This window comes from Macaca thibetana, chromosome 14 (genome assembly GCF_024542745.1).
Source record: "Macaca thibetana thibetana isolate TM-01 chromosome 14, ASM2454274v1, whole genome shotgun sequence".
Classification (NCBI taxonomy): Eukaryota; Metazoa; Chordata; class Mammalia; order Primates; family Cercopithecidae; genus Macaca; species Macaca thibetana.
The window spans coordinates 58,730,684-58,791,631 of record NC_065591.1 but is presented as its reverse complement, the minus strand read 5'-3'; the positions used below and the strand labels follow the sequence as shown (position 1 = coordinate 58,791,631).

The 60,948-nt window shown below is 38.5% G+C and overlaps 3 protein-coding genes and 1 pseudogene across 3 annotated transcripts; 3 read left to right on the top strand and 1 right to left on the bottom strand.

The window, feature by feature from the left end:
* Window positions 1-17,896: 17,896 nt before the first annotated feature.
* Window positions 17,897-18,926, top strand: LOC126935267 (elongation factor 1-alpha 1-like). Its single transcript, XM_050756516.1, has one exon. The coding sequence runs from the start codon at window positions 17,897-17,899 to the stop codon at window positions 18,296-18,298; it is 402 nt and encodes a 133-aa protein (XP_050612473.1). The 3' UTR covers window positions 18,299-18,926.
* On the top strand, window positions 18,359-19,598 carry LOC126935189 (putative elongation factor 1-alpha-like 3). The gene has a single exon (XM_050756388.1). The coding sequence runs from the start codon at window positions 18,359-18,361 to the stop codon at window positions 19,283-19,285; it is 927 nt and encodes a 308-aa protein (XP_050612345.1). The 3' UTR covers window positions 19,286-19,598.
* A 2,979-nt stretch (window positions 19,599-22,577) lies between these two features.
* Window positions 22,578-23,823, bottom strand: LOC126936464 (phosphorylated adapter RNA export protein-like; annotated as a pseudogene).
* A 981-nt stretch (window positions 23,824-24,804) lies between these two features.
* Window positions 24,805-26,118, top strand: LOC126935123 (olfactory receptor 10A2). Its single transcript, XM_050756332.1, is given in 1 exon segment — window positions 24,805-26,118. A coding segment is annotated over 1 exon segment (966 nt). The 5' UTR covers window positions 24,805-24,892; the 3' UTR covers window positions 25,859-26,118.
* The last annotated feature ends 34,830 nt before the right edge of the window (window positions 26,119-60,948 follow it).

Sequence of the window (60,948 nt, the reverse complement as noted above, 5' to 3'; positions counted from 1 at the left end):
GGCAAGAACTTCATGTCTAAAACACCAAAAGCAATGGCAACAAAAGCCAAAATTGACAAATGGGATCTAATTAAACTAAAGAGCTTCTGCACAGCAAAAGAAACTACCATCAGAGTGAACAGGCAATCTACAGAATGGGAGAAAAATTTTGCAATCTACTCATCTGACAAAGGGCTAATATCCAGAACCTACAAAGAACTCAAACAAATTTACAAGAAAAAAACAAACAACCCCATCAAAAAGTGGGCAAAGCATACGAACAGACACTTCTCAAAAGAAGACATTCATACAGCCAACAGACACATGAAAAAATGCTCATCATCACTCACCATCAGAGAAATGCAAATCAAAACCACAATGAGATACCATCTCACACCAGTTAGAATGGCGATCATTAAAAAATCAGGAAACAACAGGTGCTGGAGAGGATGTGGAGAAATAGGAACACTTTTACACTGTTGGTGGGACTGTAAACTAGTTCAACCATTGTGGAAAACAGTGTGGCGATTCCTCAAGGATCTAGAACTAGAAATACGATTTGTCCCAGCCATCCCATTACTGGGTATATACCCAAAGGATTATAAGTCATGCTGCTATAAAGACACAGGCACATGTATGTTTATTGCGGCAGTATTCACAATAGCAAAGACTTGGAATCAACCCAAATGTCCATCAGTGACAGACTAGATTAAGAAAATGTGGCACATATACACCATGGAATACTATGCAGCCATAAAAAAGGATGAGTTCGTGTTCTTTGTAGGGACATGGATGCAGCTGGAAACCATCATTCTCAGCAAACTATCGCAAGAACAGAAAACCAAATACCGCATGTTCTCACTCATAGGTGGGAATTGAACAATGAGATCACTTGGACACAGGAAGGGGAGCATCACATACCGGGTCCTATTGTGGGAAGTGGGTAGTGGGGAGGGATAGCATTAGGAGATATACCTAATGTAAATGATGAGTTAATGGGTGCAGCACACCAACATGGCACATGTATACATATGTAACAAATCTGCACATTGTGCACATATACCCTAGAACTTAAAGTATAATTTAAAAAAAAGTTGATATATATATTACTCTGAATTTCTGTCTTTACATTTTTTAATTTGTAAGTGGGCTATAATATAGTTATTTGATGTATGTATAATAATATTTTATAAATAATACTATACAATAAAATGATTATAATATAAACCAACCACATCTACTTGTGGATCTATATGAACCTTTCTTTTTTTTTTTTTTTTTGAGACAGAATCTTGCTCTGTCACCCAGGCTGGAGTACAGTAGCATGATCTCGGCTCACTGCAACCTCCGCCTCCTGGGCTCCAGCAATTCTTTTGCCTCAGTCTCCCAAGTAGCTGGGACTACAGGCGTGCACCACCACGTCTGGCTAATTTTTGTATTTTTTAGTAGAGATGGGGTTTCACCAGATTGGCCAGGCTGGTTTCAAACTCCTGACCTCGTGATCCGCCCACCTTGGCCTCCCAAAGTGCTGGGATTACAGGCGTGAGCCACCATGCCTGGCCCTATATGATCCTTTCTGTACTTTTGTATTCCCTGCAATTCAGTATGGGAGTTTGGTTATGCAGAATTCTCAAGGATGTTTACTATAATTGTGACAGAAGAAATCTATGTAAGCACTATCTCCTCCCAGGAAGCAGGGTAAATTAAGTAACTAGCATTTATTGACAAGCAAATATGAGTTAATATTTTAAAATAAAGTCTTGATTAATTCTTACAGACATTACCACAATTTATAAAATAGCATGCCTGCTTCAAAAGAGTAACTTGTTCAACAGTTGCAATTATTTAAGTGTCAGAGCAAGGATTTTAATGCAGGTCTAAATTTGAAATAGCCTTTACTTTTAAAATATTGCATATGCCTTCTCTAAAAATTTAGAGACAGACACTAGATATAAAAGAAAATAGAATGAAGTTTAACATGGTTATTTAAAAAAAAAAAAGCCTTTAGCAGAGCGATAAGAAGAAATAAAACACAACAAAAAAAGAACGTTGGGACCAATTTAAATGGAGATTATCTGATCTATTGTATGTTGAGCTATTTCTTTGGAAACATTAAAAGTACTTATAAAGTGACTGTTATTTTCTAAAAGAAAAACTTGGCACATTGTAAACGTTCAATAAGTGGTAGAAATTCTTATTAAGTCCTTACGTCTTTATGAAATTTTTCTGTCAAAAATTCCTTCTTTCTCCTTACATCTTCTTCTAGAAACTCTCTGATTTTCTTTACACAAAGCTGAGTTAATTTGACTTTGTAACATATATTGTTAATGGACTGAAAACAACATAATTGTACTTTATATATATATCACATGAATGTAAGCACAACTTCTCCATTTATGTTCATATTCCTGGGCTAGCACTCATGAACACTCAATAAATATTTTAATGAATAATTCCTAAATCACTACCTCTAGCAGTAGCCTCTCACCCAGCTGTGAATTTTGTGTTTCCAACTGCCTCTAAGACATTTCTGCTTAGGCAGCAAGGTATCTGTGTAGCACAATGCTCCCAAACTATAATGTATGAAATAAACCTTTATGAAGGATGCCTCCCTCTCCCTACTAACAGTGACAGTAAACATGGCTAATACAATCGAGATTGGTAAGCGATTTCCCATAAAAATGTTCTTTGGTTTGCAAATGTGTTTTTCTCAAGAGTCCCCCAAATTTTAACCCCAAAAGCTCCCAGAAATGTTACCCAAAATGTATGCCGAAAGATGTTTACCCCTCTGCTAATAAGCATATGTTGTTTGTGCTGGTTTGTTTGCATACACTGAGATGAGTAACTCACCCAGAAGGGATTAACATCCTGTATGTCCCAAAATTGTAAACAACTTACATTACCCACTACATGAGAGTACTTTGAGTATAGTCAAACAAAGCATCAATGACGCAATTGAGAGTCAACACAAAAGTCCACACCTTGTTAAACAGGAATCTAGGATCATGGTTTGTCAGAAGTGTCCTGAGATGGTTAACTGAGGGTCACATACAGACCAGAAGACAACTCTAACTCTGTGTGGCATGCCTGCATGATGACATTCTGAATCCCAGGTTTATCTAGAATAGAGTATGAACAAATTCATTGTTCCAATGACCAAATTTGGACAGTTTTTCTCTTATTGTTTACCTTTCTTTTTGACTGAATTTTTCACTGATTTAATTTTACATTCCATCAGAGAACATTTGATATACTGGGTCCTGAAGACACAACTGTGATTGAGCTGCTGCTCTCTAGTTGGTGCTGGCTCCGTAGATAAGACAGAGAAGTAAACAGACAATCGTAAAATGAAACATCATTCGATGTACTTCACTATGTGATAATGCCACAGCTTGATCATTGCTATCATAGAAGTATTCAACCAGTCTCCAAATAATTCCTTGGAAATGTTTTTTTTACTCATCCTCTATGCCTAATTCCTATTTGCATTGTCACTGCTACTGCCCTTATTACTTATTCCTTTTCCTTATTCTCATCTTTCATTGGCATATTTTTTCATTTAATCAATGAATATTTATTAATATATACTAAAACCCAAGAGTATAACAATGAGCTAGGTACTGCCCTCTAGGACCTCCTGCTCCTTCAGACAGACAAGTAAATCAACAGCTATGGAACAAAAAGTGCCATGCGAAGGGTTTTACTATGTTTTAATCTTACTCTGATATATACTATCATAGAAGTGTTCAACAAGTCTCCTGATCTTTTTTTTTTTTTGAGATGGAGTCTCACTCTGTCACCCAGGCTGGAGTGCAGGGGCGTGATCTTGGCTCAGTACAATCTCTGCCTCCCAGGTTCAAGCAATTGTCCTGCCTCAGCCTCCCAAGTAGCTAGGATTGCAGGCACACACCACCATGCCTGGCTAATTTTTGTATTTTTAGTAGAGGCAGGGTTTCAACATGTTGGCCAGGGTGATCTCGAACTCCTGACCTCAGGTGACTGGCCCGCCTTGGCCTCCCAAAGTGCTGGGATTACAGGCGTGAGCCACTGCACCTGGCCAAGTCTCCTAATCCTGTTAATTCTTTGTTGGAAAAATTCTTACTGAAACTTTGGTTCAATTCCCATTTTCATTGCTACTGCCATGAGCCTAGCCAAGCCCTTATTTCTAAATTGTTATCATAAAAGCCACCTCACTGTTCTCAAATTCCATGCTCACTTCCGAATCCTCCTTTACATACACTAATAAGTACTGGATTTACAGTGGTGACCAAAACTGAGTCCTTGTCCTTAGAGACACTGTCACCCTATGAAAATTAAATAAAGAATTTACAAATAAATATATAATTATATATTGCTATTATTGCTATGAAGATAAAGAACAAAATTCTCTGAGAAAGAATAAATGGGAATCCGGATACAAAAGAGTTAGGAAAGTGATTTTTTGGGAAATGACAACAGAAAATGACAAAGTGGTATGAGAAAACTGAATAGGAGTTAACAAGGTGAAAATTAGGAGGAAAGACATTAAAAAACAAATGTATTAGCTTACATAAAGGTCCTGAGACAGGAGAGTTTGGTGTATTGGAGGAAAAGAAAGAAGTCAATTTGACAAACATTGAGTGTGATTAAAGAAACAGTGCTGATGGCAGTAATAGTGTCAGTGATAGTCATCATATAGTCAGCTGGAATGCCCCTTCTCTTCCTTGATGGCAACCTTCAAGTTCAAGGTCAAATAGTATCGTGCTACAGCTTTATCATATATGACATTCACCAGGGTTTGGCATGTTTCCTACACTTTATCTCTTTCCTTTTCACAATGGGTATTGAGACACGGATTAATTTTAATATCTTTATTTGAGTCATGAGGCAAGAAATTATTGGGGAAATAATCAGAATGAAAGTGTTGTTTTGTTTCAGGTATCTCGCTTTTTCCAAAAACTTTAATAAACCTACATGATAAAATTAATTAAGTATGAAATAAAATATAATTAAAATAGTTCCCTCTCAATGTTGACCTTTCTTGTTCCCCACATCCCTGTCCCAAAGTCAATAATATTAACATTTTTTGTCTATCCTTCCAGAAATGTTCTATTTACAGTCAACTCTCTACATCTTGGGCATTGGTTCTAGGAACCTCTCTACATGTACTGATATCTGTGCTGTGGAGACAAAAGTAACTCCATCTTGGATACTAATCTGCCATGTTAACTTCGGATTAGCCCAAGTTTCATGAATACTTCCTGATTCCTATTTTATTTTCCATCCTTATTGTAAGAACTTGTACTTACTACAAATTCTGCCTTTGTGTTATTATCATACAAGTTATAGGCTATGATGAATATAGCATTCTTTTCTGTTCCAGAAGATTGGCTTTAATTGTATTGCACAGAGGACATCCACCCTTTCCCTACAGTGTATAAGCCCTTGGTCTGAGGGTTAACAGGTGCACAGATCTACCTGTTTTGCTGCTGCCCAAGACCATACTTCCAACCATAAGTTCCCCAATAACCCACCCTTTAGTGACTCTGGATTTGTCTCCCTTCTTCTTTGGTTTCTCAGCTCTTTCTGCACATTTGGGGGTTGTTTTCCATATTGTGCATAATAGAACTCAAATGATAGAACAAATAATGCACAATATAGCACTTATGGTGTATTAGATTTGGCTACTGCCTTCTTTAGCATCCCTTTACCCCTGACTCACAGGCATTAAATTGATGACTATGCTAATCCCTGAAGACCTGTCATTGCGAGAGTAACACCTGGATGCACTGTGTACCGTTCTCCAAGGGATAGGATAGGTCATCAACCCGCAAAAGATACAAGGCCCATGGCTGGCTGTAAAGTTCCCAGGGGTCACTTGGTTGGGTAAGACACATCTTATCCCAGGCATAGTCATTGACAAAATACAACAGTTTTCCACATCTAAGACAGTTAAACAGTTACAAATTTCCTAGGTCTTTTGGGATATTTACTTCACTTTTAACCCAATGTTTGTGTCCCCTATGCCAACTAGTAAAGAAGGAATCTAGTTTGTGCTAAGATAAAGAAGAAGAGAACACACTTGAGAAAGCTAAAATACTAGTGCCTCAGGCACAAGGCTTAGCGTCCCCCGTTCCTGGGATACCAATGTCTTTGGATGTGACCATAATTCCTGAGGGACCAGTTGGGCCCTCTGGCAAGTCCAGCATGGGACAACGGTTCCCTTAGGATTCTGGTCACAACAATGAAAGGATGCCAAAACCTACTATTCCCTGATGAAACAACCAGTCCTGGGGGTAGACAAAGCTTTATGACAAGTTGAACCCATAACTGTTGCTTTGCTGGTAACAGTAAGAAGAGTTCTCCCTACTAAAGGCTGAATAGAAGTGTTGTTTGCTAGGTATGTATCAGCTACTGCTCAAGCCTCCACTTTACAAAAGTGGCATGCATACCTGTAACCTGTAGTGGCTTCTCTACAAGTCCCTTGGGGAATGAATTATACGCTATCTTAGGGCCAGTATACTAGGAGGCCAGTGCTGCCCTTCTTGTGAAACCCCCACAGCAGACACCTCTAATGGTAGCCAAAGGCATGGCCCCCTTTCCTGAAAACATTTGGTACTCAGATGGGTACAGCTGAGGTAACACTTGTGTATGGACAGAAGTTGCTGTACAACCACAGACAGATGCTATCTGGTTTGAGATGGGAGTTCAGCAAAGCAGACAATGGGCAGAACTCTGAGCTATATGGTTGATTTGTACCATGAGCCATGGCCTACAGTTATCTGTACAGACAGTTGGGCAATGTCTAATGGTCTTACAACTTGGTTTGCCCAATGGTCCAAGATGATTTGAATGTGCTCAAAAAACCCTTCCGGGGAGGTGCAAGGTGGAAAGGCTACAAGAACCCCTTGTAAGCCTAATTGTGTGTCATGTTTCACCATACCAGTCGGATTCACCTCCCATCACCATGAAGGCAGATATCCCAGCCAAAATTAGAACACTGGCTGCCTTGCAATCATCTGAGCTAGCTGATTGAATGCATAAACACAGTGGGCATTGCAGAGCAGTAGTGGGCTGGGAAATAGCAAAAAGAGAAGGATTGCTTCCTCACTATGCAGATTTAGTGGCAGCAGTAGCAGCAGTGCTTCCACCTGTGCCCTGCCATATCCCACTCCCACCATATCCCACGTAATCCTAGACAAATACATAAGACAGCTGCCCCTGTGAGAGACTGGCAATTAGACTACATTGGACCCCTGTCAGTAAGCTTTGGACAAAAGTATGCACTAGCATGTGTAGATATTGCCATGGGATTGTTGCAGGCCTTCCCTTATAAAAGGGCAAACAAAATAGTCATCATCAAGGCCTTGGAACAACTCACTGTCATGTGCGGATATCTTTGTTCCATTGATAGTGACTGAGGCACACATTTCACAGGACATGATGTCCAAGACTGGGCACATGAAAAAGCTATAGACTAGATAATTCACTTGCCACATAATCCCCAAACAGCAGAGTTGATTGAAAGGAAAAATGACATTTTGAAGACACAACTGTGAGCACTCTCACAATCCAATACCTGGCAAGGGTGGGCAAAGGTTTTGCCTCAAGCCATTAGCTGTCTTAATTCAGTTGAAATGAATATGAGTTTGGTGTTATACCAGTGACTCAGGATCACCATAGAGGAGGGTCCATTTATCAGAGTTATAAAAAAGGCCCAACCAGATACATTTCTACTGGAGCTGATAGAGAACAATGGCAAATGTTATTTAGCACTCCCCAAGATCTCAAGCCAGGGGAGGGGATGCATCTCCCAGGTTATATAGAGTATTTAACCTCCAAATAGGGGCTGGACCAGGAACATCCCCCAGGTTGAATAGTATATTTCTTGCCAGAAGGTGAGGAATTCCCCAGTTGACTAAAGTGGTCTCCGTTGATTCTACTGGAGTCTGAGCTAAGACACTCCACACACCAAGACACTGGAACACAGACCTATTTAAAGGGCAGTCTGGTCAGCCATTTCACATGGTTCTTTGCCACTCCTGTAACTTTACAGATAATACAAGCACCTTCACCCCTAGGGTAACATGCTTGGTATGTACCTCCAGCCCATAATTGTTGGCTTGCCCTTGTCTTAAACAACAGAGACAGAAGAGCTGCCCTGCCAAGCACCTACTAAACACTTGTATTTCCACCTGTACTCTTCTGTTTCTGTTGCTTCTTGGCTTTATGCCTCTTGTTTTAGACCCTGAGGAACATGGTGGTAAAAGGCATTATTAATTGTGTGTCTTGGCATAAATATCATCACCTGTTGTCATTTGTATTGTTGCCGCAGCCTCTGCTTACAAACAGAAAACAAATTGAAGTAATATGTCACCCACACCATCAAAATGACTGCATCCCTCACCCCTGTCAGAGGCTCAGGGACCACCATGGTAGAGGTGGGTGCATGAAATTGTAAGAGCTGAATTAGAGAGGTGGAGTATGGAGACAAACGTGACTCTATCTCAGATGCTAATCCACCATGTTGACTTCTGATTAGCTGCATTCCTGTGAATGCCTCCTTATTCCTACTTTATTTACTGCTCTTAGTGTAAGAACATCTACTTACTATAAATCCTACTTTTAGATCAAAGCAACCTTGATGTTACTGCACAAATTATAGGCTATGATGCACACAACATTTTTGCCTGTTCTGTAGTGTTGCCTTTAATTGTCTGTATGGAGCATATATACCCTTTTCTTATGGAATATACATCCTGGGGCCGGGGGCAACACGTACAAACATCTACCTATCTGGTTGCTTCCCAAGACCACACTTCCATTTTTAAGTTCCCCAGTAAATTACCTTTTACCAACAAATTGGATTTGTCTGCTTTGTTCTTTGGTTTCTCAGCTCCTTCTGCATTTGGGGGTTGTTCTGCATATAAGGTCCTTTCATGGAACACACACATACTCAGGTCCCACTGTGTGCCCTGCGGGACCTGTGAATACAAAAAGTCAACCCTCCACATGGCATCCCATGGAAAAAGATCCACATATACTGAGCCCATGAAGTGCAAACCCATGTTGTTCAAGGGTCAACTGTGTATATTTTATATGTCTAAGTGTAATATTTATTTTTATAAGATATATTTAATTTGTGTGATGTGAGTATAATGTCACTGAATATAATGTCACTCACCTTGCTTTTCCCTCACATAAAAAATTATCTGGGAGTTTATTCCATGTGACTTTATCCCATATTAATATGATATATGTATAATTCACTATATTCCAATGGAAAATATACAATTTTTAATAAATTCCTATTGATGGAATTAAGGTAATTTTCCCATTCTTTTGCTGTTAAAAATTATAGTCCAATAAAAAAATCATAATTTTTCCTCTCTCTAAAATTGTGATTCTAAAGCCTGAATCACTATTTTTATCTTGTGCTGCTCACTAACCATTTCAAAATCTTAAAGCCTCAATTCATTTGATCAACATTTGGACAAGAAATTACATCTTACACATTTTTCTTAACCATGACCAGCCTAAGATTAGCCAAAAAAACCCCAAATTTTATACTAAAGGAATTCTACTTGATCGAGTCCTTTCTGTCAGCAGTTTCCTGTTTCTCTCATCTCAAATTTTGTTTATAATGACTAGTCTTATGTACTTAATCATTCATTTGTTCAATGCCTGAATTCCACCATTCAAATAATGCTTTATGAGCACAGAGACTTCACATGTTTTGTTCATTCCTCTATCTCAGGGTCTAGAGCAATGCCTGGCATATAGCAATTACTCAATACATATTTGTTAAATAAATGAAAAATTATTGCCATACGATAGGTTATAGTAATATAATGTTAATGTGAGATATTTATATATATATGTTATAACATAATAATTTTAATATGATTGCTAATATATATCATCTCATCACACCAATCCTATAAAATGAGCCTTATGATCTTTGTCCAAGCCATATGGAAACTGAAACTCATGAAGTTTGATAAATCACTAAATACCTCAAGTCAGTGAGTTAGAGAGCTGGTTTTAAACTTAGATCACTAAGAATCCAAAACTTCTGTGCTTTACTTTGCCCAACCCTATATCCCTAGAGTATGGTTTTTCTTTTTGAATTAATCCTTTCAACATCCAATATTTCTTTGGGCCCCAAAGGACAATAGATTCAAGAAAGGTCAGGTGCTACTGAGTAAGCGAAAGAAGATGAGCTTCAGTGAGCCCAGAAACATCAGGGAGGTGGCGGCGGGGATAGAGGTGCAGCCCTTCAACTGGCCCTGAGGACAAAAAAGGCACGACTGGGAATAATTTTCTGAAAGCCAGGACAGGGAGCATGGCCAATCCTCCTACTGTGCTCACTCACCTCTGACATGCCACTGACACACAAGGCAGCAGTGAGCTGGCTACAGCTTCAGCCATTAATAGCTCAACCAGAACAAGGAATAGGACTTCCCTGATTTCTCTTTTGGCTTTGCTGAAACAGAGAGAAAGCTCTTTGATTACATTTATGAAAGACGTGCATGAAGGGCATGCATGAAGTATGGATGTCAGGAAGAGCTGGACAAGGCACATGTTCTTGTTGGACACAGGTAAGGTTTTTTGCCAAGGACCTAATTTACCAGGGGCCACTCTCCAGGTTCAGTTGCTCAACTGGACAAGGTTTGAGCAGGGTTTGTGGGATACTTAATTTTATTCCTCTACTCACACTAGGAAGATCTCCTCAGTTCCTCTCCTCTCTAAGTCTGTTTTGTTTGCCTGTGTTATAAGGTAAGTGAGATCTAAGGCTGCAGAAAAAATAAATGATTCAGGATTTTTTTCCTAACTCTGTCCTGTAAAGCTTTCTAGGTTAGAAAAATTTTAGTAGCAGGAGCTTCCATAGGACATACACCCCTTCCAGGTCTTGATTTTCCTCTGATTAATTCAGGGAAGACTTGCCTCACTAGAACATTCATGAGGCAGAGGACATCAGGAGACACTACTTCTTTTTTTTTTTTTTTTTTTTTCGAGACGGAGTCTCTCTGTGTTGCCCAGGCTGGAGTGCAGTGGCGTGATCTCGGCTCACTGCAAGCTCCGCCTCCCGGGTTCACGCCATTCTCCCGCTTCAGCCTCCGGAATCCTGGCTAACACGGTGAAACCCTGTCTCTACTAAAAATACAAAAAAAATTAGCCTGGCGTAGTGGCGGGCGCCTGTAGGAGACACTACTTCTTTAGGGCAGTTCTACGGTTATAGAAGGCCTAGGAGAGTGGGTTTATATTCCCAGGACAGTTGCTCAGATGATTAGCAAATAGCTGCTCCTGGGGAAGTTCTAGAGGAACTGTCAAGGAGCCTGTGGGCTGGCCATGGGCCATCAACTTCTTTAGTGTCTCCCACACCAGAGACAGGTCACCAGCTCTTCTTCCCCAGTAGGTTCCAGAAGTTCTATAGGAAGCACAGCAAGCCCTTTCATCTCTGCCATTCCTCCTCCACAATCCTCTCCATCAGCATCACACACAACACAGCCGTCATAAAATGGAGCTTCTAGTGAAAGTGGTTTTTGGTTTGTTTGTTTGTCTGTTTGTTTGTGAGATGGAGTCTTTCTCTGTCGCCCAGGCTGGAGTGCAGTAGTGTGATCTCAGCTCACTGCAACCTCCCCCTCCTGGGCTCAAGCAACTCTCCTGTCTCAGTCTCCCAAGTAACTGGGTTTACAGGTGCCCACCACCGTGCCTGGCTAATTTTTGTATCTTTAGTAGAGATAGGGTTCGCCATGTTGACCAGGCTGGTCTTGAACTCCTGACCTCAAGTGATCCACACGCCTCAGCCTCCCAAAGTGCTGGGATTACAGGCTTGAGACACCGCGGCTGTCCTGAAAGTCATTTTAGTAGGATGTAGTTGGATATGAAATCCAATGGAAACTTAGGAATAATGAACTTTCTGAAATTCATGTATTTATTTTTACACTCATTCATCCAAAAATATACATAAATTGCTTAACATGGACAGGCATTGGGCTTCTCCCTATAAATAAGCAGTTTCTGGTCTGAAGGAGTTTACAAATTAAATTTAAAAATTCAGATATCAATAGATAACTGAAATACAACTGAATAACTAAAGAATTTTAAGAGCACACTGGAATAACCCTATCTGGAAGCATCACAGGGGAGACACATTTTAGTTTTTAAGGTGAAGGAAGAAGTCAGCTAGGAGGAGGAGGGGGCGTGTACAACCACAGGTGATGTCATGAGCAAAGGTATAGGCAGGGATTAGCAAACTACAACTCATGGGCCAAATTTGTCCAGCCCTGTTTTATATGGCCCATAAGCTAAAGATGATTTTTACACTTTTTAAATTGTCAAAAATGTCAAAAGAGTGATAGTTTAGAGCATCCTAGAATTTATAGCATCCTAGAATCCTAGAATTATAGCATCCTAGAATTAACTAGCATCAAAAGTTAATAAAACTTTTGATGTCTATAAAGTTTTATTAAACTTTGCCATGCACATTTGCTTAGGTATTGTATATGTTTACATACTTAATTATATATTTGTATACCTATATTATATATGTTAAGTATCGTATATGTTATTTATTTGTGTGTGTGTGTGTGTGTGTCTAGGTATTGAATAGTTATGACAGAGATCACATGGTCCACAAGCATGAAATATTTTATGTCTGGCCTTTTACAGAAAAACTTTTCCAACTCCTGGTATAGAATAATGAAAAGAAGTAATTTGTTCAATAACAAACAAATACATTTATCCTCAGCATTGGTGAAGATTAAGGTACCTGAATGACAAAGGGACAAAAAAAATGAGACCTAAGGAATATGTTGTATTCATATTGCATATCTTGCTAAAAATCCAGGTGTTGCTTTTATTATGTTTTTTCTGATTATGGTTTTCAATGCAGACTCTGCCTTTTACTGCCCATGTAAACAAGTTATCAAATTCTTTAAAAAATTACATAATGTATCTAAACTTCAGTTCATTGTGTGGCAATAAGGGGAAGATAATAATACGGTCTAGATCACACAATTATCGTAAAAAGAATGTGAAAAAGGAAAAAGTAACATATATAACATAATTCTATTATGTATTAGGCAAATGCTACCAACATGAAGTCATAATTTTTATTTTTATTATTACTGCTTTTATTACTGCTATATAATATGTGTAGCTCATTGTAGAATGCTTGAAACCCCAGGAAGCAAAATTAAGGAGATAGTCCCATCTCTCTTCCTACCACTTGAAAGTGACTATTGCTAAAAATTTGCATATTGCTATGCACATATTGATGAGTTTGGAATTTTACATGTAAATCATATGTATTTTTGTGCTTTTTTCCATTTACTATTATATGGTGAGTATTTTTCAATAGTGGTAATGTTCTTTAAAAATGACTTATATGTTTACATGACATTTCCTTAAATGCTTGGGTCATAATTGACCCAATCATTTGTAGATTATTGACACAATTTTGACACTATAATGATGTAACATTGAACACGTTTATATGTGAAATCATTGTGCCTTTTGCTTGTGTGTATGTGTGTGTGTAAAGAACAGTTAAAACATGGATCTACTCACTTCAAAAAATTTTGAGTACACAGTACTGTATTGTTAACTATAGGTACCATGTTGTACAGCAGATCTCTAGAACTTATTCATCTTGCCGAACCGAAACTTTATACCCTTGGAAAGCAACTCCTGACTTTTACCCTCTCCCCAGAACCTAATATGCACCACTCTACATTCATTTTCTGTAAGTTGGATTATTTTAGATACCTCATATAAGTGGAATCATGCACTGTCCTTCAATGACTGGCTTGTTTCACCTAGTATAATCCTCTCCATATTTATCCCTGTTGTTGCATATAGCAGAATTTCTTCTTTTAAGGCTAAATAATATTCCATTGTAGTTATATAGCACATTTTCTTTATTCACTAATCTGTCAGTGAATGTTTAGGTTGTTTTCATATCTTGGCTATTGTGAACAATGTTGCAGTGAGCATGGGAGTGCACATATCACTTCAAAATCCTGATATCAGTTCCCTTGGATATATTCCCAGAAGCAGGATTGTTGGGTCTATTTTTAATTTCTAGAGGATCCTCCATAGTTTTTTTTCCGGGGTGGCTGCAACATGTTACATTCCCACCAACAGTGCACAAGGGTTCAAATGTCTCTACATCTTTGCTAAAACTTGCTTTGTTTTGTTTCTTTGTTTTTGCCTGTGGGTTTATTTATTTGATAATAGCCATCCTGACAGGTGTGAGGTGATAACTCACTCTGGTTCGGATTGGCATTTCCCTGATGACTACTGATGTTGAACATCTTTTCATTGCCTGTTGGCCATTTGTATGTCTTCTTAAAGAAATATTGATTCAAGTCTTCTGTCCATTTTAAAATCAGCTTACTTATTTTCTTGGCTACTGAGTTGTAGGCATTTATTATATATTTTGGATATTAACCTCTTTTCAGATACATGTTTTGCAAATATTTACTTACATTCTGTAGGTTGTCTCTTTACTCTATTGACTTTGCTACATGGAAGCTTTTTAGCTTGATGTCCCACTTGCTTAATTTTGCTTTTATTGTTTGTGCTTTTGGTGCCCTATCCAAAAAATTGTTACAAGACCCAATGTCATAAAGCTATTTCTCTATGTTTTTTTCCAGGAGTTTTGTAGTTTCAGTTCTTTTTTTTTTTTTTTTTTTTTTTTTTTTTTTTTGAGATTAAGTTTCATTCTTGCTGCCCAGGCTGGAGTTCAATGGGGCAATCTCGGCTCACCACAACCTCTGCCTCCCAGGTTCAAGCGATTCTCCTGGCTCAGCCTCCCAAATAGCTGGGATTACAGGCGTATGCTACCACACCTGGCTAATTTTTGTGTATTTAGGAGAGACAGGGTTTTGCCATATTGGCCAGGCTGGTCTTGAACTCCTGGCCTCAGGTGATCTGCCTGTCTTGACCACCCAAAGCACTGGGGAGTTTCAGTTCTTACATTTACATTTTTAATTCATTTTGAGTTGATTATTGTGTGTGGTATAATAAAAGGTAAAAGAAAATTTCATGGTTTTGCATATGAATATTCAGTTTTTCCAAAATCATTTGTTAAAAAGATTACCCTTTTCTCGATTATGTGTTCTTGGAACACTTGTTGAACATCAGTTGACCGTGTATGTGTGAATTTATTTCTGGTTTCTCATTTCCACTGATCTATGTTGGCTTTTATGCCCCCTCTACCTAAATTTCTACTCTTTGAAAATCTGTGGGAATCTTTTGCCATATATCTTAAGACATTTTCTTATTTTAATGTTATTTCTTTTTTAATTTTGTATTTTTACGTTTAAAATCATTTAATTTTTACTTGGGCTAATCAATCATCTTTTTTCTTCAGGAATTTTGTTAGAAATTTAGAAAGACCACAAACATATGTAAAAAAATATAAACATATTTTCTTCACACTCAACTAGAGCTTAATTTCAACATTTAAATCATCATCTATATTGAATGTAATTATTTATGATAAATGGTGAGAGTTTAACTGGGCTTGTTTTTGCATTGCTCCAGAGCTCTTTATTGTATTTTTCTTGTATATATACTATTTTCGGACTTCATTATGTTTCCATGTCTTGTCTAATACAAATATAGCATACTTAAAGCATGTGTAGAGATATTATAAAATATTTTCATGTTATAAATAATGTGATAAACTATAAAATAATGTTCCAAAGTATTTTTACATATGGTCACAAACATAGAATTTTTTTATTTTGCAATTACTTTAAAGTTTTAATAATTTGACAAAAATTTATATTTTCATAAAACTATTTCCCTAGTCATAAACACAATATGACACGAAATTTGTTCAAGATTAGATTATGACATTTCATAAGGGTTTTGATTATTTTAAATAGGATACTAATTATTTCCTGATACGTTTATTTCAAAATTTTTTTTATTGATAACATGAAATTTATTTTGCAACTGCTTTTTCCTTGCATACAAGAAAAATATTAATTCTTAAAATACATTGTATGATTAGTCAACTCATTGAACAAGTTAGTTTTCTGTCATTGAACAACTTTTCTTCTGAAAGTAATGATAATTGTCTATTCCTTTTTTTTTCTTTTCTTGGAGACGGAGCCTTGCTCTGTCGCCCAGGCTGTGCAGTGGCACGATCTTGGCTCACTGCAACCTCCTCCTCCCGGATTCAAGCAATTCTCCTGCCTCAGCCTCCCGAGTAGCTGGGACTGCAGGCTCATGCCGCCACGCCTGGCTAATTTTTTTGTATTTTCAGTAGAGACGGATTTCACCGTGTTGCCCAGGCTGGTTTTGAACTCCTGAGCTCAGGCAATCCACCTGCCTCGGCCTCCCAAAGTGCTAGGATTACAGGGGTGAGCCACCATGCCCAGTCCTTCTGTTTTCTTTTCCAGTGTTGATGCCTTGTTTATTATTCTCATCATATTATTTTGGCCAGAATTTTTAAGCCAATAGTGGCATTAGAATTTCAACAATATCTATGATCTTCAGAATATCTATAAACCCCCAAAAATTATATGCAAAATTTCACACATATGTACATTTGGGAGGAGAAAGAGTTCATAACTGCTGTCAGATTGTAAAAGTGTTCCATAGTCCCCAAATTCTCAGAACCATTGCTCTATTATTATACTACTAATCTCAGAATTGGCTATTGTTTATATAATATTCAGGATTCATTAAGAAAGTTTTCTCTTCAAAAGTTATAAAACTTTGCTGTGTTGGATTTTTTTTAGATATAAATGTTGAACTTTCAAACAGTTTTAGGATTTAATGAGGTTAACTTTTTTATTGAAATGTTGATGAGATAAATTATATTTGATTATTTCTTAATTACAAATCATATTTGTATTCCTATAATAAATCCTACTTGGCCATACTATATATGTATGTAACTATATATGTTTTGGGTTTAAAATGATTGCATTTTATTTCTTAATTTTGCATTTATATTCACAAGTCAGATTGGTCTTTTGGCTTATTTGTGTGTATATTATATTTGCTGCTTTGAAAACAGGTATAGGTAATTGTCATAATATTAATTGGAAAACACTGCATCTTTTTCTTTGTCCTGAAACAGTTCATCTAAAGATAAATCACAAGATTTACCTGTTCTCTGAAGGAATAAATTACCTCATTCATTTTATCCTGGTTAATGAGCATTTGCATTACAATCTTTTGATAAAATTACTTCAAACCACTCATTTTTACCTGTTTTATTCAAGGCTAAACTTCACATACTACTAGAAAGCTATTTCATTTTAAAAATCAGACATTTATTAATGTAGTAGTATTTGCTTACAATTTTTAAAGTGTCATTCCATATCTGAGATTATTTTACATATTTTATTCCTAAATTACATACTTTTGTTTTCTCTATTATTTCTTCATTAGATTTTCCAACAATTTTTTACTTAATATTTTGAATGAACAAATCTCAGATTTATCAGTTTTAACTTTTTGAAATTAATTTCTGCTTTTAATTCTGTTTTCTCTTTCTGTGTCTATTTCGTTTTCTAAGTTGATTTGAAGAGCAATTTAATTCATTTTTATTGTTTCTTATGTGATAAGATAAAATTATTCTCATTCGAATTCATACAAACCTGAATCTACTATATTTTGTCATATGTGTGTTCAGCAGAAATCTATCGTCTTCTGAATTCTTTTATCTTTTTTTTTTTTTTTTTTTTTTTGGTGTATAGCCTAAAAGGTGTTTTGATTGTGACTTGTGTGGCTTTGTGGGTTTGAGTTTTCTTTTTTATTTCTTTTCTATCTGCAAACTTAAAGCTTTCTCTACCCTCAAAGTTAAAAGGAAACTAGAACAATGATTAAGATATGAGTGAGTATCTTTTTTTGCAACGGGTTTGCCGCCAGAACACAGGTGTCGTGAAAACTACCCCTAAAAGCCAAAATGGGAAAGGAAAAGACTCATATCAACATTGTCGTCATTGGACACGTAGATTCGGGCAAGTCCACCACTACTGGCCATCTGATTTACAAATGCGGTGGCATCGACAAAAGAACCATTGAAAATTTTGAGAAGGAGGCTGCTGAGATGGGAAAGGGCTTCTTCAAGTATGCCTGGGTCTTGGATAAACTGAAAGCTGAGCGGGAACGTGGTATCACCATTGATATCTCCTTGTGGAAATTTGAGACCAGCAAGTATTATGTGACTATCGTTGATGCCCCAGGACACAGAGACTTCATCAAAAACATGATTACAGGGACATCTCAGGCTGACTGTGCTGTCCTGATTGTTGCTGCTGGTGTTGGTGAATTTGAAGCTGGTATCTCCAAGAATGGGCAGACCTGAGAGCATGCTCTTCTGGCTTACACGCTGGGTGTGAAACAACTAATTGTTGGTGTTAACAAAATGGATTCCACTGAACCACCCTACAGCCAGAAGAGATATGAGGAAATTGTTAAGGAAGTCAGCACTTACATTAAGAAAATTGGCTACAACCCCGACACAGTAGCATTTGTGCCAATTTCTGGTTGGAATGGTGACAACATGCTGGAGCCAAGTGCTAACATACCTTGGTTCAAGGGATGGAAGGTCACCCGTAAGGATGGCAATGCCAGTGGAACCACGCTGCTTGAGGCTCTGGACTGTATCCTACCACCAACTCGTCCAACTGACAAGCCCTTGCACCTGCCTCTCCAGGATGTCTACAAAATTGGTGGTATTGGTACTGCTCCTGTTGGCCAAGTGGAGACTGGTGTTCTCAAACCCGGTATGGTGGTCACCTTTGCTCCAGTCAACGTTACAACCAAAGTAAAATCTGTCAAAATGCGCCATGAAGCTTTGAGTGAAGCTTTTCCTGGGGACAATGTGGGCTTCAATGTCAAGAATGTGTCTGTCAAAGATGTTCGTCGTGGCAACGTTGCTGGTGACAGCAAAAATGACCCACTAATGGAAGCAGCTGGCTTCACTGCTCAGGTGATTATCCTGAACCATCCAGGCCAAATAAGTGCTGGCTATGCCCCTGTATTGGATTGCCACATGGCTCACATTGCATGCAAGTTTGCTGAGCTGAAGGAAAAATTGATCGCTGTTCCGGTAAAAAAACTGGAAAATGGCCCTAAATTCTTGAAGTCTGGTGATGCTGCCATTGTTTATATGGTTCTTGGCAAGCCCATGTGTGTTGAGAACTTCTCAGACTATCCAACTTTGGGTCGCTTTGCTGTTCGTGATATGAGGCAGACAGTTGCGGTGGGTGTCATCAAAGCAGTGGACAAGAAGGCTGCTAGAGCTGGCAAGGTCACCAAGTCTGTCCAGAAAGCTCAGAAGGCTAAATGAATATTATCCCTAATACCTGCCACCCCATTCCTAATCAGTGGTGGAAGAACGGTCTCAGAACTGTTTGTTTCAATTGGCCATTTAAGTTTAGTAGTAAAAGACTGGTTAATGATAACAACGCATCGTAAAACCTTCAGAAGGAAAGGAGAATGTTTTGTGGACCACTCTGGTTTTCTTTTTTGCGTGTGGCAGTTTTAAGTTATTAGTAACTCAGTAATTTTAAAATCAGTACTTTTTAATGGAAACAACTTGACCAAAAATTTGTCACAGAATTTTGAGCCCCATTAAAAAAGTTTAATGAGAAAAAAAAAAAGATATGAGTGAGTATATTTCCATACATTTTTTGTATAGTAAGAACTACTTTAAGTTTAAAATTATTAGCTCAATAATTTTTACTTTTTGCTAGCATTTTGTCTATCATTTCTCTACTTTGATCTGCCATTCTATGTTCCTAGAAATTTATCTATTTTTATTTCCGGAATTTTTAATTTATTCTATAATTTTTATCATTTCATAGTATTCCTCAATTTCTCAAACATTCTCTTAATTCAGTTTCCTTCAGTATCCAAGACTGGTTTTCACAGTCTTTTAATTTCCTTATGACATTTTTTTATTTCCAGGTGTATTTTTCTTACAGCATATTGAACAGGTTTATGACTACCTATTCAATAGTATTTTATTTTATGTTGTTGGTAGTACAGTTTACAGATGTTTACGTTTCTCCTATTACTTACTTTTTTTTTTTCGGAAGAGGGCCATCTCCTTTGATAGCTTAGATATGTCCCATTAGTTTAAATTGTTATGTTCCTATCTCCCATGACTTCACTCTGTTTATTCTGAAGTACAAAAGTCTAGAATGTCTTATAATAAAACAGTAGTTTCTAATTGATATGCTGTGTTTACCAATATCATTGATCCTTTCGTTTTATTCAAAATTGTATAGGTTTGTGTGTGTGTGTGTGTTTATGTGAATGTGTGTGTGAGAGAGAGAGAGGGAGAAAAAGAGAGCTTGAGCAATTACAGTTGCTAAAATCTCCAATATTTTCCTCACAATTATAAATTTTGTTTCTTTTTTCACTTGTTAGTGCCACAGAGCAGTCCAATTTCAGTGTGATAAGTATTATTTTAAGAAATAATTTTTTTCTGCATAGATTCTGCAATGTTTTTAATATATTCTTGAAAACCATATTGTTCACGGGGGCACACTGGTTGTTAGTCATTCTTTGATTTTGCCTGTTGCTTCATGAGTTCTTGCTATTATCTAATTGATTTGTTTGCTTAATAACATCTTCATTATCTTTCTTACTATTTATTATTCCAGCTCCATTTGTTTGGCTCAGTTTTTCAGGGACATTAATTATTTGTTACATTGTTTTCTGCTTTTTTAAGTTTTATCTCATTTTCATCTATTTCTCCATTTTCTGCATCTTATGGGAGAGCACTTCAAGCCTTTCCACGTAAATTTTCTATTTTAGGCAGAGTCAGAGTCAAATCCAAGCTTTATTGTTCTCAGTAAAAATTTTGTTTTTGCTATTGCAGTTCACTTTCATTACAATATTTTCCTAATTACACATAGCACCCTGTTTGTGCCTACATTTTTTTAAGGACTGCCCAAAATCTAATTTTATTTTTGCATTCTTTATAAATAAAAAGCAACCAATAACCATTTTCCTCTTAGATCCAACTTCAATGACCATATTTTCAGGAACTACTGAAAGATTTCAAGTATGTTGTTTGTAAGGAATAGTTTATAATTACTGAATTTTACATTTTTGCTTAATATACAAAATTTTTGCTTAATGTATTAAGCATATTTTTGCTTAATATGTTTTGTAAACTATAGTTAACTCTTGGAATGTCTAAAATAAGCTACCTTTATTTTCATTAATAAAAATGATGTAATTTAAAATTTTATGCACATGTAACATTTTAAATATACAATTTCCTTAACATAAGGTAAAACAGTCTTAGGCAGGCTGCCACTGGGATTTTTTTTTTTTTTTTTTTTAATTAGAGGCAAGGTCTTGCTATGTTGCCCAGGTTGATCTCCAACTCCTGGGCTCAAGTGATCCTCCCATCTCAGCCTCTCAAAATGTTGAGATTACAGGTGTGAGCCACCACAACTGACCTGGGAATTTTTTTAATGTATGTGGTAATACACAGGTATAGATCACATTTAGTTTATGACCAAGTTAATTAATAAGTCAAAGAACACGTAAAATTTAAGAACAAATAGACCGGTTGTGGTGGCTCATGACTATAATCCCAGCACTTTGGGAGGCTGAGGCGGGTGGATCCCCCGAGGCCAGGAGTTCTAGACCAGCCTGGCCAACATGGCAAAACCCTGTCTCTATCAAAAACACAAAAATTAGCCAGGCATGGTGGGACACCTGTGATCCCAGCTACCTCGGAGGCTGAGGCATGAGATCGCTTAAACTTGGTGGGCAGAAGTTGCAGCGAGCCAAGACTGTGCCGCTGCACTCCAGCCTGGGCAACAGACCGAGTCTCTATCTCAAAAAAAAAAAAAAAAAAAAAAAAAAAAAGGTACAAATAGATCTTTGAAAAACTTCTGACATTTATTTACCTCTGGACAAACAAATAAGTGGGAAGAGTCATCAGTATAAACCTCTTTTAATTTTAGTCTTTATCATTAAAATTGCCTAAGTTCTTGGAACACAGAAAAAACAAATTTGAATGCATTTGTAACAGTTTAATAATTTATATGTCTCATTCTGATCTTTTAATGGAATGTTTTAAAGCCAAAGCATAATTTACTGCAAAGATAAATTAGAAAAGGCAAATAAACTTTTGAATAATATGTTATAATGACCTGGACAAAACTGATTATTAGCTAGTAATACAATTATTAGCACATGCAACAGATTGAAAAATTAAATCCTATGCTACATACTCTTAAGTATTTTGTCAAACATGAGATATATTTAAATGTTTCTATCAATTGCATTCCTTTTGCCACATATATTAGTTTTTATTTAAAACACGAAAACAATTATCTTTCCTCCAGATTCTCATGTTAATCAGTGCAAAACATTGCAATTTTAGTAAAAATTGTTTATTACAATGTTATTTTAGAAAGGCTTATTCCTCAAACTATTGAACATGTACTTAAAAGACGGCCAAATTATGAGAACGATCAACTTCAATGGCTTCCTCTACGCCCAACTTGGCTTCTCCATGTCCTTCCTGTGACTCATCAAGAGAGACCAGGGCCTCATTTATGCCACTTGCAGAAGTTTCTCATGATATATCATTATCTTGAAAATTTAGACTTTTAATAGCTTATTTCATTTTTTTCATTGTGTTCTCCTCTTCCTAGCAGCTTTTTAATTTTCATATTCCTTTTGGTTTTCAATGTAGAAAACAACCTTAGTTTGTTCTTTGCTCATACTAGGAGTGTTTTTCAAGAGATTCGGAAAAACTCCACCCATTGTTCTTTGACGACCATTCATTATAAAGAGGACATTTCGTTCTACTTCAGCAGTTTCCATCAGATGTTCAATTGCCTTTTGTTCCCAATAATCCTCACTACTTGAGCCATCAGATCTTTCTTTGGTTCCTGTAACCCGAATGAAATTTCATTAGCCACTTTCTCTTGAGAATCTTCCTTTGTAGTCTCATATCGACCTTTATAGTTCATTTCTGGTTCTAGTCTGTTCCCTAGCCTGTCTTTTACAGGTCATTTCCTTTTGAGATGACCTAGCCCCTTTTCCTCTTCCTTTGATCCCATTTTTGTTTGTTTGTTTGTTTTTTGTTTTCTTGCCACCATGCATATATTCAGCTAGTTTCTCGTCTAGTCCTTTTATATGCTCTTGAGATTCCCTCTTAAGTTTCTTAGCAAGCAAACAATCGTAGGTCTCGAACTGTCCGCTTCTGTCAATAGCGCCCTCCATTCCCAAGATACCAACTTTAGTGGCCACTGAATCTTAATTCTGTTCCTGCAGTACAGCACCCCACATATTATTAATCTTCTTTGCTCCAGAAACAGGTGGTTTCTGACTGCTCTTGGCCAAACTGAAAAGACTCTGGTTTGGGAGGAGGGTTAAAACATTTCTGTTACTTACGCTTCCAAAGACAGCTATCATCGTCTGAATTAGAAAAACTCTCTTCACTTGAATCCACACTTTCAACAACTAGGTAACATGATACTGGTGCACATGCAGTTGCCCTGCTCTGGAAGGCCCTCATAAGCACTGTCCCCGCCTAGCACTTTCCACACTTGCTGCGGCCTGTCGCTGGGTGCCGCCCTTATGTCAGAATCTGAGTCATGTCGGAAAGCTGCCCATCTTCCATGTAGCCGGCCTCCAACACCCTCTTCCCGCGGTGCCTGTTCCTATATTTTAGCCAACTTTATTTTCATCTCTGTTGCCTAGAAAGTCTTTAAACACTATGTTATGTGTTCCTGTGCCCCTTTAAGGTACTATATATTTCTGCATTTTGACTTTCATTGTGATGTGTTATAATTGATTATTTAAATATTTTCTCTATTACATTCTAAGCTTCAGTGAATAATCAATCATTGTATCATCAGTGCTGTCATAGAAATTGAATAAATACAGAGTTTCCTTTCATATTATTCAAGATCATATCTCTTGTTTCATAACTTTTTATCCATGAATGTTTTCCTTTGAAACTTCACTCTAATGTTTCCTATATTTTTTATAGATTTTTTTTTTTTTGGTGGAAATCGGTTTTTTCCAATTTTCCTGTTCTTGAAAGAGAAGTAGTGGGAATCTCCTTGGACACACTCACTTTCCACAGAGTTGTAGTATAATACTCCTCTCAGATCTTAATTTTGAGAGTCAGTGGATTATATAGGTACTAAGAATCAGTTGTCAATTATAGATATGCTGGACCAAAGAGGAAACTGCTAACATTGTTTTCCATAGTCTGATGTGGCAAGAAAGAATAAGTATTATGTGATTTGAAGTAGTCTACAATTCTTACATTGAGTGAGAGGGGAAGTGCATTAAAACAACCACACCCTGTAAACATTATTCTCACTCATCCCTTCACCTCTATTTTTTCTACTTAGAATAACTTCAAAATAAAATATGATACAATATACATTTTTCACTGCATATCCTGTCAATTGTTTTGGAACTGGAGTCCCTAAATGCATACAGAAAGATTAGTAATAGTTTTGACAGCAGATGAAGATGAAAACAATATGTCTTTGATGAAGGCCAATATATAACAGGTATAAATAGAAACTTTCTACTGTTTTCTCATCTTACTTTGCTCCATTGCCTCAGGATCCCTTTCACTTAACCCTATTACAAAAGAATTAAGGGTGCAGAAGAAAACGAGTGTGTGTGAACAAGATCAGATTTGTTTTAGTAAATATGCTAACAAGATAAAAAAATGGAACATAAAAGAGAGGAGAAAGGTGACCTATGGCTCGTTTCAGTGCTTAGGCTCTGACCACTCTTTATTGCGTCTTTATTCTTAGCCAACACAAGACCCTTCCTCTTCCAGCTGAGGTGCTGACCTTGCCTCTATCACTGACAGTAAGAGAAAATCTGAAAAACAGATTGAAAATCTGACTTCCAATCAAGAATTCCTCTCCAGGACCACAGTTGGGGATTTATGCCTATACTTATGGCTACAGGAAACCGGACAGAAATAAGTGAATTTATCCCCATAAGCTTCTCTTCCCTGCCTACTGAAATACAGTCATTGCTCTTTCTGACATTTCTAACCATCTACCTGGTCACTCTGATGGGAAAGAGCCTCATTATTATGGTTACCCTAGCCGACCCCATGCTACACAGCCCCATGTACTTCTTCCTCAGACACTTATCCTTCCTGGAGATTGGCTTCAACCTAGTCATTGTGGCCAAAATGCTGGGGACCCTGCTTGCCCAGGACACAACCATCTCCTTCCTTGGCTGTGCCACTCAGATGTATTTCTTTTTCTTCTTTGGGGTGGCTGAATGCTTCGTCCTGGCTACCATGGCATATGACCGCTATGTGAACATCTGAAGTCCCTTGCACTACCCAGTCATCATGAACCAAAGGGCACGGGCCAAACTGGCTGCTGCTTCCTGGTTCCCAGGCTTTCCTGTAGCTACTGTGCAGACCATGTGGCTCTTCAGCTTTCCATTCTGTGGCACCAACAAGGTGAACCACTTCTTCTGTGACAGCCCACCTGTGCTGAAGCTGGTCTGTGTAGACACAGCACTGTTTGAGATCTACACCATCACTGGAACCATTCTGGTGGTCATGATCCCCTGCTTGCTGATCTTGTGTTCCTACACTCTCATTGCTGCTGCCATCCTCAAGATCCCATCAGCTAAAGGGAAACATAAAGCCTTCTCTATGTGATCCTCACATCTCCTTGTTGTCTCTCTTTTCTATATATCATTAAACCTCACATATTTTCAGCCTAAATGAAATAATTCTCCTGAAAGCAAAAAGCTGCTATCATTGTCCTACACTGTTGTGACTCCCATGTTGAACCCCATTATCTACAGCCTGAGAAATAACGAGGTGAAGAATGCCTTCAGCAGGATGGTCTGCAAGACCCTAGCCCTCAGAAAATGTATCCCATAGACCTTAGGAAGTAAGGCTAAATTCTACTGAATAACAATTAGTTTCATGTTTGGGACACCTCTCTGCCTCTCTTCACATATCTATTGGAATGAAACTCAGCTATTGAAATGGCTATTGGAAAACTTGGTGGAGAGAAGACAGCCCAGTGTTGATGTAAACCTGTCATTATCATCTTCCAGATTCCTTTACCTACCCATCATAGACTTAAACTGTTTTTCTTATTGGTGCAATTGGCACTTTGACACTTCTGTGGCCAAACCATTCGAGATACTCACTTTGCTAATGAGCACAAATGTGAATATATTGTGGACAATATGAAACTACTTGTAATATGACCTTGGGGACACACAATGGTCAAGACAACGATAATTATCAAATGTCATCTTGGCCATCATCTTGGTTTGGACAATTCTGACACCATTCAGTAGAAAACCCTATAACACTTCCAGTACATAATTCTTGCTCTTCCTTTCATTTTGCATGCTCCTAAGGAAGTGTTGGCTTTTATGTTTGTGGATATTTAGCATGGATAGAGAAAAGAGGGTCACTAATCCCCATACATGTTCCTTTATAAGCCCAATAGCCTTAAAAGACTCCTTCCTTAGGCTATTCTTCCCAGGCAGAGTGAGCTGTTTCCAATTGTCTCTTGCAGATTCATTTTCAAGTTCTTAATCCTTGTTAAAGTAATTTCAAAATTTCACAAACACAATCTCAATCATAATGCTGCTTTTTTCAAGGCTTACAGTGGATCTTAGCTGACTCCTATATTTGCTTAGTGCCTTTAAATTTTAAATTTTTATATATTGTTGACATGAAAATACAAAAATCATAAAGCACAATCATTGCCATCAGAAATGAATAATTTGATCAACAATGAGGGATTTAGATGAGGTAATTGCTAAAAGTAAATTCATTTTACAATTAAGCAAAGTAAGATTCAAGTTATTCCTCCCCAGAAGCCAAGCAGATGCCAGTGCCATGCTTTTACAGCCATCAGAACCATGAGTCAATTAAATACTTTTTCTTTATAAATTGCCCACTTTCAGGGATTTCTTTATAGCAATGCAAGAATTGCCTAACACAGAAAATTGGTAGTGGCAGTGGGGCATTGCTATAAAGATACCTGAAACTATGGAAGTAATTTTGGAAATGGGTAATGGGCAGAGGTTGGGGAGTTTGGGGGGCTCAAAAAAGACAGAAAGATGAAGGAAGGTTTGGAACTTCTTAGAGACCATTTAAATGATGGTGACCAAAATGCCAATAGTGATATGGATGGTGAAGGCCAGGCTGCTGAGGTCTCAGATGGAAATGAGAAACTTATTGGGAACTGGAGCAAAAGTCACATGTGTTATGCCTTGGCAAAGATCTTGGCTGCATTCTGTTCATGCCCTAGGGATCTGTGGAAGTTTGAACTGAAGAGTGATAATATAGGGCATCTGGTGGAGGAAATTTCTAAGCAACAAAGTGTTCAGATGTGATCTGGCTGCATCTAACAACCTATGGTCAGATATGGGAGCAAATAAATGATTTAAAGTTGGAATTTTATGTCAAGGAGAAGCAGAATATAAAAGTTTGGAAAACTTACAGCTTGGCCATGTGGTAGAAAATAAAAGCCCATTTTCAGGAGAAGAATCCAAGCAGACTTTGGAGCAACAATTTGCTAGAGAGATTTGCATAACTAAAAATGAAGCCAAGTGCTATTAACCAAGACAATGGGAAAAGGTCTTGAAAGCATTTCAAATACCTCTGTGACAACCACTCTCATCATAGGCCCAGAGACCTAGGATGGAAGAATGGTTTTGGGGGCCAGAACCAGGGCCTCATTGCCCTGTGCAGCCTCAGGATACTGCTGTCCACATCCAGGCTGCTCTGGTTCCAGCTGGGGCTCAAAGGGGCCAAGGTACCCCTTGGGCCACCACTCTAAAGGGCACAGGCCAAAAGGGTTGGTGGCTTCCATTTGGTGTTAAGCTGGCAGAAACAGAGTACAAGAGGGAAAGAAACTTGGCAACCTCCACCTAGATTTCAGAAGATATACGAGAAAGCCTGGGTACCCAGGAATCCTGCTGCAGGGGTAGAACCCTCACAGAGAACCTCTACTAGGGAAGTGTTGAAGGAAAATGTGGGATTGGAGGCCCCACACAGAGTCTTCACTGGGGAATTCCCTAACGGAGCTGTGGGAAGGGGGCCACCATCCACCAGACCCCAGAAGGATAGATCCACCAGCATCCTGCACCCTGTACCTGGAAAAGCACAGAAACAGAACTGCCTAAAGCCTTGGGAGCCCACCCCTCACACCAATGCGCCCTGGATGTGGGACATGGCATCAAAAGAGATTATTTTGGAGCTTTAAGATTTAATGACTGCCCCCCTGGGTTTCAGACTTGCATGGGGCCTGTAGCCTCTTCCTTTTGGCCCTTTGGAGTGGAAATATTTACCAATTGCCTGTACCACCATTGTATCTTGAAAGTAAATAATTTGTTTTGATTTTACAGGTTCATGGCTGGAAGGAAATCAGCTCCAAATGAGACTCTGTACTTGAGACTTTGGACATGTGAGTGATGCTACAGTGAATTGAGACTTTTGGGGAACTGTTGAGAAGGCATGATTGTATTTTGTGATGTGAGAAAAACATGAGATTTGAGGGGTCAGGGGAGAAATAACATAGTTTGTATGTTGTCCAACTATATTATTCCTCCCCTAAACCCTCAAATCTCATATTTTTCTCTAAATGTCATGTTGAAATCCCTCTAAATCACATGTTGAATTATAATCCCCAATGTTGGAGGTAGGGCCTAGTAGGAGGTATTTGGGTCACAGGGGTAGATTCCTTAGGGCTTTGTGCTATCCTCATGATAGTGAGTAAGTCTCATGAGATCTGGTTGTTTAAAAGTGCGTGATACCACCCCACCCATCTCTTGTGTCTGCTCCAGCCATGCAATGTGCCTGCTCCTGCTTCACCTTTGACCATGGGTAAAAGCTCCCTGAGGTTTCTCCAGAAGCTGAGCACGTGCCAGCATCATCATGCTTGTACAGCCTGCAAAACCATCAGCCAGTTAAACTCCTTTTCTTTGTAAATTACCCTGTCTCATCTATTTCTTTAAAGAAACCCAAGAATAGCCTAACACGTTGTTATTTCTCTCTTAACTATGCTTTTGGTAATATTTTATTCCTCGGGCTTAGGTGTCAAACTTGGGTCTACAAAAATATTCTTTTATTACTTCTATTAATACTTCTTTACTTTCATTGTTTAATATTTAAATCTTTTGCAATGTGGAATTTATCTGGTAGGAGGTATGTTTGGTTTTCTTGTTTGTGTATTTGTTTGTTTTCCAATAGCCGGCCTTATTGTCCTAACATAATTTATTGAAAAATATGTTATTTCTCCTACTTACTTGAAACATCAATATACTCTTACATATAGTTACAATATTCATAAGAATATGCTTAGGAATTCTAGATAACACTAAGAAACTTAAAATTTAATGGTTTAAAGTTTTCAGAAAGTTTACAATACTGTACTTATTACCATGAAAAGATAATAGAAAATTATCAACTTCGCAGGAGTCTTCAAAAGATGTCAATACAATTGCAATTTATCCAATTGGGTTGCTGTAAATTTCATAGATAATTTAAAAAGGTAAAGTATTTATTCTTGCATTTGGCTTTAAGCAAGTTCTAGATGTACTGGGTAGTATTTAAATAAATGGTCTTATATTTATAAAATTAAAAGTTGTGAAAATTGTCCCAGAGGGAAAGAAAAAGGAATAACAAACAAATAATAACAAAATAATATTTTAGGGGTTCCTTAGATGATAATATGTAAGCTAATTTTTGCAACTAGGTTAAGAGGTAGGAAAATTGCATTCTAGACTGAAAAAGATCACAGAAGTCCCAGGTGAGGAAGAACTTGGTACATTTCAAAAGTACAAGAACACCGATATTTGCTGAAATGTTGTAAATATGGGAAAGAAAGGTGAAAAATGGCTTGATAGGTAGACAGAGGTCAGGTCATAGAGGAATTCCTTTTCAGCATGTTAAAGATTTTGGAGTTTAAACTGCATGCAATAGTGTATTAGTCCATTTTCACACTGCTATAAAGAACTTCCTGAGACTGGGTAATTTACAGAGGAAAAAGGTTTAATTGACTCACAGTTCCACATGGCTAGAGAGGCGTCAGGAAACTTACAATCATGGTGGAAGAGGAAGCAGACATATCTTACATGGTGGCAGGGAAGAGAGAGAGAAATAGAGAAAGAAAAGCCCAGGAGAAACTGCCATTTATAAAACCATTATGTCTTATGAGAACTCCCTCACTATCACGAGAATAGCATTGGGAAAACCGCCCCCATGATCCAGTCACCTCCCACCAGGTCTCTCCCTCAACACCTGGGGATTACAATTGAAGATGAGATTTGGGTGGGGACACAAAGTCTAACCGTATCATCCCATCCCAACCCCTCCCAAATCTTATGTCCTTACATTTCAAAACCAATCATTCCTTCCCAACAGTCCCCCAAAGCCTTAACTCATTTCAGCATTAACTCAAAATTCCAAGTCCAAAGTCTCATCTGAGACAAGGCAAGTCCCTTCTGCCCATGAACCTGTAAACTCAAAAGCAAGTTAGTTACCCACAACGGGATACAGGCATTTTATAAATGCTTCCATTCCAAATGGAAGAAATTGACCAAAACAAATGGCTACAGGCCCCATGCAAGTCTGAAGTCTGGTGGTGGGGACAGCCATTAAATCTTAAAGCTCCAAAATAATCTCCTTTGACTCCATGTCTCACATCCTGGTCATGCAGATGCAAGGAGTGGGCTCCCACAGTCTTGGGCAGCTCCACTCTTGTGGCTTTTCAGGGTACAGTACCCATCCTGGCTACTTTCACAGGCTAGCGTTGAATGTCTGCAGCTTTTCTAGGTGCATGGTGCAAGCTGTTGGCGGATCTACCATTCTGAGGTCTGGAGATTGTGGGTCTTTTTTCACAGATCCACTAGCAGTGCCCCAGTGGGGACCCTGTGTTGGGGCTCCAACCCCACATTTCCCCTTTGCACTGCCCTACTAGAGGCTTTTCACAAGGGCTTCACCCCTGCAATAAACTTCTGCCTGGACAGTCAGGCATTTCCATACATCCTTTGAAATTTAGGTGGAGGTTCCCAAACCTCAATTGTTGACATCTGTGCACTCACAGGCCCAACACCATGTGGAAGCTACCAAGGCTTGGGGCTTGCACCCTCTGAAGCAACAGCCTGAGTTGTACCTTGGCCCCGTTTAGCCATGGCTGGAGCTGAAGCAGCAGGGATGCAGGGCACCAAATCTTGAGACTTCACAGAGCAGGGGAGCCCTGGGCTCAGCCCAGGAAACCATTTTTTCCTTGTAGGCCTCCAGGCCTGTGATGGGGGGGGCTGCCACCAAGATCTCTGACATGCCTTGGAGACATTTTCCCCATTGTCTTGGTGACTAACATTCAGCTCCTTGTTACTTATGCAAATTTGTGCAGCTGGCTTGAATTTTCCCCCAGAAAATGAGTTTTTTTTTTTCTATTGTATAGTCAGTTTGCAATTTTTTAAAACTTTTATGCTCTGTAATCTCTTGAATACTTTGCTGCTTAGAAATTTCTTCTGCCAGATACCCTAAATCATCTCTGTCAAGATCAAAGTTTCACAAATCTGTAGGGTAGGAGCAAAATGCCACCAGGATCTTTGCTAAAGCATAGCAAGAGTCACCTTTACTCTAGTTCCCAATAAGTTCCTCATCTCCATCTAAGACCATTTCAACCTGGACTTCATTGTCCACATTACTCTCAGAATTTTGGTCAAAACCATTCAACAAGTCTCAGGGAAGTTCCAAACTTTCTCACATCCTCCTGTCTTCTGAGTCCTGCAAGACTCTAGGACGTTCCAAACTTTCCCACATCTTCCTGTCTTCTTCTGACCCCTCCAAACTGTTCCAACCTCTGCCTGCTACCCAGTTTCAAAGTTGCTTCCACATTTTGGGGTATCTTTATAGTATTACCTCACTCCTGGCACCAATTTAAGTTTCTGAAGGCCTTCCCAGCCATGCAGAACTGTGTCAATTAAACCTCTTTACTTAACAAATTATCCAGTCCCGGGAAGTTATTTATAGCTGTGTGAGAAAAGACTACTTACAATCATGGTGGAAGGGGAAGCAGGCACATATTACATTGCATCAGGTGAGAGAGAGAGCATGTGTCAGTGCAGGAAAAGCTACCATATATGAAACCATCAGATCTCACGAGCATTTACTCACTACCTTGAGAACAGCATTGGGGAAACTGCCCCCATAATCCAATCACTTCCCACAAGGTCACAACTCTAACCACCTGGGGATGACAATTCAAGATGAGATTTAGGCGAGGACACAAAGCCTAACTATATCAAATAGGTATCCATTGAAACATTTTGATTCAAGAGGGTGATTTTTTAAAATGCTGGTAGCTGCTGGGTAGAGCATGTACTGTAAGTTGCAAGAGTAGAAAGAGGGAGACTGGTATAGTTGTGGTTTATTTTTGGATAGTAACAATAAAGGTGAGAGTTCAGATTCAGAATATATTTGAAATATGAGATTGACAAGACTTGGTAAGATATATTGTAGGTGGTAATTGATGAAGAAGAAGGTTTCAAGGACTATAACCATACTTCTGGCATAAGCAACAAAATAGATGGGCATCCTCTTTTTTAAGATGAGAAGTGATGGAGAAAGAGCATTATCTTGTGGTCAGGGCATGGCAGGGACAAATGATAGGGAATTCAGTTTCCATTTTACCAGAACGGTCAGTTTTATGTAGGTACATGAATGCCACTATGTTTAGTCTACCAAAGTAGATACTTGAAGACAAGGTATAACCACTGAAATAGATACTGAGAAAAAAAAAGAACTGAGGTTAACATAATAATGCACTAATATAAAAGTAAAATTTGGTTTATTTGGTACCAAAAATCATACAGGAAGCATAACCAAACAGAAAATGGGGTTTGGCTTTCTTTGTGCTATATTTTTATAAATATGTTGTTGGTATGTGTTCCAAAATCAAGTGAAACTCCTATAAGTCTGATATATCTTAGTATACGTTATCAGTAATAATTATAATTATGTTAAATTATTGTGTGCCATAGAGGTAACACATTTCCTTGTCAATTGTGTCTTTAACTATGGCTACCTTAAAACATTTTGTCATCCATAAACAGTTGTTATCTTGTTTTGGTCCTCTTTAGAAGGTGGTTTTATAGTCAGCTATAAAGCTTTAACAGGTGCTCTTGAATGCAGGTTTCTGATAAATTTGGAGACTATGACATCAGAATAGAGGAAAAAACGTTCAGGACTCTTAAAGAGCTAAAATGTTCATTAACATCAAGCAGGACAGTTCAGAATTAACTGCATAAACTGAACTAATAGGAGACTGAAGTGATCTTTTTGACTGTTTGCTTAAATTGTTGCTAATCATTTATTTTGCTTTTCAGAGTCAAGGGAGCTTTTCTTTTTAGCTATTAACAGCTTTTAACAATTAAGTAAATTATACTCCTATGAACAAAATTTGGAGCATATTTGTTTCTCTCTGATTTCTCCAGAATTTGGAAACTATTTGTAAGTATTCTTAATTTATGGCAATATAGTTATTTGCATAAGTGCAATAAGAATATGTTTTCTTTTGTTACAGGACACAATTGGAGAAACTGGTTATTTTACCAAGGCTTTGACTAGAATAGTATGCTCTCCTTTAAGGAATCAAACTTGACTTATGGAGCCAATAAAGCCCTTGGACTGGCCTCATATTTTGTGTACACAGTCCCTGTACAGGGTTTCTGGTCTGTGGTAAGTAAAGAATGTCACTTTCTGATAGGCCAGGAGCCCCAAGTTATCTTACAACTTCAAGAGGAGAGGAATTCACCTAACTCATAGATATTTGATTGTACAAATTCATAGCTGGGCTTGGCTTTAAAAAGGTCTTATCTCAGATTCTTTCTATGGAACACACTTTCATCAAAGCCAATTTAAAAGGTCTATGTGTAAAATAATTTTTCTTGCTGCACTGTCTACAAATAATTAGGCCAAGTATAAGAAAACAAATCAGTCCTACCATGATTTGTCTTTCAATAAAAATGGGAAACTGGAGGAAAATTATGTTTCAAAAACTATAGTACACCTGTTGTTAAATTCTAGTACTGCCTGATGTTTTTAAATTTTTTATTATTTTGTACACTTTGGATTAAATTCTAATTTTTCTCGCTACAAGTCTCCAAAATAATGTCTTCAGTTTTTTCCTGTTTCTTTTCCGTTTTCCCCATTTTTCCTAATTGGAAATCACTGAAACTAAGCTGTGCTTTCTTAAAGCCCTGTGAACTGAAGACTAGGAAGCTTAAACTTCAGAAGAAAATAGAAGCAACCTATTTATATATGTTGCTGTTGCACACTATTATATTTCAGGAGGTGCTGCCTCTAACCCAGAGAGTTTCCGGGGGTTAGAGGCAGCAATCGGGAACAAATCGACTTCTTCCACTCCAGCATTGCATTTGGTGCCCCATAATGATGGCCCCCTCTCAGCAGGAAGTAGCCAGAAAGATTATGATGCTCCATCTCCCTATGATTCTTGTGATAAGTAAATATACAAGCATGATAGGAATCATGTGCAAATTGACAGTGGGGATTGTGGCAGGCCAGGTCTCACTAATGCAGGCCTCCATAACAACTGTTTCAGTACAGACTGAGTGGTTAAGTTAAATATTAAAAGCCAGTGCCCTTATACAAAGGCTGGAACGTAAAAAATAAAATGCTCACCAAGAGTTTTGCCGAGGCTTTAAAGAATGAAAAAATAACGAAGGAATTCTTAACAGGACCATTTAGGATTAAACAAGTTTTATTGTGAGTCTGAAGAAACTCCCCAGGCCTCCACAAACAAGTTTGTTTATATTTATTTATTTATTTATTTATTTTTTATTTATTTATTTTGATACAGAGTCTCGCTCTGTCTCCCAGGCTGGAGTGCTGTGGCCCGATCTTGGCTCATTGCAAGCTCCACCTCCTGGGTTCAAGTGATTCTCCTGCCTCAGTCTTGCCAGTAGCTGGGACTACAGGCATGTGCCACCACACCCGGCTAATTTTTTGTATTTTTTTTTTTTATTACAGATGGGATTTCACCGTATTAGTGAGGATGGTCTCAATCTCCTGACCTCATGATCTGCCCGCCTCGGCCTCTCAAAGTGCTGGGATTACAGGTGTGAGCCACCATGCCTGGCCCATAAACAAGTTTATTAAGGGGTCTGAAGGAACTCCCAAACCTCTGGGATTTAGCAGGAGACAAGATAAGTGTAATCACCCCAGCACCTGGACCCATTTAGATTCAGTAAATTTATTTCAGCTCCAGAAGAAGGTCTTTAGGACTCAGGCCTTAGTTATAGATTAAAAGAAGTTAATCATTAATGTCTTTAGATTAATGCACGCTTACATGTAGATATATGGCTTAGACAGTATGTAAGCTCTGGAAAATTTTGAGTTGGTTGGGCAATAATTTCCAGGCTTTCTCCTTGTAACCGGTTTCAGAAATAAAAACTCTCTTCCTCCCCAGTTCATCTGCATCTTGTTATTGGGCCACAAGAAATAGCAGCCCGGCCTTCAGTTTGACCTGGGAACAGGAGGATTAGTTTGATGAGGTAAGTAAGCATCAAATCTTGAAAGTCCTCTATGCTGAAGTGTTTGAATGCTATCTTGTGAACTCTGTAACTCAATTTAAGCGTTTACAGCATGAAAAAATAATCAGATATGTATTTTGGAAAAATTACTTTGCCTGTGGTATGGCAAATGGGCCATAAGGGGACACAGGCTGTAAGACAGAGACCAGAGACTTCTGGAAATGAGCAGTTAAGAGATATGAGACCAAAACTCAGTGCAAGGAAATCCTCTTAATCTTCAGAAATTGAAGTCCTTATCAAAATAGGGCAGCAGAGCAGACATGCTAACAGCTCAGAGGAAAATCACTGCTGTTCTGGACCACATCTACTCCTGTCTACCTGCAGGCCAGCAGGACTTGAGCTGCAAAGGTGGCTGCTTGCCAGGATGAGTTTGTTTGAAGCTATGGTTCTGCAGCCTGAGTCATTAGCCCTCCCTCCCATATATGATCCTTTCTATTCACCTAAGCTTTCCCTCTAGGCCCCAAGATAGGCCACTGGGAACCTCAGTAGACTGTGTTCCCTGAACAACAGAGTGCCTCATTAGCTACTTTTTAATGAGGTCACAGCCTGTGACTGCTCATTAATAGACTCGCTAGTCAGCATCCCCAAGGGTAGGAGAGACTGAAGACGGAAGTCAGTGATTACAGAGCCTAAGTGTAGCTGTGTTAGAGGGAGAAAGAACTTAGTAGAGACTCTGAGGCTTTTACTCTGAGGTCTCCAGGGTCACTTCCAGCTCTCAGAGACTATGATTCTGGAGAACATCTTGAGGGACCAGGGCCTTGGTGGGAGGAAGTGACACAGAGTCAAGTGATCCCAGGCTTGTAACAGCTGTTGGTCTACAGAGATCCTTGAGGAAATCAAATGCTCTTCAAGTTCTCTTGGATGCTTATGGAAATGGAATATTGCTTTTGAAACCTTTTGTCACCTTGCCTTCCATAACCATGGATTTTCTTGCTATTCCCCGTACATGACTAAGTGCAGAGTATTTGGGTTATTTTCCAAGTCTTTTTAAATTGTATTTATCCTGGGAGTTAATTTATTGGCCCTCTTCTATACTGCTTGTTTACTGTCTCCTAGACATCCCGTTCATTCACAGGATTCCAACACATCACCCCTCTGGAGATGAAACTTGGGCATTGACTTCTATCTCCCACTAGGATCAGTGCTACAGCCTCCTAATTGTATTCCCTGCCTCCAGTCATGTTGCAGATTTACACATACACCTCATTCCCATTCAGCCCTTAGTCTCCCCAGAGTTCTTTCTAAACACACATGTGGTAATCTGTCTTAATCATGTTTAAATTCCTTATGAATCACCCTCATAATCAGAATGAAACCACTGTACTTAGCATGTCATACAAACCTTATAGTCCAGTTCTGATTTCTCTTTCAAATTTCAGTTCTCATCATACCCCATCCATACATTTGAATGGGGTATGATGAAAATAGTTTATCATGCTGAACTATTTTCTTTTCCCTTATACCATGCATTTTTAATTTCTCTAAATGTGCTTTTTTGGTTCTCTCAAAAATTTAGAGTCTAAAAATCCTGAGTTCAAATTGTGTGTCTGCTACTTACCAGATATGAAAATCACTCTATGTTTCTCTCCTTCTATTTCCTCTTCTGTGAATTGAGTGATAATATCCTGTGGATTTAATGCAAAGATGAAATGAGAATAATGAAACCTACTGTGAAGATGTTAAGAGGCCAGCCATTCATGTGGCAGCAGACGTACCAGGTCGGTTAATCAAATGATATTAGCCAACAACTAACACCTGTGGAACTTTATGACTTTTGTCTATTCTTTGTTATTTTTTACATTTAAAGTAGTATATCAGTTATGTAAATTTCCCAATAGGTATTTGCTACTATTCATAACACAAGTAAATTATTAGGTTCCCTCCTTTTCCCAGTGAACAGAGTAAAGAAAGGAAGTAACATGTTAAATATGAGCTACATATTTGTCAACAAAGTGTTATTTACTCCTCACAGGTATTAATAAGAAGTATAGAATATGGCAAAGTAACAAGTAATGGGTGTCAAAGTTTGGGTTTGAATCTAGGTCTATCTGATTCCAAAATATCAACTTTAAGATAGCATATTTAATCTCTAAAATATAAAGAAAGAATCTAAGAGTCTAGAAAGATATTTGGAAGTAAAGGAATGTAATATGGGCAGCCAAGAGGCTTCAGGAGAGTCATAAGAGAGAGAAAAAGAACCTTTGAGGCCAATAGACACAAATGGATGTCATATCACCATATTGTAAACTATTTCTTTGGGGTAATTGAAAGAAATGAATAGTTACTTTTTATTCTCTAATTCAAGCTCTTTATTCTCTAAATCAAGCTACTTGGGAAAGAATATGTCATCAACAGAAGGTAGATATTATTATTAAATCTTTATATCTTTACTCAATTCCTCTGCCTGCTATTCTTGCCTCTCACCCCATACTCACCATACCAACTTAATCCCTACATATTATTTAAGATTCAACTCTAGTGTTTTCTCTCCTATGAATCTCTCCCTGATTCCTCTAGGCAAATCTGAGTTTGTTCTCCTTTGTACACATGTGATGTCTTGTATATATAACTTTTAAGCATTGAAGACATTGAAATTGTCTCTTTATAAGCATAGAGGATACAGTAAGAGCAGTTCATCATTCTTGTTTGTATCTCTGACACCTAGTCCAATGTCTGGCATATAGTAAGTACTCAATAAATGACTGAAGAAATGCATAGTCCCCAAATTGTTTCTCTAGCCTTGGCCTGTTCCATTCTTACTGAAAAGTGAGAATTGTCTCTGAGACATTTCTGCCTAAGTGTCAAGGCACATGTCAAACAACAAGCTCCCAGGACAAAATTTTCTCCCATTCTCTAAATCGTGAAAGAAAAATGTCTTATTACATATTTATTGCTTTTACCTCACTTTTCATTGACATATTCTTTCATTTAATCAGTGAATATTCATACTGAATCCTGAAGGTACAACAATGAACAAGTTGCGTCCTCTAAGAGCTCATGGCTCCTTAAGTGAGACAACGTAAATACACAGATACAGACAAAAAGTGCCATGGAAAAGGCTTTACTATATTATAATTTTGCACTGATAAGTGCTATCAAAGAAGTGTTCAACCAGTCTCCTAATCCTATTAGTTCCTCCTTGGCAACATCTTTTTACTCAAACCTTGGTTAAATACCCATTTTCACTTCCACTGCCATTAGTCTAGCCAGTGGATCTTCTCAGAGAACTTTCTGCCTGGGCATCCAGGCATTTCCATACATTTTCTGAAATCTAGGTGGAGGTTCCCAAACCTCAATTCTTGATTTCTGTGCACTCGCAGGCTCAACACCATGTGGAAGCTGCCAAGGCTTGGAGCCTGCATCCTCTGAAACCATGACTCGAGCTCTAGGTTGGCCCCTTTCAGCCGTGGCTGGGATGCAGGGCACCAAGTTCCTAGGCTGCACACAGCACGGGACCCAGACCTAGCCCATGAAAACATTTTCTTCTAGGCCTGTGGTAGGAGGGGTTGCCATGAAGCCCTCTTACATGCCCTGGAGACATTCTCCCCATTGTCTTCTGGATTAACACTGGCTGTTAGTTACTTACGCAAATTTCTGCAGCCAGCTTGAATTTCTCCTCAGAAAATGGGTTTTTCTTTTCTATCACTATAGGGAAAAGAATGAGAGATCAGACTGTTACTGTATCTATGTAGAAAGGGAAGACATAAGAAACTCCATTTTGACCTATACTCTGAACAATTGCTTTGCCTTGAGATGCTCTTATTCTATAACTTTGCCCCAACCTTGAGCTCACAGAAACATGTGTTGTATGGAATCAAGGTTTAAGGGATCTAGGGCTGTGCAAGATGTGCCTTTTTAACAAAATGTTTACAGGCAGTATGCTTGGTAAAAGTCATCGCCATTCTCCAGTCTCGATAAACCAGGGGCACAGTGCACTGCGGAAAGCCGCAGGGACCTCTGCCCTGGAAAGCCGGGTATTGTCCAAGGTTTCTCCCCATATGATAGTCTGAAATATGGCCTTGTGGGATGGGAAAGACCTGACCATCTGCCAGCTCGACACCTGTGAAAGGTCTGTGCTGAGGAGAATTAGTAAAAGAGGAAGGCCTCTTGCAGTTCAGACAGAGGAAGGCCACTGTCTCCTGCCTGCCCCTGGGAACTGAACGTCTTGGTATAAAACCCGATTGTACATTTGTTCAGTTCTGAGATAGGAAAAAAGCTGCCCTGTGGTGGGAGGTGAGACATGTTGGCAGCAATGCTGTTCTGTTACTCTTTACTCCACTGAGATGTTTGGGTGGAGAAAAGCATAAATCTGGCCTACGTGCACATCCAGGCATAATACCTTCCCTTGAACTTATTTGTGACACAGATTCCTTTGCTCACATGTTTTCTTGCTGACCTTCTCCCCACTATCAACCTGCTCTCCTGCCACATTCCTCTTGCTGAGATCGTGAAAATAATAATTAATAAATACTAAGGGAACTCAGAGACTGGTGCCGGTGCAGGTCCTCCGTATGCTGAGCGCCAGTCCCCTGGGCCCACTTTTCTTTCTCTACACTTTGTCTCTCTGTCTTATTTCTTTTCACAGTCTCTTGTCTCACCTGACGAGAAATACCCACAGGTGTGGAGAGGCTGGCCCCCTTCAATCTCACATTGTCAGGCTGCAAATTTTCTGAACTTTGCAGTTCTAACTTTCTAAATTTTGCAGGGATACTCTGCTTCCCTTATAAAACTGAGTGCTTTTAATAGCACCCAAGTCACATCTGAATGCTTTGCTGCTTAGAAATTTCTTCTGCCAGATACCCTTAATCTTCTCTCTCAAGTTCAAAGTTCCACAAATCTCTAGGCCAGGGGCAAAATGCCACCAATCTCTTTGCTAAACATAACAAGAGTCACCTTTGCTCCAGTTCCCAACAAGTTCCTCATCTCCATCTGAGACCACCTCAACCTGGACTTTATTGTTCATGTCACTATCAGCATTTTTGTCAGTCATTCAACAAGTCTCTAGGAAGTTCCAAAGTTTCACACATTTTCCTGTCTTCTTCTGAGCCCTCCAAACTGTTTCAACCTCTGCCTGTTACCCAGTTCCAAGTCACTTCCACATTTTCAGGTATCTTTTCAGCAACACTGAGCTCTACTGGTGCAAATTTACTGTATTCATGTTCACACTGCTGATAAAGACATTCCTGAGACTGGGCAATATACAAAAGAAAGAGGTTTAATTGGACTTATAATTCCACGTGGCTGGAGAAGTCTCACAATCAGGCAGAAGGCAAGAAACAGCAAGTCACGTCTTACATGGATAGCAGCAGGCAAAGAGAGAGCTTGTGCAGGGGAATTCCTCCTTCTAAAACCATCAGATCTCATGAGAGCAATTCACTATCACAAGAATAGCATGGGAAAGAACTTGCTCCCATGATTCAATTACTTCCTGTTGGGTTCCTTCCACAACATGTGGGAATTCAAGATGAGATTTGGGTGGGGACACAGCCAAACCATATCAATTACTCTTTTCTCCCCTTTTCATACTGTACTCTTTGTAAAGAGGTCACCATGATAAGCCCACACTCAAAAGCTAGGGAGTAACGTTCCACCTCCTCATGGGCAAAGTAACTAAATAAATTATGTTGAATTCTTCTAGACAGACTTTTTGAGCCTTCCTCATTTATTTACTTATTCAATCATTTATTTACATCATATATACTCATAAACATTTATTTTATATTTTGGTTTATAATCCAATACTACCTTATTTGTTGTTCAAATATTACAGCTTTGGCTACTGGGAGCTCTTCATTTGGTTTCTGTGTTCCTTTGACATACCCAATAATGTGGGATTTTTTTCCATCACTTTCTTACTTTCTGCATTATAAGAGTCTCCAGGATCATCTTGCACACTTCCTGCCTCAGTCCTAGAATCAACCATTTCTCCAGGGAATACGAGTTCCTTTTAATGGAAGATTTTATTAGAAAGAAATATCTGAGTATTAGGTATCCATCTTAAGTTTTTACATAAATATTAATGTATATCCCCAGTTACATTGTGTTCCATTGTAGTCTATGGAAAATCTGCAAGTTTCGAATCAGTCTCCAATTAATGAAATCGAGATTTTTTTTTACATTATTTTTCAAGCAAAATGTGCTGCATTAGCAAAAGTATCAACAGATTAACAGACATCCTATAGAATGGAAGGAAATATTTGCAAATTATGCATCTGATAAAGGTCTAATATCCAGCAGCTATAAGGAATGTAAACAAATTTACAAGTAAAAACCAAAGAACTCCATTAAAAAGTGGGCAAAGAATATGAACAGACACCTTTCAAAACAAGACATACATGTGGCCCAAAAAGCACATGAGAAAAAGCTCAATATCATTAGAGAAATGCAAATCAAAACCACAATGAGATACCATCTTACACCAGTCAGAATGGCTATTATTAAAAAGTCAAAAATTAACAGATGCTAGCAAGATTATGGAGAAAAGGGCATGCTTAAACACTGTTAATAGGAGTGTAAATTAGTTCAAGTATTGTGGAAAGCAGAGTGGCAATTCCTCAAAGAGCTAAAAACAGAACTACCATTTGACCTAGCAATCCCATTACTGGGTATATACCCGAAGGAGTACAAATCACTCTACCATAAAGACACATGCATGCCTATGTTCATTGCAACACTATTTACAATAGTAAAGACATTGAATCAACTTAAATGCCCATCAATGGCAGATTGGATAAAGAAAATGTGTTACATATATACCATGGGATATTATGCAGTCATCAAAAAAGAACTAGATCATGTCCTTTTCAAGAACATGGATGGAGCTGGAGACTATTATCCTTAGAAAACCAAAGCAGGATAATTTATAATCCTTTGGGTATATACCCAGTAATGCGATGGCTGGGTCATATGGTACATCTAGTTCTAGATCCTTGAGGAATCGCCATACTGTTTTCCATAATGGTTGAACTAGTTTACAATCCCACCATTGCAGCACTATTCACAATAGCAAAGACTTGGAATCAACCCAAATGTCCATCAGTGACAGATTGGATTAAGAAAATGTGGCACATATACACCATGGAATACTATGCAGCCATCAAAAAGGATGAGTTTGTGTCCTTTGTAGGGACATGGATGCAGCTGGAAACCATCATTCTTAGCAAACTATCACAAGAACAGAAAACCAAACACTGCATGTTCTCACTCATAGGTGGGAACTGAACAATGAGATCACTTGGACTCAGGAAGGGGAACATCACACACCGGGACCTATCATGGGGAGGGGGGAGGGGGGAGGGATTGCATTGGGAGTTATACCTGATGTAAATGACGAGTTGATGGGTGCAGCACACCAACATGGCACAAGTATACATATGTAACAAACCTGCACGTTATACACATGTACCCTACAACTTAAAGTATAATAATAATAAATAAATAAATAAATAAATAAATAAATAAAAAAAAAAACCAAAGCAGGAACAGAAAACCATATACCATTTATTCTCATTTACAAGTAGGACCTAAATGATGAGAACATATGGATACAAAAAGGGAACAACAGACACTGGGGCCTACTTGAGGGTGGAGGGTGGAAGGAGGGAGAGAATCAGGAAAAAAATAACTAATGAATACTAGGCCTAGTACTTGGGTGACAAAATAATCTGTACAAAAACCTCCCATGACATATATCCCTGAACTTAAAAGTTTTTTAAACAATGGTGCTACATTTAAAAAATAATTTCGGCCAGGCGTGGTGGCTCACGCCTCTAATCTCAGCACTTTAGGAGACTGAGGCGGGTGGATCACAAGGTCAGGAGATTGAGACCATCCTGGCCAACATGGTGAAACCCCATCTCTACTAAAAATACAACAATAAGCTGGGTGTGGTGGTGTGTGCCTGTAATTCCAGCTACTTGGGAGGCTGAGGCAGGGGAATTGCTTGAACCAGGAAGTCAGAGGTTGCAGTGAGCTGAGATCATGCCACTGCACTCTAGCCTGGTGACAGAGCAAGACCCCGCTTCAAAAAAAAAAAAAAATTTTTTTCCTTTCTCCAAAATGACTGGCTTTTAAAAGCCTGGATCAGTTTAATATCATTTTATCTCTATCTTGTACTGTTCACTAGCTATTTCAAAATTAGGTAGATTCAATTCACCTGAACACCCAAGAGACTGGGGATGATGTCTCCTACATTTTCCTTAACAATGACCAGCCTAGGACCAACTAACAACAGCAAAAATTCTTATGCTAAAGTCTACATGTCTGCGTCCCACTTTCCGTACAGTTTCCTATTTCTTCCTCCTGGATTCAATAACAGCTATATTAGTCATATGTTCTTGTTATCTTGTAGTTTACCTAATTGTAGCTTACATTTCCCCATTAAAATGTAAGTTTTATGAGTACAGGAACCAAATTTGTTTTTGTTTTTCGTTTTACTTCCATAACCTAATGCTTAGGAGAATATTTGACATTTAGTAGATACTTAATGAACAATTATTCAGCATGCGATAGGTTTAACTAATATAAGTCGTTTAATTTCATCATAACACTAACTCTGTAAAATAAGAACATTTGTTATCTTTAAGAAATGTGGAAACCAAAGCTCAGCGAGTTTAACAAAATTGCTAAGCATTACAAGCCAGAGAGTTCCAGTGCTGAGATCAAATTTAGGTTGCTCTGACTTCAAACTCTTGTAGCGCTTCTCTATACAATGCTGCTTCCCCTAGCCTGGAGTTTGGTTTTTCTTTCTTGAATTTTATCCTATTGGCATCTGAAATTCATTATATTCTCAAAGGATGATAGATTCAAACAAGACCAGGTTCCCTGAGAAAAGGAAGGAAGAGCCTAGAAACACCTGGGGGAAAATACAGGTGTCATCCCTTCGACTAGTAGCAAGGCCAAAAGAGGCACAGGTGGGAACAGCTCTCTCAAAACCAGGACCGAGAGCTTGGCCAAACTTCATAGTGCACTTACTTGCCTCTGACACACAAGGCAGCAGTGAGCTGGCTACAGCTCCAGCCATTAATAGCTCAGCCAGGACAGGGAATAAGACTTCCCTGATTCTTCTTTTGGCTTTGCCAAAACAGAAATAGAGCTGTTATATTACATGCTTGAAGGACATGCATGAAGCATGAATGTCAGCCAGAGCTGAACAAGGCAGATGTTCCTGTTGGACACAGGTAAGGTGTTTTTTTTTTTTTTTCCCCCAAGGACTGAATGTACCAGAGGCCACTCTCCAAGTTCAGTTACTCAGCTGCACAAAATATGATCATAGTTTGGTGGATACCTAATTCTATTCTTCTGTCCACACTGGGAGATCTCATCAGTTCCTCTCTCCTTGGGCATCAGTTTCCCCATTCAATCTCATAAGATAAGTGAGATCTGGATTCACAAAAAGACTGACAGGCTTTTTCCAATTCTGTCCTCTAAAGTTTTCTGAGTCAGGAAGCTTCCAGGCTCTACAACCTTCACAGGACATATAACACCTTCAGGTCTTGATTTTCATCTAATTAACACTAAAAAGACTTGCCTCTTTTTAACACTAAAAAGACATGCGGCCCAGGATGGCTTTGAATGTGGCCCAACACAAATTCGTAAACTTTCTTAAAACACTATAAGATTTTTTTGCATTCTTTTTGCTCATAAGCTATCATTAGTGTTAGTGCATTTTATGTGTGGCCAAGACAAGTTTTCTTTTTCCAGTGTGGCCCAGGGAAGCCAAAAGATTGGGTACCCCGTTCTAGAGGAACTGGAAAGAACCCTGTGGGCTGGCCATGGGGTGCCAACTTCTGCAATGCCTCTCCCGCACTGGAGACAGGGCACCAGCTTTTCTTCCCCAGTAGTTTTCAGAAGTTCTGTGGGAATCCCAGCAGGTATTTCTGCCCCTCCTTCTCCCCAATCTTCTCTGCCAGCACCACATACAACACATCTGTCATGAAATGAAGCTTCTAGGCCGGGCGCGGTGGCTCAAGCCTGTAATCCCGGCACTTTGGGACGCCGAGACGGCGGATCACGAGGTCAGGAGATCCAGACCGTCCTGGCTAACACGGTGAAACCCCGTCTCTACTAAAAAATACAAAAAACTAGCCGGGTGAGGTGGCGGGCGCCTGTAGTCCCAGCCACTCGGGAGGCTGAGGCAGGAAAATGGCGTGAACCCGGGAGGTGGAGCTTGCAGTGAGCTGAGATCCGGCCACTGCACTCCAGCCTGGGCGACAGAGCGAGACTCCGTTTCCAAAAAAAAAAAAAGAAAGAAAAAGAAAAAGAAATGAAGCTTCCAGTAAAAGTGCAGTTCTGACAAAAAAAAAAAAAAAAAAAAAAAAAAAAAAAAAGTCATTGAGACAAATAAAAATTCTAATGGTGAACAAAAACTCTAAGAAGAATGAACTTTGTAGAACTTGTGTAATCCTTTGTACAATCAGTTGTCCAAAAACATGTATAAATAGCTTACTCTGTAAAAACACTGGGCTTCTTCTTATAAAGATGACTAAGACAGTTTACACTATGGAGAAGTTTAAAGAGTGAGATATATATTGGTGGTAGAAATAGCTTAATAATTAAAAATATTTTTAAAGGATAGAGGAAAATACAGAAGATTACTAATCCTATCTGGAAGTATCACATGACAGACAGAGCTGAGTTTTGAGGATTTGAATGAGTCAGACAGAGGAGGGGATGTGTGCAGGCAGACATGATGTCACATGCAAAGGCAGAGGCAAGCAAAAAGAACTCGGTTCAGTTAATAGTAAGAAGCTCAACAGTGAAGCAGAAGAAGGAGAGATAGATGTGGGAGACCAAAGATAACATTTCGGGTGTAGCTTAAGTTCATTTCACATGGCTTGTTGAAAACCCCAATTTTTTAATTATAAATTTTTCTCATTTAAGTTCAGGCTCTGCCATTTATTTTCCATATAATTACAAAATTTCTTATATATAAAAATATATATAATATATATTATATTATATATATATATATATATATATATATTTATATAATACATATTTAATAATATATATTTATATAAAATATATGTATTTAATATATATTATATATAAATGAACACATATGTTCATTTTACAATGAATGACTTACATTGAATGTTATATTATATTTTATTTTATTATAATATTATGGTTACATAAAATTACATATCAGTTTGAAATTTGTTTATTCATCTCTAACATGGAGAGGATAATGGCACTTAAATCCTAGAGTTGTGAGAAAAAAATTAAGAGAATTACTATAAAGCACAAGGCATAAATATATTACATACTCAGGGAATATTGCCAGCTTCATCATTATTATGATCATCACTTTCATTTTTGTGTTTTTATTGCTAATGCAGAGCAAATATACCTCACTGTAGAAAATTTGGAAATCCAGAAAAATAAAAATAAGAAAATTAATCCCCTTCTTTTACCACTTGAAATAGGTCACTTTTACATTTTGCATATAGCCCGTCAGTCTTTTTATATAGCATATATTTTTTAAAATTGATTCCTCAAGAAGCATAAATCACTTTTTTCTATATGTACCCATTTCAAGTTTATTAATAAATAGGTTAAATTTTGTATATACTACGTGTACAAAATGTACATGTACTTATTTTTACATGTTTGTCTTCCTCCAACTTTTCTGTAACTCTTCAAAAATAAGAGTTCAAGTGTTTCTGGTGTTTTGTTTTGTTTTGCTTTTGAGACAGGGTCTCTCTCTCTCTGTCACCCAGGCTGGAGTGCAGTAGCAGAATTATGGCTTACTGTAGCCTCAAACACCTGGGCTCAAGCCTGTCTCCCTAGTGGCTGGGACTATAGTTGTACATCACCATGCCTGGCTATTTAACTTTTTTTTTTTTTTTTTTTTTTTTAGTAGAGACGAGGTCTTACTATGCTACCCCGTCTGGTATCAAACTTCTGAGTTCAAGCAATCCTTCTTCCTGAACCTCTCAAAGTGCTGGAATTACAAGTGTGAGCCATTGCATGCGACACAAGTGTTTCTCTTTTCTTTTCTTTCTTTCTTTTTCTTTCTTTGTTGTTTTTGTTTGTTTGTTTTTTGAGACAGGTCTGCTCTGTTACTCAGGCTGCTGGAGTGCAATGGCACAATCTTGGCTCACTACAACCTCCGCCTTCTGGGTTCAAGCAATTCTTATGCCTTAGCCTCTTGAGTAGCTGGGATTACAGGTGTGTCAAGCCATGCCCAACTTTTTTTTTTTTTTTTTTTTTTTGTATTTTTTAGTAGAGATGGAGTTTTGCCATGTTGGAGTTCCTGGCCTCAAGTGATCTGCCTACCTCGGCCTCCCAAGGTCTAGGATTACAGGCATGGGCCATGATTCCTGAAAAGCTTATGTTATGCAAACCTTTGCATTAAAAATATTATGGGGAAGTAGGGCTAGGGTTAGGACTAGACTCAAAATACATGCAACTTTAAAGACAAGGCATTAATCGAAACAACATTTGGTCCCCAGAGAGACAACTTAGACTGCCCAGGCAGGCAGGTCATTGAGGCTGGAGGTTGCCACAGTAGATATTTAAAATATACAACAACAGTAGAATGAAAATACCAACAATGCTTTGATTAGAACAGTCACGTTTGATGCTGAGACAGTTTGAACTGGGGTAGGGGGTAGTTCTTTTGTTGTCATGGGAATCAATGCCACTTGCCAGGAGCCAAAAGCTGCATAAAGCAAGGGATACTTCTCTCTGGGGATGAGGCCTAAGATTCAGGCACATTTTAAATTTTTTCTATAAAATAGACATAAGGGTTCCTGATGCCAAAGCCTAAAGACATTTACCTCATTGTTGAAGATTTGTCTTGCCCAAGAAAAACTTTCACATTACAATGAAATCACTCTCTGATTTTTCAGTTGTGTATGAAAGAAGAATAAATGAGTGGGTGGTCCAACTGAGAAATGATGGTGACCTGGAGTGGAATGATATGAGTAGGAACTAATTTAAAATAATTTTGGAGGAAGAATTGATAGGATTCTTAAAAGTAGATTACATGTGGGGAAATACATTGCTCAAGAGAAGAGGGCTGATTCTTGATCAGTTCCTGTAGTACAGCATAGGTGTTCTGAAAGCCTGGAAGAGATCCATAAAAGAGGTATAAAGTAAATGAATATTCTTTACACAGAAAGTCAAGCCTGAAACTTTTTCCTTCATATCTCCATGTTATGAATCCCTTTCCACATTTTAAGAATATCTACCCTCAACCAATGGGAATTAGACTTGTCTTAGGACCAAAGACTTTCATCACAGGCCAGCTTTTCCTAGAATCAGATATGGAGCAAGGACTCAAGTAAAGCTGACTTGTTAAAGCAAAACCATTAATTGAATGGGGAAAGTTGAGTAGAAATGGAGAAGAAGCTAAACAAAGGTGGAATTTCAATTGAAATCCCAAACTCAAACTGATCCAGCAAGGAATTTCAGGACATACATAAATCTCAGAGTTTGTTCACATTAGGACATAGGAAGTAGGCTTTTGTTCCACTCCAGCCATCCATTGGCTACTGGTGGACTGTGGGGTGAGCAAAGGAGACAAGTAAAACTCTCAGGCACCTCTGTGTCCTGGAGAGGGTTCCTAATGCTCAAGGACATTCTTTTGAAGGTTGCAGGTGTAAGCTGTTAGAAAGAAATCAAGTAAAGGCTATGCTAAGTGTTCTTACTGCCGTCCCACCCCCTGCCTGCTACCCACCTCAAGGAAACATTTGGAGGTGATGGATATGTTCATTACCTTGATAATTTTTTTAAAGTAAAGCTTGAAGAAGCTGAGAAAGGAGGCACAGAGCCAGTAAAAGTGATTCAGAAGTATTAAGAAGGAACTACAACAGTGTCCACTACAGTCCTCGTTTTAGAAATGCTTGTCATCATCTGAGTGTATGAATCAAGAAAAAAACAAAAGAATTTAATCAGAACATTTAAAAATGACCCTGTTGACTATAGTTAAATAGAAATGTATTGTTCCAGGATGATGGACCCTAATTATTCTGACTTGATCACTTGATCATGCAGCATGTATATGTAACAAAGTTTCACATGTGCCCCATCAATTTGTACAAATAAAAAGATTACCATGGAAAATAATGACCACTAACACCCTAAATCTAGAACACAGTTCAATGTATGGTGACCTCTCCAAGTTCAACATCTACCCACCAGTGTGATTGTTCTATGAGTAATTTGAACCAAACACAAATATTCAAACCCATCTCCCAAAGATATGCATTAATTATTAGAAGAGTCTACACATATGTAGAAAATAAATATTTTCTTATTTATTATTTTGAAGGTATCTTTATTTTTCACAATGGACTCAGAACCATACATCATTACATAGGGTAGTGATATTTCTTTTCTTTCATCTCCTACTTTTATAGTCCTCCCCTTTGAGATTTCTGGGACTGAGAAAGTAGCTCATGATGACTGATTTACCTCATAAAGGCTTGTTGTTTAGCAATCCTAAAACATGGCTGAGGCTTTGGGGTTGCTGCTCATAATAACTTTATTAAATTATTATCCAGGTCTCTCATGCTTATAGTTTATATCCAGGGAAAGGGGAAATGGTGGTGCTATTTTTGAAGATACATAGCTTTCTTCTAGTTACATGTTGATTACAGTTGTAATTTCACATTTTTACATGGTTGTTTGATGTTTGCTTCCCCCTCTAAACTCTATGTTCCATGAGGCCAACGACAATGTCCATTAAATTTATTATTTAATCTCTAGTGCTTGCTACTTTTTAGGCACTCACTAAATATTTGTTGGACGAATGAAGCAAGACCCAAAGTGGATCTTGTGCATTTGTTCATTGGTCACTGCAGCCTGTGTTACTATTGTTACTCCTCCAAATGCTAGAGAGCAGGACCAGGGGAGAGGAAGAGGACGAGAGGAAGAATGGCAGAGAGAAGTCAGGTGGCCATATCTATTCTCACATTATCTTTGGTTGTAATCTCAAGTAAGCATGGGAGCCAACAGGGATTTAGAGTATACACTGGAAGAAGATAAGAGTTATCGGGGGAACAATAAATAGCTATTAATTTTTATCCACTGAGTAACCTCTCTATTAACACTTTTTTTGGAGTGGGGGGGGGGGAATGTGGAGTATTTCCATAGAACAAAGTACAAGATGAGCATGCCATTCTAATCAATCAAAATAGAAAATCTCAAGTTATATAGATCGGAGTGAGACAGAAGGTCAGTACATTAAATATGCCTTGTGGAAAAATTCAAGCACATAAGTGCAGATACCATGCTAGATACTAAGCAAACAGTAACAAGGCAGATAAGATTGCTGCTTTCAGTAAGAAACATGCAATCAAAGGTCTCTTTCAAAAACAGTAAGAAATATTCAATGTCCATTTGGGTCTTTGAATGAAGCCCTTATTGTCTGGGGGGGAATTTTATCCCAAAGCATTGACTGTACCTTACTTCCTCAACTTCAATTCCTATTGCAGAAAGGTTAGAATGTTGACACTGTTAGTTGGAGTTTCTTCATCTTACCATGGAGTTAATAACCTCCCCAACCAACAGCATCCCCAGTGAACTCTTTATGGTTTTTATTAATATTCTCTACTTCGTTTAGACAATGATTAATTGGTTATCTTCCTCATGACTGAAAACTTCTGAGTTCAGATCAGAAATACTCCTGAGAACCAGCCCAAAAGAATGAAAAGTGAGGGGAACTATGGAAAGAATACTGGTACACTCCTCTAATCTCTCTTGGGTACAAACCTTGGAGGATAGATAGACCACTGAGTTTTGTCCCTTTATACTTGTAGCCTCACAAGTGCAGAAAAAGTTGGAGCTACTGTAAAGACCTTCCTCTAATTATAAGATTGCAGAATCTTCAAGAATTTTTGCACTCCTGGGAACTCCCCAAAACTCATACCTGTCAGAAAGTGAATCTATGACTTCACCTTAGGAAAACAAAGCACTGGGGGAATCACTTCCCTGCAGTAAACAGCAGGGAATGAAATAATCCTGAGACCCAGTCTGGAATCCTCTAGAGTGACTGCACAGACTCAGTGCAGAACTGCTCTAGAGTGACATGCTGCACAGCTGGGGGCTTCTTTAGAGGGACTGACCCAGCCACAGCCCAGGATTTGCCTGGAGTGACTGACACAACCCTGGGACAAAGCTTCTTTGAGAATGTGACAAAGGTATAATCCAGAATTCACTAGCATTGTGGACTGAGACAAGCACAGCCCAGAGCATCTTTGGAATGACTGATGCCTCCGACACAGCCCAGGGCTTCTCTGCAACGACTTACACAGACAAAGCCATAATTTAGGACTCCCCTGCAGTCACTCACTCAGAAATAGCCTAAGGCTGTTCTAGAGTGACTGATATAGACCAGGGTTTCTCTGGAATTTATACAGACAGATGTCACTGGCAGGAGGTGAGTAAAGGGTAAGAGGGTGGGGCACAGACTTGAAACCTCTTGTATAGAGGCTCACCATAAAAAATGTGTCTTTTTGGATACATTTCTCAAAGACAAGAAAAGAGAGCATGGGCCTCAAGCAAAGAACCTGGAGTTTTATAGGACTTGACAAATTAGGGAATCTAGGAAAGGATAGAACATAATGGTAAGATATGCATTGTGCTTTCGAATGTTCAAAATGTTTACGTATATATTATCTCTCATTTCACTCTCACAACTACCCTGTCAGGTAGGTAGGACATTTATTACAATTACCATTTTACAATTGATAAAAACATAATTCAGAAAAGGTCATGTCAGCAGCTCAGCATCTCAGTTAAAAATAAATAAATGAATAAATAAACAGCCAGAATTTTAACTCTGAACTTAAGGCTCCAAAGTCCTTGCCATTGCAACTATGTGGTCTCAGACCATCATTTATGTGGTAATTTCACAAAGTTCTTATGTTATCCAGTTCTTCCATACTGAAACAAAACACAGACTCTCTAAGATATTATCCCTGAAAGGAAACATTCTGGACAGAGAAGCGGCTGACCAGGCAACCTCAACTAAGTTTCCGCCTAGCTTTTCCCTCCCGCTAGGGTTCTCTCCCATCTCTCTCTGATGGCTGCAGCCACAACCACACTTATCAAAGGTTCTGTGCTTTGCAAGACCAGTAGTAAAACAGTACCTGAATTATACTGCATGATAACAGCCTGACAGCTATAGCTACATGCGTGCAGTTATAGGAATACTTCACATCTTCCCAGGAACTTCCCCTCTACCATCCCTTCCCTACTTAGAGGAAAAACCTAAAAAACTAAAAACAGAAGAGAAGTCGAAGGGTATGAAAGAGAAAGTGAGGGAAGGATAAATCCAAAGAGAAAATATGAAGGAGAAGGTTAAAGAGGGATGAAGGCAAATGAAGGAAAATATAGAATTACAAGTATGAGAAGGAGGCACTTGAAAAGTCCTAAATCGGGTTTTCACATTGTATTTCTTGCAGCCCTAGGGCCCTTAAGATGCCTGAGGGAGACATTTCAGGGGACAAGAGAAAGTAAAACCCAAGCAGTAGAGCCCTGAGGCCCTGCCCCTGCCCTTGCTTTTCCTTATGGATTTAAGTATTGCAATTCCCTATAAAACCTGGTTTGTAAAAAAGGAGAGGACATCCCTGCTCTAAAAGCAAAAAACAAATAAACAAATAAAAAACCAAACCTACTATTAGGTATATGTGGGTTCTCTCAGCTTCATTTACTGAATATGCAGCAATACTCTGATAATGTCTGAATTTTCAGCCTTAGAACCTTTTTCTTCCCAGCCTTTAGTCACATGTTGGCCAGTGGCTAAATAGTATCTGGTTGTATATCTTCAGGAAATTCTCAGACTATGCTGTTTTGCACTTTTTTCTCTGGTTTCAACTATAATGGGCCTTGGTTACACTTCATTGGATTTTTTTCTATCTATCCAGCACTGTTTCTTCAAAAATTTTTGTTCAGAGTTTTTTTTTTTTTTTTTTGAAACTATAGTAATATCAGTGATAATAATAAGGACAATAAGAATTCAATTTGTACAGAGTTTTATAATTCTACATTTATTTCCATTTCTCTTATAATTTAAAACAGACAATAATTCAAAACGTTGTTAAAAGGATTTTTTACAAAAACTTAAAAAAATAACAATTACTTAAATCCATGATGGATTCACTAATAATTTCATGACAAAGAACATCATTAACTTTTTAAGATAAATGCTCATATGGTAGGCCAATTCACTATTATTATTAAAATAAATGTTAATTCATAATTCAATAAATATTTATTATTACTTAATATGTACCAAGCAATGTAATATGGACATAATGATGGATGTGATTTTGTTTGTGTCTCCAAGGAGTATATAATTTGCAGGAGAGAACATATATGTAAAAATAATTAATATATAAAACCATTGTTATAATAAGGGTACTTTTAAATGTTATGATGAACACAAGGAGAAAACAATTAATTATACCCATATGGGGAATGAGGATGATCCAAAAGGCTTTACAAGGAAGTTGACATTAGATCTCAGATTAAGGAATGAGGGCCAAAATGGTTTAGCTGTGCTTCACCAAGATATTTGACTAATTCTTTCATGAGCTCTCTGTTGCCACATTAACAGATGACAGCACTTATAACTGTGTTTTTAAAAAACCCAACCGGTATCTGAAATGATTTAAGGTCACTGAGAGAAAAAATAGATAGCTTTGCCCAGAAAGTATAGAATAAAAAATTGGTGTCAATTTTAGGATATGGTTTAATTGATGTGTCTCAGTGTCTTGACCCTCTCCCGGAAAACATTTTGATTAAATATTTTAGGGGAGTGGATACCCAAGACACACTGAGAGATGTAAAACTATTATATTAGAATAAACCTTTTAAAATATTTTCTCAGAACACAGCAAAATATTTAAACAAAAGAAATATACCTTGGAAGACAAAACCCAGTAATATACCACCTATTAAAAAAAATCCATAAGAGTTCTGACTTTGTAGGCTCAGTTAGAGATCCAACAGTGTCATCAAAGTGCTATAAAAATAATTAAACTTTAGGCTGCATTAAATACGGAGCACTTGGAGTTAAGCACTTTGTTAGGTGCAAAAAATACAGGATGAACAAATGGATTTGTCCTCATGTTGTTAACAATTAAGAAAATATAAATAGATGCACAGGTACACAATTATAAAAATACTCTAAGAGTTTTACACAAAGCGTTATGAGACAGAAAAAAAAAAAAGTATTGATTCTGCCAAGGGAGGACAAGAAACTTCAAAAAGTGATGTTTTAGCCAATTCTTACAAGATGAGCAGAAGGTTATACTTTTAAAACTCCTACATATGAGTAAGAACATGTGATATTTATCTTTCTGTGCCTGGCTTATTTTACTTAACATAATGACCATCCCAACACAAAGAAATGATGCTTGAGGTGATGGATATCCCAATTATCCTGATTTGATCATTATGCATTGTATACATGTATCAAAATATCACATGTACTCCCAAAATATGTCCAACTATTACATATCAATTAAAAATATAGAGACTAAGGGTAAAGAATTTGAAGTAAAGCAAGTAAGAATAACCCAAAACCTAAAAAAGAAGTTATACATAGTTTCAGGGGAAGGATTCCAACAGAAGAGTGCTGGATGCACAAACACAGGAGTGCTGAGAGACTATGATGTGTGAAGGAACACAAAGTATTTTTGTGTGACTGAAAAATCAGCTGCACTGGGGATTTGAAACTGGAAAAATAAGCAGAGATCATAGGAAAACACCTTGTCAAAGGATTTACTTTATCCCAGGGGCCATATGGAGTAATTGAAAGACATTAAGCAGGTAAGTGACTTAACCAGAGTTGCTGACAGATCACATACAAGCCAAGGATGGTTTGAAGAGAATGAACCGGAAGCAGGTTCCTACCATACTCCAGGCCAGAAAATGAATCCAGAACCTAAAGGCAGTGGTGGTAGAGCTGAAGAAGGTGACACTGAATTAGTTTTTAGGAGTAAAAATAATCAAATTTGGGGGACAAATTGAAGGATTATATCCCAGTTCCTGGCTTGTACTTTGGGGTGGTGCCATTTACTGAAATGGGTAGCTATAAAGAGGAGGTTTGAGGTGGAGGAAGCAGACAAGTACATTTATATCTCTTATCATTGTTTAAGTCTGTGTTAATTGTATGATGCTATACTATATTCTTTTGTGCCTTTGTCTAAATTCCTTATGAATGGGGCTCACTGTACCTACCTTTGTGTCTGTGTAGATGTTTCCCTGATTATTTACCACATTTTCTTCATTATCTATTAATTCATTCAATAACAATTTATTGGGCATCTACCTTTCTAGGCATTGGGGTAAAAAATTGAATAACACAATTTCTATTTCAAGGAGTATGTCATCTACCATATGAGACAGATACATACAATAATGATTATTCTAAAATAAGAACTATGAAAGTGGTATTCCAATTCTCCAATGTTACTAATATATTGAAATTTTCTGCCCATCTTTAGAAATTGTGTTATTTGTTCTTACTACCATCCTGTACTGGATACTGGCTTGTCCTCACCTGTGGGCTCAGATTTATTCCCATTCTCAAAAAGTGAGTGCAAGTATCACTTGACAGCCAAATCCCTGACTTGGACTCAGACAACCCAGGATGCCAACACTTGCTGAAAAAACTACTCAGCTTCTCTGTGTCTCAGGTTCCTTGACTGTAAAATGGGTATAATAATACTATCTGTATCTTCAGGTGTTGTGAGAATCAAATAAGATAATACATGCAAAATACTTGGAATGATGTGTGGTGCTTATTTGATGCTTCAGAAATGTTCATTCTTACTATGAAAGTAGATGAGGTATCAAGGATGTTTTCATAAAAGAAGTGATTCTCTGGTTGAATTGTTTTAAATGAATGTGAATCAGCAAAAAAATTAAAATAGCATTTTCTCATTTTTTTCTCTTTACCGCCCTCTTTCCTTCACCAATCTAAATTCACCTCTTGCACCTGCTCAGAACTTTACTCAAATATCATATTCTCATTGAAGCTTTCTCTGACACTTTCCACCCCTAAATGTTTATCTCCTTCTCTACTACTTTATTCTTTTCCATTGCTCTTATATACTATACTTTTTACTAACATAATTTATTTATTTATTTATTTTTGAGATGGAATTTCACTCTTGTTGCCCATGTTGGAGTGCAGTGTGTGATCTTGGTGGCTCACCGCAACTTCCGCCCCCACCCCCCAACCCCCCCCAACCGTGTTACAGCAATTCTCCTGCCTCAGCCTCCTGAGTAGCTGAGATTACAGGCACGCACCACCACGCGGAGCTAATTTTGTATTTTTAGTAGAGACAGGGTTTCTCTGTGTTGGTCAGGCAGGTCTTGAACTCCCGACCTCAGGTGATCCGCCAGCCCCGGCCTCCCAAAGTACTGGGATTACAAGCCTGAGCCACTATGCCTAGCCTAACATAATTTGTTTATAACCTGTCTTCCCTATGATAAGACGAGTTTTATGAGGGCAGAGATTTTTGCTTGTTTTATTTGCTAATATATTATCTTCAGTATCTAAAACAGAGAATAGCATACAGAATTATCTTCTGATAATCAACGTTTATTGAATAAATTATTTTATTTTAGAGATTGAATAGTAGGGGCTATAGTGAGTTTTGGCAATCAGTTGGATAAGAAGATTTTGGAAGATAGGTCTAGCATTATATCAATAATTATAATGGTTAACATTTATGGAGCATGTACAGTATAGCAGACAACATGCTAAGTGCTTCAGATTTTATTCCTCCATATGTTTTTTTTTATTATTATATGTTAAGTTCTAGGGTACATGTGCACAATGTGCAGGTTTACATATGTATACTTGTGCCATGTTGGTGTGCTGCACCCATCAACTTGTCAGCACCCATCAACTCGTCATTTACATCAGGTATAACTCCCAGTGCAATCCCTCCCCTCTCCCCCCTCCCCATAATAGGCCCCTGTGTGTGATGTTCCCCTTCCCGAATCCAAGTGATCTCATTGTTCAGTTCCCACCTATGAGTGAGAACATGCGATGTTTGGTTCTCTGTTCTTGCGATAGTTTGCTGGGAATGATGGTTTCCAGCTGCATCCATGTCCCTACAAAGGACACAAACTCATCCCTTTTTATGGCTGCATAGTATTCCATGGTGTATATGTGCCACATTTTCTTAATCCAGTCTGTCACTGATGGACATTTGGGTTGATTCCAAGTCTTTGCTATTGTGAATAGTGCCGCAATAAACATACGTGTGCATGTGTCTTTATAGCAGCATGATTTATAATCCTTTGGGTATATACCCAGTAATAGGATGGCTGGGTCATATGGTATTTCTAGTTCTAGATCCTTGAGGAATCGCCATACTGTTTTCCATAATGGTTGAACTAGTTTACAATCCCACCAACAGTGTAAAAGAGTTCCTATTTCTCCACGTCCTCTCCAGCACCTGTTGTTTCCTGACTTTTTAATGATTGCCATTCTAACTGGTGATGGTATCTCATTGTGGTTTGGATTTGCATTTATCTGATGGCCAGTGATGATGAGCATTTTTTCATGTGTCTGTTGGCTGTATGCATGTCTTCTTTTGAGAAATGTCTGTTCATATCCTTTGCCCACTTTTTGATGGGGTTGTTTGTTTTTTTCTTGTAAATTTGTTTGAGTTCTTTGTAGGTTCTGGATATTAGCCCTTTGTCAGATGAGTAGATGGCAAAAATTTTCTCCCATTCTGTAGGTTGCCTGTTCACTCTGTTGGTAGTTTCTTTTGCTGTGCAGAAGCTCTTTAGTTTAATTAGATCCCATTTGTCAATTTTGGCTTTTGTTGCCGTTGCTTTTGGTGTTTTAGACATGAAGTCCTTGCCCATGACTATGTCCTGAATGGTATTACCTAGGTTTTCTTCTAGGGTTGCATTAGGTCTGACATTTAAGTCCCTAATCCATCTTGAATTAATTTTCGTATAAGGAGTAAGGAAAGGATCCAGTTTCAGCTTTCTATTTATGGCTAGCCAATTTTCCCAGCACCATTTATTAAATAGAGAATCCTTTCCCCATTTCTTGTTTTTCTGAGGTTTGTCAAAGATCAGATGGCTGTAGATGTGTGGTATTATTTCTGAGGACTCTGTTCTGTTCCATTGGTCTATATCTCTGTTTTGGTACCAGTACCATGCTGTTTTCATTACTGTAGCCTTGTAGTATAGTTTGAAGTCAGGTAGCGTGATGCCTCCAGCTTTGTTCTTTTAACTTAGGATTGTCTTGGAGATGCGGGCTCTTTTTTGGTTCCATATGAACTTTAAAGCAGTTTTTTCCAATTCTGTGAAGAAAGTCATTGGTAGCTTGATGGGGATGGCATTGAATCTATAAATTACCTTGGGCAGTATGGCCATTTTCACGATATTGATTCTTCCTAACCATGAGCATGGTATGTTCTTCCATTTGTTTGTGTCCTCTTTTATTTCACTGAGTAGTGGTTTGTAGTTCTCCTTGAAGAGGTCCTTTACATCCCTTGTAAGTTGGATTCCTAGGTATTCTATTCTCTTTGAAACAATTGTGAATGGAAGTTCATTCCTGATTTGGCTCTCTGTTTGTCTGTTACTGGTGTATAAGAATGCTTGTGATTTTTGCACATTGATTTTGTATCCTGAGACTTTGCTGAAGTTGCTTATCAGCTTAAGGGGATTTTGGGCTGAGATGATGGGGTTTTCTAAATATACAATCATGTCATCTGCAAACAGGGACAATTTGACTTCCTCTTTTCCTAACTGAATACCCTTTATTTCTTTCTCTTGCCTGACTGCCCTAGAGAGAACTTCCAACACTATGTTGAATAGTAGTGGCAAGAGAGGGCATCCCTGTCTTGTGCCAGTTTTCAAAGAGAATGCTTCCAGGTTTTGCCCATTCAGTATGATATTGGCTGTGGGTTTGTCATAAGTAGCTCTGATTATTTTGAGATACGTTCCATGAATACCGAATTTATTGAGAGTTCTCTCAGTTCATCAAAGTCATTCTCCGTCCAACTTTGATCTGTTGCTGGTGATGAACTGTGTTCCTTTTGAGGGGGAGATGTGCTCTGATTGTTTGAATTTCCAGTTTTTCTGCCCTGCTTTTCCCCCATCTTTGTTGTTTTATCTGCCTTTGGTCTTTGATGAATGTGATGTACTGATGGGGTTTTGGTGTAGGTGTCCTTTCTGTTTGTTAGTTTTCCTTCTAACAGTCAGGACCCTCAGCAGTAGGTCTGTTGGAGATTGCTTGAGGTCCACTCCATACCCTGTTTGCCTGGGTATCAGCAGCAGAGGCTGCAGAAGATAGAATATTGCTGAACAGCAAGTGTTCCTGTCTGATTGTTGCTCTGGAAGCTTCGTCTCAGGGGTGTACCCTGCCGTGTGAGGTGTGGGACGTCGGTCTGCACCTAGTGGGGGATGTCTCCCAGGTAGGCTACTCAGGGGTCAGGGACCCACTTGAGCAGGCAGTCTGTCAGTTCTCAGATCTCAACCTCCATGTTGGGAGATCCACCGCTCTCTTCAAAGCTGTCAGACAGGGTCATTTGCATCTGAAGAGGTTTCTGCTGCTTTTTGTTTAGCTATGCCCTGTCCCCAGAGGTGGAGTCTACAGAGACAGGCCGGCCTCCTTGAGCTGCTGTGGGCTCCACCCAGTTTGAGCTTCCAGGCAGCTGTGTTTACCTACTTAACCTCAGCAATGGCAGGCGCCCCTCCCCCAGCCTGGCTGCTGCCTTGCAGTTAGATCGCAGACTGCTGTGCTAGCAATGAGGGAGGCTCCGTGGGCATGGGACCCTCCCAGCCAGGTGTGTGATATAATCTCCTGGTGTGCCCTTTGCTAAGACCCTTGGTAAAGCGCAGTATTAGGGTGGGAGTTACCCAATTTTCCAGGTGTTGTGTGTCTCAATTCCCCTGGCTAGGAAAAGGGATTCCCTTCCCCCTTGCGCTTCCCAGGTGAGGTGATGCCTCGCCCTGCTTCAGGTCTTGCTGGTCGGGCTGCACCAGCTGACCAGTGCTGATTGTCTGGCACTTCCCAGTGAGATGAACCTGGTACCTCAGTTGAAAATGCAGAAATCACCCATTGTCTGTGTCACTCACGCTGGGAGCTAGAGACTGGAGCTGTTCCTATTCGGCCATCTTGCTCCGGAGATCCTCCATATATTTATGGTCATCACAAAGAATTTCAGGGTCCCAATTTTGAAGCTTCGTTATTAATGCCATGATGAAATCTTTTATTTCCTTTTCATGGGATTTCATATTATTAATCAAACTTGTATATTTAAGTTGTATTTTATTAACATGTAAAATGTGAGCTTCAAGTTTCTTGAGAGTAAAGACACAAGTCAACCAGGAGAGCTGATGAAAAAGTTAATGCTGAACCCATCTAGATTCTGTCCATGGTTCTGA

Excerpts from the sequence above, each read along its gene's own strand:
- LOC126935267 (XM_050756516.1), top strand. The coding sequence starts at position 17,897 with ATGGGAAAGGAAAAGACTCATATCAACATTGTCGTCATTGGACACGTA.
- LOC126935189 (XM_050756388.1), top strand. The coding sequence starts at position 18,359 with ATGGATTCCACTGAACCACCCTACAGCCAGAAGAGATATGAGGAAATT.